The sequence below is a fragment of the Carex rostrata genome, chromosome 30, assembly GCF_964058835.1.
Source record: "Carex rostrata chromosome 30, lpCarRost1.2, whole genome shotgun sequence".
NCBI lineage: Eukaryota > Viridiplantae > Streptophyta > Magnoliopsida > Poales > Cyperaceae > Carex > Carex rostrata.
The window spans coordinates 3890361-3956398 of NC_135947.1; the positions used below are offsets into that span (position 1 = coordinate 3890361).

At 35.6% G+C, this 66038-nt stretch overlaps 3 protein-coding genes and 1 long non-coding RNA gene across 5 annotated transcripts; 2 read left to right on the forward strand and 2 right to left on the reverse strand.

Annotated features, from left to right (window-relative positions):
* Positions 1-21986: 21986 nt before the first annotated feature.
* Positions 21987-32190, forward strand: LOC144547089 (carbonic anhydrase, chloroplastic-like). Of its 2 annotated transcripts, none has more exons than XM_078295694.1 (8): positions 21987-22646; positions 27843-27904; positions 28047-28095; positions 30272-30388; positions 30497-30550; positions 30975-31060; positions 31602-31707; positions 31878-32190. In XM_078295694.1, the coding sequence occupies exons 1-8, from the start codon at positions 22479-22481 to the stop codon at positions 32013-32015; spliced, it is 780 nt and encodes a 259-aa protein (XP_078151820.1). In that variant the 5' UTR covers positions 21987-22478; the 3' UTR covers positions 32016-32190. The 2 variants fall into 2 exon arrangements, with proteins under 2 accessions (XP_078151820.1, XP_078151821.1); XM_078295695.1 differs by lacking the exon at positions 21987-22646 and adding an exon at positions 27433-27680.
* On the reverse strand, positions 22517-23139 carry LOC144547090 (uncharacterized). The gene is made up of 2 exons (XR_013508999.1): positions 22871-23139; positions 22517-22830 (listed from the first exon to the last, which is right to left on the reverse strand). It is a non-coding gene; the product is annotated as an uncharacterized LOC144547090 (long non-coding RNA).
* Positions 32191-49260: 17070 nt separating the features above from the next.
* Positions 49261-53896, forward strand: LOC144547091 (uncharacterized). The gene is made up of 6 exons (XM_078295696.1): positions 49261-49402; positions 49687-49784; positions 50398-50474; positions 50846-50920; positions 52559-52621; positions 53470-53896. The coding sequence occupies exons 1-6, from the start codon at positions 49375-49377 to the stop codon at positions 53615-53617; spliced, it is 489 nt and encodes a 162-aa protein (XP_078151822.1). The 5' UTR covers positions 49261-49374; the 3' UTR covers positions 53618-53896.
* Positions 53897-56664: 2768 nt separating this feature from the next.
* LOC144546936 (protein FAR1-RELATED SEQUENCE 5-like) lies at positions 56665-59475 on the reverse strand. Its single transcript, XM_078295530.1, has 4 exons — positions 59260-59475; positions 57312-59161; positions 56876-57224; positions 56665-56782 (listed from the first exon to the last, which is right to left on the reverse strand). The coding sequence occupies exons 1-4, from the start codon at positions 59365-59367 to the stop codon at positions 56714-56716; spliced, it is 2376 nt and encodes a 791-aa protein (XP_078151656.1). The 5' UTR covers positions 59368-59475; the 3' UTR covers positions 56665-56713.
* Positions 59476-66038: the final 6563 nt, after the last annotated feature.

Here is a 66038-nt window from a genome sequence, read left to right on the forward strand (position 1 = left end):
ATGGCGTCCCTATGGGACACCATATGTCCATACCACATCTCAAACCAAGAAAAAAAAAACAAAAGGGGACGCCATGGCCCATCCAAATCGAAAAAAAAAAAAAAAAAAATTGGGCCGCCATAACCCATCCCAATCAAAGAAATGATTTTTTTTACTTCATAGATTTCTTACTTGTGTCCTTGAAAATTTTATTTGGTTATGCACCTGGGATCAGCCCAAGGTTTTTTTTAGTTTGGATGGGCTATGGTGTCTCATGAATAATTCTTTTTTTTTCATTTTATTCTTGGTTTGGATTGGCCATGGCGTCCCACGGGAACGACATGAGTCGTAGCTGCCTTCTTATTTTTGAATTTTTCATACAATATTTTCTTTTCTTTTTTTTCTTTTTTTTTTCCTATGAATAAAATTTTCAGATTTTTCCAGTTGGGATGGCCAAAGGCGTTCCAATTTGACATTTTTTTTTGTTTTTTTTCACGGTGTTAGTGTCTTCTCATTTTTAAAATTTTCACATAGCAGTTTCTATTTTTTTTATTATTATTTTCATTTCGATTTGGCCATCGTTAGTGATTAAATGTCTGTTTAATCGGCCGTTAAGGCCCTTTTTTTACAACACAGTTCTAAGTTCTAACCGATGATAATTATAATTTTTTAAGTTACCCGCATGTAGGGGTGGCAACGAATCAAACCGAATCAAACTTACTCTAGTTTGAGTTTGAATAAGATTTGAATCGAAATAATTGCGAACTACACATTTTTCGAATCAAAGTCAATTGAATTACGAACTACAATTTTTTTTGGCAGCCCTAGTTATACCGGTAGTTTATGCATTAGTTTTCTTCTCGCGGAACAAAATTTACACAGTTTTCTTTTACCTTTCATGAATTCACACTAATGGATTATGGGCCAGTTCAAGATTTCCTTACCCTTTACGCTCTTGGATTGATTAAAATCACAGCATGGATCTAGTCAAATGAAACTTATTCCATTGTTAATTTGTTATGCTGTTGAAACATTTTCTTATTATAAGTTACCATTGTATTAACAATTTTGAGCTGTGATATAAGTTTAGTTCTTGCATTATTAAAGAATAATGGTTAAATCCATTAGTTGTATTACTTGAGATTTGAACCTAAATAGTTCGCTGTTCGCTTCTCAGAGTGTGCTTACAAAGTTCCAAATACAGCTAACTGTACTTGTTTTAAACCTTGAATCCACTCACGTCTAGGATTGCAAGTGTACAATCCTATCCGTGTAGTAAAATAAGGTATCGATCCTCAGGGACGGTTAAACTCAATTCTAGACTTTCACAAATCCAAGTTAGGTACTAGAAGTTTGAAGAATTGGGTTTGATTTGTTTATGTTTCCTAATTTCAAAAGACAATTCAATTAAAGGTAAATGAAAGCGATTAAAAGATTTTGGTTTTGAACAATGATAAAAGGCGCTCCCAGGGTTTCAGGTTTCATCCCAAACTTTGCCTTCTCTGGACCTATCATGCGACTCGCATCATCTCTGATGCGACCCGTATGATGCGACTCGCATCATCTCTGATGCGGGTCGCATGGCCCTCGAGCAGAGCTGACATGTGTTTGTATCTAAGTTGATTTCTTGTGCGAGGCTTCGACCTGTGGCTCTCACCTACTGGTATCTAACCTAAATCGATTGTCTGGTTTGCTAGAAGTATCCACAACCTTTCGATTATGGAAATTTCACCTCTCGGTTACTATTGATCTTAGATCTACTTCAAGTGCTCAATTACAATTGCAAGATACATCAAGGCCTAATTACTAGAAGAGATGCTATAGACATCTAACAGTAGACAATCAAGAATCAATCAAGAAATCACAATCAAGCAATCAATGAATACTCAAACAAAGAATCACACAAGTTCAAACTTAGATCAAAACAACATGCAACTCAAAGACAAAGTTTAGAGACTACATCCTAACCCTAGGAACTAGAGATCTACTCAGTCATGATGAAAGAAAGCATAAAAGAGAGATAGAATAGGCAGATCATAATGAAGCTCGAAGATCCAAGGTGGATTGGAGATGATCTTGAAATCTTCCCTTCTTCTCCTCTTCTTCAATCAAGCTCCAATCTCCTTCTTCTCTCTTGATCTCTGCTCTCTAAGTGTACTGGAATGTAAAGGGGGAAAAAGCTCCCGAAATTCTGGCATAGGACCTCCTTATATAGGCAACAGAGTTGACTTTGGGCTTGTCAGATTTAATTTGAACTGGGCGGCAACAGTTGATGCGACTCGCATCATGTGGATGCGACTCGCATCAGATGGTCTTCAAGAGAGAGCAGTGAGGGTCGCATCGCAGGTCGCTTTGGGCTTGGATGCGACTCGCACCAGGTGAATGCGACTCGCATCAGAGCTTCCTGAAGTCTGCCTTTTGCCTGATTTTGCCCAATTTCGCCTGATTCCTGCAAAGTAAGAACCAAAACTTAGCAGTACCACATTCTATAGATATTCAATGTAAAAGGCACTATTTGTTGGTTCAAAACATAGATTTTCGTATGGAAACATATCGAAATGATAGGTCTAATAATGTGATAACAAATTCCCCCAAGCTTAACCTTTGCTTGTCCTCAAGCAGAGATCTAAACATTGGTACCGGTTTGGACTCTAAATGCGAGTTTCCTAAATGTAAGAATTTATATGAGTTGTTTCAATTGGGAACTTTAAAAATCATGTTGGTATAACTTGGACTTTCCTATTTAACCTTGATTCTCCACACAAATCGACCAACCAAACTTCAAATTCTGAAATATTTGAATACTTGTAAAGCTAAGCACTTGAATCAATCAAGTTATCATTTATCTATTTAACTATTGTCCTCATTTGTGGAGATTTTCCCTTTTCAACCCCCCCCCCCAAGCTTGGAACAAGCTTAGGTCAGAAAGTTGCAGACTTCGCGTGTTGATATGTGCAAAATTTTCTTTCTTTTCTAAGTGGGAGACGAGCTCAAAGGCGCCCTAAAAGGACTTATTGCCAGTACTCTTATGTTCTCCGTCTTTTCGTTTCTTCTCTTTTTTTATTTTATTTAGGAGATGAGCTCAAAGGCGTCCTAAAAAGGACTTATTGCCAGTACTCTTGGTTTCTCCATCTTATTATTATATTTTTATTCTTTTGCACATATCATGAATACACACATCCTTTGATATTCATTCATACCAAATGATATCCCAAACTTTCTTTATCAATAACCCCCATTTCCTATTTGAGAAGGCACAAGTCAATTTCTAAATGAGTTTCTCAATACATTTCAAGTTTTCATTAGTACAAATGGTCAAAACATTCATCCTCGTCAGTTTGTTGGTCAATTATGGGATAGTTCGAATCTCCTAGGGTCATCCTGATCAACACCAACAATTATTCAAAAAGTTTCCAATTTACACAATCACACAAATTCCCACCTAAAAATGCAATAAACAAGTAAACATGGCCTAAGTAAGAACGAATAAATCCTAAAAATCCTAAAGTCACCCCCCAAGCTTAGTCTGAGCATTGTCCTCAATGCTTCAAGACTATAGGATAAAGCAAAGGGAAGGGGAGAAGAAAAACAGACCTGCTCAGTCATCGGAGGGGTCGAACCTCCAATCGCGCAGAACATCCTCAATGTCTCCCACCCGGCGATGTAAGTCGTAGAGAATGGCACCCTGCTCAGACCTCATGTCATAGACGAGGCTGTAGATATCCTGGATAGTGGGTGAGGGAACTGGTGGTGGATAGGAAGGACCAGCATATGAAGTGGAGGGGCCAGCATGATAGGGAGATGGGCCTGCCTGGAAGGTGGATGTGCCTGCCTGAAATGTGGAATCAGGAAAGGGCATAGGAGAAGTGTAAGGGTGGGCAGGAGAGAGATGGACATCTGGCATGGGCACATCAACATGGGCGGGAGAGTGGTGCTGCATAGGAGGAGAAGGTGGTGCTGGCATGTCTGGCAGGGGCTCGGTGAAAAACCAGGTGCTCTCATCCTCAAAGGATAAGGGTGCAAGACGGAGAGGCATCAGATGCGAGCCATGACCCTTCAAGGTCCAGAAATACCGAGAACGGTGGCCAGCAGGACCGCGCTCAATCTTGAGAAAAGTGGCCCGCTCGTAGGCCCTGGCATCCAGGGTGAGATGGCCAGTGGAGAGAGTGAGGCCTGCGGTGGAGATGCCCAGCCGATCAGCGATCAGGGTGACATAGGCGCCAATGCGGACAGCGCCACCCACTTTTGTGTTGCGCTGGAGATCCACCCAGTGACGGACCATGAACAACATCAGGTCCGGTCGCACCAACTCAGCCTCAGGGCGGAGCATGTGGTCCATAAGGCAAAGGTCCTCCTCATTGACTGGGGCTGCAGTCTCCCCGCGTGCGAAGATAGAGCAGCCGATGGTGCGCTGGATGCACCGCAGTACCGGGTGAGAGATGGCAATGCTGCGGTACTGGGCACTGGTGGCACTCATCATCCCAGAGATCAGACGCCAGAAATGAGCCTTGTCGAACCCCACACGATGGTCAAGGAAATCGGTATCGGGGTCGCTGTCAAATCCGAACCACTCACGGAGTCGGACCAGAGTGAGCCGGTGCGTCTGGTTGAGCATCTGGAACTTGATGTAGTAGTTGCCATGCACATCCTGACGCAGCTTGAGAGAGGAGAGGAACTCGAGGGTAAGCTCGGTGTAGCAGTTACGCTCGATTGCCCAGAAGGCGGGAGTGAACCCGATCCTTCCAGTGAGACGAAGGAATTCCTCGCGAACCCCAAAGGCATCCAAAGTGTCGAAATCGACTCGGCGCGTGTTCTCATAAGTGCGCTGCCTGAGGTAGAGAAAACGTTCCAGCATACCATGGCTGGAGAGAGTGAAGTGAGGGGCTGGGTAGTCTGCTGCTCGGGGGGTTTCCCTACCCGAGATGGGGTCAGAGTCATCAGAGTTGTACTCTATAGTGCCCAACCCAGCCCCTGCTTGTGCGGGAGAAGGGTGATAGGAAGACTGAGAAGAATGAGAAGAAGAAGAGTGAGAGGAGTTACCACTGGTGCGAGCTGAACTGGCGCCTAGCTGAGACCAGTCGTGGTCCTCAGACTCCGAAGGAGAGGGAGTAGGGTCCGGTATCCCCTGTTGGATACGGAGATCCCTCTGTCGGCGAAGCTCGCGTTGTCGGCGCTCTTGGTTGTACTTGGATCGGAGCTCGCGGTTCATGGGTGGTTCTGGTTCACTCATGATGGCTGTGATGCGAGTCGCCTGACTGTTGATGCGAGTCGCCTTGTAAGTGATGCGAGTCGCACTGGGTAGCGATGCGAGTCGCACTGTCTGGTATCTAGCGGCAGAGGCGATCTAGTAGAGGCGGAAGAAGAGAGAATGAGAGGGTTGTGATCGTGGCAATGAAGAAAAGGGAAGTGAGAAGGAGGTTTCGGCAGGGAGAGATGGAGATGGGTGTGATCGATGGAGAGGAGGTGAAGGCCGGCGGATGGAGAAGGGAGAGGCTAGGGTTTTGGGTTGAGGGGTCGGTTGAGGCTCGCACGGAGTTGATTCGAGTCGCAACGAAGAAGAACGAGGAACAGGAGAGGTGGGGTTCGCTGGGCAGAGGAAGAAGAAAGGAACAGGAGATGTGCGGGTGAGGGTTATATGGTGAGACTCGCGTCGTTTGGGCGCACCTTTTTGATGCTGCATCGGTTAGCATTGATGCGAGTCGCATCATGTGGGATGCGAGTCGCATCGAGTGATGCAAGTCGCATCGGAGATGATACGAGTCGCATCAAGTGGAAGTTGGTAATTCTTTTTGGTAAAAAGGAAAAATAGCTAACTAATCTAACTAAAAGTAAACTGTAAAGGCTTGGGTTGCCTCCCAAGAAGCGCTTGTTTCAGGTCTCAAGCTCGACCTTCTCTGTGCTAATCCTCTGGTGAGACGGGGTCAGAGAGGTCTTGAACAACCCGCTCCTCATAATCATGATCTGCCACATAGTGCTTGAGACGCTGACCGTTCACTTTGAAATCCCCACATGTGTCATTCCCAATTTCAATCGCGCCGAAATGGTGCACCTTTCGTACCACAAACGGACCTGACCATCTGGTTTTCAGTTTCCCAGGAAAGAGTCGCAACCTGGAATTGAATAAGAGGACCAGATCGCCTTCCTTGAAGTCGCGAGACATGATGCGTTTGTCATGAATTCGTTTGGTTTTGTCTTTGTAGATCCTCGCATTCTCGTATGAGTGCTGACGCATCTCTTCCAATTCGTGCAAATCGAGGATACGCTTCTCTCCAGCTGCTAACAAGTCCATGTTGATAGCACGAGTGGCCCAGAACGCTTTGTGCTCAATCTCAACTGGCAGATGACACGGCTTTCCATACACCAGCTTGAAAGGGCTCTTCCCAATCGGTGTTTTGAATGCTGTACGGTAGGCCCAGAGTGCGTCACTCAATTTCAAAGACCAATCCTTCCTTGTTCTTGCCACGGTCTTCTCCAAGATAGATTTGATTTCCCTGTTGTAGATTTCAGCTTGGCCGTTCGACTGAGGATGGTAAGAGGTGGAGACCTTGTGCGTCACTCCATGTCGCTGCAGGAGATTGTTGAATTGACGGTTGATGAAATGCTTCCCTCCATCGCTGATGACAGCTCTTGGCACTCCAAAGCGAGGAAAGATGACATCATTGAATAATCGCTTCACCGCGTCTGAGTCAGCTCTTCGACAGGCCACTGCCTCGACCCATTTTGAAACGTAGTCAACCGCAACTAGAATGTACTCATTTCCACACGAAGTTGGAAATGGTCCCATGAAATCTATGCCCCACACGTCGAAGACTTCGACCTCAAGAATGGAGTTGAGAGGCATCTCATTGCGATTAGTGATGTTCCCAGTGCGTTGACACTTGTCACATGACATCACCAAGGTTTTCGCATCTTTAAAGATAGATGGCCAGAAGAAACCACATTGTAAAACCTTGGCGGCCGTTTTGGAGAACGAGGCATGTCCGCCATAGGCGGATGAATGACAGTGCTCGAGAATGGAACGTGTCTCTTCATGTGGTACACAGCGTCGGAGGATGCTGTCGATCCCTAACTTGAAAAGAAAGGGATCGTCCCAGAAATAGAATTTTGCGTCAGATTTTAGCTTTTTCCTCTGCTGGTAAGTCATGGCGTTTGGTAGGATCCCAGAGGCAAGGTAATTGGCCATGTCTGCATACCAAGGGTCTGGATACCTGCTCAAGCGGGTCGCATTGACTCCCATGCGAGTCTCATCGTGAAGGATGCGAGTCGCATCAAGGTGAGCCAGAGTTGAAGTGGAGAAGAGCTGCTCGTCGGGGAAGGAATCATCGATTGGCAAGTCGGCAGAACTCTCGTCATCCAAACGAAGTCTGGAGAGATGGTCGGCTACGGTGTTTTCGACTCCTTTCTTGTCTCTGATCTCAAGATCGAATTCTTGCAGGAGAAGAATCCATCTTATGAGTCGAGGCTTTGCGTCCTGCTTTTTCAACAAGTACCTGAGCGCGGCATGATCGGTGTAGATGATGATCTTCGAACCAACCAGATACGACCTGAACTTGTCAAGAGCAAACACAACAGCAAGAAGTTCTTTCTCGGTAGTCGTGTAATTCATCTGGGCAGGGTCTAGCACCTTGCTAGCGTAGTAGATGGCACATGGCATCGTTCCCTTCCTCTGCCCAAGAACAGCTCCTACTGCGTAGTCGCTCGCATCGCACATGATCTCAAAGGGAAGAGACCAGTCAGGTGGTTGCAGGATAGGTGCTGAGATGAGAGCCTCCTTCAAGCTGTGAAAAGATTTGACGCAGTCTTCAGTGAAGACAAAGTCAGACTCCTTGATGAGCAGATTGGTCAATGGCTTAGCAATCTTGGAAAAATCCTTGATGAACCGACGGTAGAATCCAGCATGTCCAAGAAAGCTTCGAACTCCTTTTGCGCTTGTCGGAATCTCTAGTTTCTCGATCACTTCGATCTTGGCCTTGTCGACTTCTATGCCTTTTGAGGTCACGACATGTCCAAGGACGACTCCTGATTGGACCATGAAGTGGCATTTCTCCCAGTTCAGAATGAGATGGACTTCCTCACATCTCTGCAAGATCTTGCACAGGTTGGTCAGACAAGTGTCGAAGCATGTTCCATACACCGAGAAGTCATCCATGAAAATTTCAACCTCTTTCTCCATGAAGTCTGAAAAGATGGCCATCATGGCTCTTTGAAAGGTTGCTGGTGCATTGCACAGACCAAATGGCATCCTACGGTACGCGTACGTACCGTAGGGACAGGTAAAAGTGGTCATTTCTTGGTCTTGTGGGTGAATCGGTATCTGGAAGAAACCAGAGTAGCCATCCAGATAGCAGAAATAGGAGTGATCTGCAAGTCGTTCGAGGAGTTGGTCAACGAATGGCAGAGGGAAGTGGTCCTTGCGTGTGGCTGCGTTCAGCTTCCTGTAGTCGATGCACATGCGATGTCCCGTCACCACACGGGTCTGGACCAGCTCATTCTTCTCGTTTCTCACCACCGTTGCCCCTCCTTTCTTTGGCACCACGTGGACTGGGCTCACCCACCTACTGTCAGAGATAGGGTATATGATACCGGCGTCCAGAAGCTTGAAAATCTCTTTCTTGACTACCTCTTTCAGGTTCGGATTGAGCCGTCTTTGGTGCTCAACAGATGGCTTGTGATCATCCTCCAAGAAGATTCGGTGTGAGCAGATGGACGGGCTGATCCCCTTCAAGTCGTTGATCGAATACCCAATCGCCCCTCGATGAAGTGTCAATTTCTCCAAAAGCTTGGCGGTTTGTTCGGGATTCAATTCGGCGTTTACTATAACGGGGAGAGATTGATCTGGTCCGAGGTACTCATACCTGAGGTTGGCTGGTAGAGGCTTGAGCTCAAGAGTGGGTTTCTCTGCCTGGGCTTTGATGCAAGTCGCATCATGCTCCTTGCGAGTCGTATCAGACTCCTTGCGAGTCGCATCAGGTGTACTTGAGTCGCCTCCATTAGCTCCAAATTCTCCAGACCTTGGGATGCGACTCGCATGGGGTTGATGCGGGTCGCATCCAGTCTCACCAAAGTCAGCTGCTTTCACATCTGCTCCACATACTTCCGAATTCGTTATTTCAACTTGCATTTCAGACAGAAATTCGAAGTGCTCGTTCATACTCTCATTGGTCCGCTCAAGAAGGTAGTCTTCTACCAAATCCGTTAAACATTCTTCGATCACATCTACTCGGAAACAAGATTCGGTTGAAGGATACTTCATGGCGCGGTCGATTTGAAAACACACTTTCTCTCCTCCAAAGTTCATGGTCAGCGTTCCCTGAGAGACGTCGATGATTGCACCTGCCGTTCTGAGGAAAGGTCGTCCCAAGATGATGGGGACTTCCTTATCCTCTTCCATCTCCATGACAACAAAATCGACAGGTACGAAATACTTACCGACTTGAACTGGTACGTCTTCCACAATGCCGAGTGGTAGTCGTACCGAGGAGTCTGCTAGTTGTAATGACATTCGCGTTGGTCTGAGCTCACCTACCCCCATTCGCTCGTAGATCGTGCGTGGCATGAGACTCACGCTTGCTCCTAGATCGCAGAGAGCTTTCCTGATTGTCGCCTTTCCTATGATGCAAGGAATGGAGAACTTACCTGGATCGTCCAATTTGGGAGGTAGGTCGTTCTTCAGAATGGCACTGCATTGTTCTGTCAACTTCACCGTTTCATTTCCCCCCAAGCTTCGCTTATTGGATAGAATATCCTTCAGGAACTTGGCATAGGAGGGCATTTGAGTCAAGGCATCGGTGAACGGGATCGTGATTTGCAGGCCTTTGATCACCTCAGTGAATTTCGCGAATTGTGCGTTCAACTTGTTCTCAGCTAATCGTCGGGGAAAGGGTACAGGTGGTCTGTAAGGTTTTTCAACTCCTTTCCCTTTCTCTCTGTCAGACTTGTCAGATTCCTTTGATGCGGGTCGCACTGTACCATTGTGGGTCGCATCCAAGGGTTCCTCTGGTGTCAATGCGAGTCGCACTGCAGTGGTGCCAGTCGCATCAGTGGTGGTGCCAGTCGCATCAGTGGTGGTGCCAGTCGCATCAGTGGTGGTGCCAGTCGCATCAGTTAGAATCTGATCAGTTGGGAAAGCTGGTTCATCGTACTGGGTCCCACTCCTCAGTGTGATCGCCTTAGCTTCTCCTCTGGGGTTTGGTTCTGGCTGCGCTGGCAGTTTGCCAGGTTGAGGTTGGCTGGAAGTGACGATATGACTCAGTTGCTCCAACAATTTGCTTTGGGTGGCCATTTGAGTTGCCATTGATTGCATTTGCTCCCACATCATCTGGTTCATCTTCCCTTGCTCGTGTGTGAAGTTCGTCGCATAGGGAGGCACATATGGTCTGGAAGGGCCAGCTTGAGGTGCTCGGTTGTTCTGATTGGGGAAGGAGGCATTTTGGTAGAAGTTTCTGTTGTTGCCTCCTCCAGAAGAATTGTTCCAGTTGCTGCCGGATGATGGATTGATGAAGGAGTTATTGTTGTTGGTGGGGTTGGTGAAAGGGGGCCTGGGAGCATTGTTGAAAGGCGCAGGGTTGTTTTGATTCCTATTCCAATTCTGTTGTTCCATTGGATCCTTGGAGTAGGATCGGTTGAAGGGAGGTTTTGGAAAAAAGGAAGGTTCATTGTTGATGGAATTGACCTGCTCGCTCTCCTCGTCAGCTTGCACCAATGGACATTGCTCGTAAGCATGTCTCTCATCACCACACATGACCCATGCTTGAGGTTGCTGTTCAACTGCTTTGACGCTGAGCTTGTCCATCGCTCTCTGCATGGCGTCCATCTTAGCGGTGAGAGCCGTGATGTGATCCACCTCGTACTTGCCACCTCCTTGGCTACCTCCTTGGCCTCCTCGTCGTCGTGAGTTGTCACGGCCGGACCATTGCTGGTTCTGCGCCATGCTGTCTATCAAGTTCATAGCCTCTAAAGGCTCCCTCGACATCAGCGCGCCTCCAGCAACAGCGTCGACGTAAGCACGAGTGCTTTCGTTCAAGCCGTCATAAAACGTTTGGATCAAGAGCCAGTCCGGTATACCGTGGTGTGGACAAGAGTATTGCAATTCTCTAAACCTTTCCCATGCCTCATTCAGGGGTTCATCAAAAATTTGACTAAAGCTGATCAGGTCATGTCTTACCTTGGCAGTTCGTTTATGAGGGAAAAATCTGGTCAGAAACAATTTGGACAATTCCCTCCAAGTCAAAACTGAGTCCCTAGGTAAAGATCCTAACCATTTCTTTGCTTTGTCCCTAAGAGTGAAAGGAAATAGAGCAAGCTTCGTGTAATCAGCATTCTCACCGTTGGTTTTGATGGTCGTGATGCACTCGAGGAATGTTTGGAGATGAGAGTGCGGGTCCTCGTGGTCGAGTCCATGAAAGGTGTTCTGCTGCACCATGTTGACAACTCCCGGATTGAAGTTGGGTTGTTGTCCTGGAATGCGCGGCAGCCGGATTGCACCTCTCACATCTCCAGCCCTTGGTACATTGAACTCTCGCAAGGTCCTTGGCATGAAGACATCCATGTCGTCGTCAGACTGGTCAGTCAAGTCTTCTCGCTCTCTATTTCTTTCTGCATCCCTGTCCTCCCTGCTCGGATGTTCTGACATTGTCCCTGTGATGCGAGTCGCCTCAGTAGTGATGCGAGTCGCTTCAGTTGTGATGCGAGTCGCGTCAACCTCTGTGCGGGTCGCTTCAGTTGATGTCTGAGCAGGAACTGTGTCTTCTGGAGGTGTTTCGTCGAAGAGTGGTCCTCTGCTCCTCAGTTGGTAAGTCAGCTTGTATTTACCTGCAGGAGGGGGGATGAAAGCCAGTTTTTAGTAATAAAGAAGTAAAGCAAAAGAAAAGATACAAACTAAAATCTAGATTAACTAAGAAAAGTGTAAATCTAGAAAGGAATTGATAGCCGTCCCCGGCAACGGCGCCAAAACTTGTTCGCTTCTCAGAGTGTGCTTACAAAGTTCCAAATACAGCTAACTGTACTTGTTTTAAACCTTGAATCCACTCACGTCTAGGATTGCAAGTGTACAATCCTATCCGTGTAGTAAAATAAGGTATCGATCCTCAGGGACGGTTAAACTCAATTCTAGACTTTCACAAATCCAAGTTAGGTACTAGAAGTTTGAAGAATTGGGTTTGATTTGTTTATGTTTCCTAATTTCAAAAGACAATTCAATTAAAGGTAAATGAAAGCGATTAAAAGATTTTGGTTTTGAACAATGATAAAAGGCGCTCCCAGGGTTTCAGGTTTCATCCCAAACTTTGCCTTCTCTGGACCTATCATGCGACTCGCATCATCTCTGATGCGACCCGTATGATGCGACTCGCATCATCTCTGATGCGGGTCGCATGGCCCTCGAGCAGAGCTGACATGTGTTTGTATCTAAGTTGATTTCTTGTGCGAGGCTTCGACCTGTGGCTCTCACCTACTGGTATCTAACCTAAATCGATTGTCTGGTTTGCTAGAAGTATCCACAACCTTTCGATTATGGAAATTTCACCTCTCGGTTACTATTGATCTTAGATCTACTTCAAGTGCTCAATTACAATTGCAAGATACATCAAGGCCTAATTACTAGAAGAGATGCTATAGACATCTAACAGTAGACAATCAAGAATCAATCAAGAAATCACAATCAAGCAATCAATGAATACTCAAACAAAGAATCACACAAGTTCAAACTTAGATCAAAACAACATGCAACTCAAAGACAAAGTTTAGAGACTACATCCTAACCCTAGGAACTAGAGATCTACTCAGTCATGATGAAAGAAAGCATAAAAGAGAGATAGAATAGGCAGATCATAATGAAGCTCGAAGATCCAAGGTGGATTGGAGATGATCTTGAAATCTTCCCTTCTTCTCCTCTTCTTCAATCAAGCTCCAATCTCCTTCTTCTTTCTTGATCTCTGCTCTCTAAGTGTACTGGAATGTAAAGGGGGAAAAAGCTCCCGAAATTCTGGCATAGGACCTCCTTATATAGGCAACAGAGTTGACTTTGGGCTTGTCAGATTTAATTTGAACTGGGCGGCAACAGTTGATGCGACTCGCATCATGTGGATGCGACTCGCATCAGATGGTCTTCAAGAGAGAGCAGTGAGGGTCGCATCGCAGGTCGCTTTGGGCTTGGATGCGACTCGCACCAGGTGAATGCGACTCGCATCAGAGCTTCCTGAAGTCTGCCTTTTGCCTGATTTTGCCCAATTTCGCCTGATTCCTGCAAAGTAAGAACCAAAACTTAGCAGTACCACATTCTATAGATATTCAATGTAAAAGGCACTATTTGTTGGTTCAAAACATAGATTTTCGTATGGAAACATATCGAAATGATAGGTCTAATAATGTGATAACATTCGCGAATCAATTTCAAACAAATTATACCCAGTTTGAGTTGGATTTGAATAAGATTCCAATCGAACTGGTTTGATTTGTTTCAGAACGAATTAATTTCGAATTGAACTAAACTCGAATCAAACTCAAATCGAATCACGAACTACAATTTTTTTGCACACCTACCCGCATGATCATTTTTTTTTATTGCAAACATGGTAGTACACTATTTTTTTTGTTGAGATAGCATGCTATTACAATATGGAAACAGCAACATCCTTTTGGTTTCTGGTAAAAATTATGATCAACAATGACCATAATATTTAATGGATATTCGTATACTATAATTAGAGTAGAACTAGGGTGTTCTTAAGCTCACCAAACACTTTGGTGAGCTTGACTCCAAAATCCATCAAATCGGTTTCAAATGACGAATCTGAACCGTTGGAACCTGCCTATTTTACGTGTGATGCGTCTACATGTGAAATTTTTAAATTTTCGAATTAGTTTAGTATAAAGTCAAGCGGTCAAAACATGTTCAAAAAATGAATGCACTAAAATTAATTTATTAACCTTCTAATTTTGATCAATTGACTTTATACTAAACTAATTCGAAAGTTAAAAAATTTCACATGTAGACGCATCACACGTAAAATAGACGGGTTCCAACGGTTCGGATTCGTCATTCGAAACCGATTTGACGAGTTTTGTAGTCAAGCTCACCAAACACTTTGGTGAGCTTAAGAACACCCTAGTTCTACTCCTATAATTATGTAATTTTACGGGTATGAAGATAGGTCTGGTTGAAATTGTGCAGGTACATACAAATCATATCCTACTTCAGAGACAAACTTTCGATATATGAGAATGAAGATATTATTTTTTAAAAGTTATTGGGGGCGATTTACAATGTTTTTCTTTAAATTACATAGTAAAGTAGTTATGAAATTTAAAAATAAATAATGGTCAATTAACTCTCATTTATTATATGTGGCTTCTTCACTCATGCCCAGCCCTGGTGCTGGACATCCATTGTGATTACCCTGAGTTTCAAGATTCAAGTGGCCTAAAAAAAAATTGTACATATATAAAAAATATTAATTTTTATATATAAAAAGTAAATAAAATATTAGGGCCCAAAATTTGTATATATAAATGGCTCAAATTTTTCTATAAATATGTATGATTTATTGACATATTAATAAAAAATCAGACCGGCTAATCGCTTCCATAAATACTTGAACACCATATACTTATAAGTCGTTTTTGCGTTTAAAAATCCAAATAGTTGGTCAAAACCGTTCAACATGATATCCATATTAAAACATGCTTGGAGACCAACTTTTACATTTTTTTAAATTTTTTTTACTATTTTTAAGGTAGATAAAAAATTATTATTTTTTATAGTTCAGAATTTTCCGAATTAATAGATTTTCTATCTATATTAAAAAAATAGTAAAAAAATCCAAAAAATATAAAATTTAGTCTCCAAGCACGTTTTAGTATGGATATCATGAACAATTCGGATCGACTGTTTGAATTTTAAAAATACAAAAATGACTTAATAGGCATATAATGTTAAAGTACTTCTAGAAATATATTAGCCAGTCTTAAAAAAAAAAATGTATATGTAAAGGATCCAAATTTTCTCCCACCCACACACCAGAATCTTTAGAACCAACCTATCTCCGAATATACATTAAATTGATTTAATTTAGATTTAAAAGTTGTGAACCCATCGTCCAATACTCAGGATATGTGGATTATACGGGATAAGATTTGATGGGGATGGGAATTCATAGACACGGGTATGCATGGAATTAATTGTGAAAATATGTTGAAATGAGTGTTCGGTTGTACCGTGAGATTAGTTGTGGAAAATCTTTATTTATTTCAAAAATATGTATTTTTATTTAAATTTCTCATTGATTTAAAATTCCCATATATTTAATATGGTGACCATGTTGAAATTGGCCGGACTTTTTAAATTTTAGTATAATTTATGAAAAAAAAGTAGTAGTCCGGATCTCCCGATTTTTTTATTTATATCCAAAAATTAAATCAAATTACAAAAAATAACCGAAGTATCGTTGAATTTTGATTTCTACCCAATCCGGTTATCCAATAACCGGATTTGGGATAAATGTCCGGTTATCCAACAACCGAACTCAAGAAATATAACCGGTTATTGGATAACCGGAAAGTTATGTTTTTTTTTTTTTTTTTTTAAATCAGAAATTTCGAATTTTTTTTATTTTTTATATTAAAATATTAGAAATGTTGATTATATTTCTTTAAAAATAGATGAAATACAATATAATTTGATTTATTAGAAAGACTGCAACAAATAACCCGGATTAATATTTTTCAGGCCGGATTTTTCGCGGCTGTAAGAAAAATTAATATATTTCTTTATGTGCTATTGGAAAAAAAATAAAAATGCTTAGATTCTGAGTTATTGATTCCGGTTCAAAAGTCACTTCTAGGTAATCTAGAAAATATTGTGATCCATCTAATAAATTTAATTAATAAAAAGTTGTTTCTATTTTGATAATTCTTTTTGAAAAACAATTATTAAATAAATTAAAGTTTTTATTTTTTTCAAAAATAGAAACAACTTTTTATTAATTAAATTTACTAGATGGATCACAATATTTTCTAGATTACCTAGAAGTGACTTTTGAACCGGAATCAATAACTCAGAATCTAAGCATTTTTATTTTTTTCCAATAGCACATAAAGAAATATATTAATTTTTCTTACAGCCGCGAAAAATCCGGCCTGAAAAATATTAATCCGGGTTATTTGTTGCAGTCTTTCTAATAAATCAAATTATATTGTATTTCATCTATTTTTAAAGAAATATAATCAACATTTCTAATATTTTAATATAAAAAATAAAAAAAATTCGAAATTTCTGATTTTAAAAAAAAAAAAAAAAACTTACTTTCCGGTTAGTGATTAACCGGGTTTTCTTTAAAAAAAAAAAAAAACAAACAAAAACATAACTTTCCGGTTATCCAATAACCGGTTATATTTCTTGAGTTCGGTTGTTGGATAACCGGACATTTATCCCAAATCCGGTTATTGGATAACCGGATTGGGTAGAAATCGAAATTCAACGATACTTCGGTTATTTTTTGTAATTTGATTTAATTTTTGGATATAAATAAAAATATCGGCCGGATCTCTATATTTTGTTTAATCCCACCACTACTAATTTATATTACTATAGATGGTTATATAATACCTCTTTGGATGACAGAAAATAGATGTTTAACTAAATTAAATAGAAGGCCACGTGGTTGGCCTAGACAACTTGCAACTGCCAAAATATAAAAAGAAAACAAAGAAGGAGAGAGAATGGGAAAATGAAAATTAGCTTCGGGTTTTGATTCACAAAATTTGCACTGAGTTGGATTCATTGTAGGAATTATTTTGGAAAATATTACAAAATTTGACCATTCGAACATCTTCCGGGCTTGTTCGACTGTCATGCGGAAACGGAAATGGGTTTGAATTCGAGTTTAATTTGAATTGTCGAAACACTATACGCATGGAAAAAAATTCACTTTGAGGGCCTGCTCGGTAGAATGGGAATTTTGTGGGAATAAGAATTTTTAATATGGGAATGGAAATTTCAATTTGTTAAAACCAAAGTTATTTAACCCACGGAAAATTTTAGAATATAGGTGTTCAACAAATGTATGAGAAATTTGTTCGGATATTGTTTTGTTTTTCTTTTTGTAGAAAATGTAATACTACAGTTAAACTATATTAAGTGTATTAATACTAATCATTAATTATGATCAATATAATTGTATATATCAGATTTTAAAAATAAATAAATGAGTGAATTGACTATACATTGCAAAGTGATATCAAAAATTTTAATACTAATCTATTAAAATTAAGTGTTGCTAGTTTAATTATGCTTGTTTAATAATTTCTTGTATTATTAAATTGTACTTGTTTAATTAATTTTAACATTTGTATTATTAAATTGTGTTTGTTTAATTGAGTGCTTGATTGTACAAATTAATTTCAATTTAATTAATTATACAAGTATTAATTAGTATAATACCTCTATTGATTAATTAGTATTAAATTGTGCTTGTTTAAACAAAAATGGCTAGATGAAATTAGCTCTGCCAATTACGTTCAATTTGAATAGTAAATTTAATAAGATCAATGAATCAATGTTAAATTTAATAAGATAAAAAATGGTTAGATGAAATGATCAGCACCTCAGTTAGTTAGGGAAAAAAAGGGACCTTTGACTCAATGTTTTTTTCCCTATATAAATTGAAGCATGTGGTGTTAAAAAACCTTTCTAGGAAACCGAAATAGGAATTAAAACTAAGTTGCCGAACGGTAGCATGATAAAAGTACCAATAAAGTCATTTTACCTATAAAAAATTATGAAAGCGGTAGCTGCCGAATAGGTTTTGAGTGAATTTTTTTTTTTTCCGCAGACACAGTAACAGCTGAACAGACCTTCAAGAATTAAATTGAGAATCACTTCAAATTCCATCCATTTCCAGTGGGAATGCGCCTGTCGAACAGGACCTTGAAGAGTTTCATGTACTTAGAAATCCCCGTTCCCTGTTCCCTTGGGGAGAGGGGGGTGTCCGATGGGCATCGGATCAAATCCTATTCGATGGGCTGTTGGAACTGTCGGATCTACTTTAGGATTCCTGTATACGGATTTTAAAGTAGACGTGAAATTGCGGGCACGAATTCTAAAACAGATCCGACGGTTCCAACAGCCCATCGAACAGGATTTGGTCTGATGCCCATCGGAACCCCCCTCTCCCGTTCCCTTGATGCAGTAGCTATGCCTGACAGCGACTTGTAGCGAAATGAACGGGCTCTTTAATTGCTGTAAATATGTAAATATGAGAAAAATCAAATATGGGCTTAGAAGCGGGCTGAGTTAGGCTGTCATGTTGATATCATGAGCACATTTTTTTTTTGTCGACATCCGAACAAAACGGAGACATGTTGCTAGAGTGAGCACATCATATTGACATCTTCTAGTATTTAGAAAATATCATGTGCTCCTAGTTTGTAATTTAGACAAGGTGCTCTCTCTATAGCTCTCTCTCGATCTGGAATCTGGATACAAATGAAGTTATGGTTTAATGGTGAATATGGTGGTGGCAAATGCAGTACTGCTTGCATGAAAGATTTCAAGATATGGCATATGGATGGTACATTATTTTATCTTCTCTCTTTTTTATTAGATATATTTTCTTTTGTTTATTGGATTTAAGACATGCAACTTGGTTGTGTTTTACATGGATGTCAATTATTTAAACAAAATTTATTGTGATTATCGCTACATTATATTTCTCGAATACCGAAAACGATGACTGTTTGTCGCATGGAGTAATTAATAAATAAAAGCTTTTTTAATATTGCATTTGACGGCAATTTATTTTTCTGAATTGAAATAATTGAGAGCTATGTAAATTTCGAGTTCAGTGCGATTCAATGTTGTCGTCATTCAATCCAATAACTTTTCTTCAGTTTTGACATTTAGTTCTTATAATTTTAGTTTTAAGTATCCTTCAAGGTTCATTAGAAATTTATTCTATAAAAGAACTTCTAATTAATCTATATTGAAGGTTATTTGAGCATGTAAATAAATGCAAGTAAAATTTAATTAGTTATACCTCTTTGAACTTAGGGAAGTTATATAAAAAGGGGCAATTAACAAGGATTTTTATCCATAATACCATATTATAATTACTGCAAATTTGGTTTATTTATGTAGTATTTCCAAAAAAAATATTAATAACATATAAAATAATCAAATTAAACAGATTAACACCTGTTTCTGAAAAAATTCCAGAAACAACAGTGGCAATCCAGGCCAATTCTGCTGGATTATCCAACGGAATTGAATTGGCCCAATTCCGCTGAATAAGTCAGCAAAATTGCAACTCCAATGAAATAACAAAGTTACGAACGAATTGAATAAATTACAGAAATTGAATCCAATTCTGTTGGATTATCTAGGGGAATCAGAATTCTTGAATTCAATTTTGCTAGATTATCCAACTAAATCGGCCAATTTAATTCAGTTGGGTAGTCCAGCAGAATTGGTCTAAATTTTTGCTGGATTGTCCAGTGGATATATTGTTTTAGGAAATTGGTTAAAACCATATTAATCCGTTTAATTTGATTATTTCATATGTTATTAGTAAAAAAATTGGAGTATAAAGGCACTTAATAGAAAAAATAAAAAAAAAGGAATCTAGTATTAAGAAAAAAAAAAACTTGGACGATCTTAAAAAGTTATGCACATATACACACAGCCATGCACAAGAAAGAAAAAAAAAAAGGTAAAATTTTATAATTTAGTTAGCAGATTATCATATAATTTTAAACCATTGACACATTTTCAAAGATGACGCACTAGTTAATTTGACAATGATATGCCATTAATTATAGTTCCTTAATTAAAACTTTCTCACAAGATATGCCTGACAGATCATAACATGGGCATAAGTTGTTGAGCACAGAGTAGGTTTAATGGGTTTTGGACCTATTTTGAGTCCGATAGATTCCGAAACCATCCGATGTGTTTTAAAATCCGTGTCACGGATCTCAGGGCAGGAATGCACGGAATCTCAAAGCACATTGGACGGTTCCGGTACCCATCGGACTCAAAGACAGATTCAATCCCTTCAGACTTCTTTTCTCGATCACTTGTAATATGTTCAGTGATATATGATCTCTTCAAGTGGATCAAAATCTGCTTCTATTCTTGAGAATAGGACTCTTCTCTTCTCCTTTTCTCTCCACGTCTCTCTTCAAAAATAACAGAGAACATTAATGGAGTCCACTGGAATTATTGAAAAGCAATGGCCTAAGTCTTCCATATAAATACATATATAGTTGATCTATATAAGCAACTGATTCATCGATCTCTATAATTGTCTAAATAAAACGAGGGTACTCTTTTCTAAAAAAGAAGCAGATTTTAATCCCTCTTCAAGTCATCAACCAGCAGGTGATAATAGGTACAATAAAGTAGACCAAGAACAGCGCTATGGCGCTATGCCAATATATAACATATCATATATAGAGTGAGGTTTTTGTATTATGTATGGTGGCCAATTTTAATCGATTCAAAATCTTTATCTGATAAAATGATTTTATATCTATGTAAAAATATAGTAAAATCTTTATAAAATATATAAAATTTGGTGTTTGAGCATATTTTCATATCGAAATAATTAATGTTTTTAATATTGTTTGTATTGACTGTTTGAATTTTGAAAATAAAAATATAAAATCATAATGCGAACCGATGTGCAGCTATGCAGCTATGAATAGTAAAATACATAGCCTCAATCGATCATATATATATCCTAGTATAACTTCTTACATTATTTTATTTGTCTTGGTACGTAGTTATCAAATAATTGATAGGTTATAAGTGATCATCTGGGGAAGAAAAAAAGAGAAGCCGTTTTAAAACAATAATATATGAACCTCATAGTCCTTATCCACTTTAAGAGATAAGAATTCCCCACAAACTTATATTGTCTTTTTACTTTTTTATAGCTGTGTGGACCGAAGTATTAGAGAATTCAAAAGTATTCTAAACCTTATCATATTCCATTATTATTGGATATGCTAATCATGCATGGTCGTATATATTTTGTTTGCTACTTAAAAATCAAAATCAAATAAGTCTTTTACTTCAAACTAAGGTAGTTTAAGTTATTTTTCGTTTGGCTAGAACTTGTTACTATAGTTATAATTTAAATTATCGATTAATGAGAAGGAAAAAAATCCGTAAATAAATGTTAATTTGTTTGACTCTGACACTAATTAAGCTCTACAAGCAGAATATATAATTACTGAAACTAAAAATGTGGTATAACTTATTTTGCCGTAACTGCACCTTACTCTTCATGTTTTACTTATTATGTTACTCTGGACTCAAAAACTTTACTCCGCTTTTCTGCATATATATTGTAAACCCCATTTTTTTTCTCTCTAATATAATTAATATTTTTCTTGAAAAAATATTTCCTCTTGCAATCGTGCTAAATCAAAGTGGAATAACTAGCTCAATAATTAAGTTTGCAATAACTAAATGTTGTAATAAAATCTAAATACGTTTAATTGCCAATGTACCGGTCATGTGATCTGCTGGTACTAGCATGTTAAGGAGGGCAATACTGAAATCATCCGAGCTCTGGTTTCCAGCAAGATAAATTAATTCCTTTAATTAATTATTAGTTTCTTAGGCCTTCAATTTTTTTTTCTATAAACATGTTTAATTTGGACCTTGTAATTTCCTTACTGCGCGCCTGACTAGATACCGTTTGCAAGAAGCAATAGAGAAAGCTTAAAAGATAGAAAAACTTGGAGCTTTAAATATAATTCGGACCAGAGGTTGAATAAAAGTAGGTCGGATATGTACTTAATTAAAATTGCTTGTTATCATGTAACGAGCCTTAATAATTGGAGTGAAACATTTAATGAACTTCAAAGTTACTTAACACTTAGAAGCCAAATCCAAATTAAACTCCTAAGTAATGGGAATGAAAAGGAACACAATTTCAAGAAACTTCCCATGATACAAAACCATAATAAATGTTCAACTACATGGACACTACTCTTTAAAGCTTATCCATCTAACTAAACCTCATCAAATGATAAGTCAATCAATCAAGAAAGAAAGAAAGAGAGAAGAAAAAATCTCTTATTGGTTATTTCCCTTCCTCTCATCCATGAACAAGTTTTTTTTAACCCACACAAAATCTCCTACCACAAAATTAAAGGCACCTTAATTCCTCTCTCATCTCAGCACCTTTCCTCCACCGTGTGGCTAATAATAACACAATTCAAGCCTTTGGTCCTTGGCTTCCTTTCTATCTCCAAATCTCATCCCAATTCACTAGCTGGTCACAAACTAAACATCGAAAAATGTATGGCCAAACCTCACACCTCTAACCAAAACCAAACATTTCCCTATCACCCCTTCAAAATCTGATCACACTGTTTCCGATAATATAACACCGTTTCCATCCGGTCACATTCATTCATCCATACAAGGGGTCCCCTAGTGTTAGCCTTAATTGCACTATAACTAGCAACCCATTTCTCACATCCTCTGCACAATGTCGACCGTCGCGAGCCCTTCTTTTTACATTGCCAAATCTACCTCTTTCAGACGTGCCACTACTATCGTTGCTTCAGGTCTGAACCCTAGTTCTTCACCTGCTCCATACCGCCCCCGGCTTGTCAGGAACACCCCGGTTTACGCCGCACCAGCAACCGTCTCTGTTGTAAGTATACACCAACCCTTTTGTTTGAATCATTTTCTTGCTCTTATATAAGCTCATTTTAGGAATGTTACTATATTGTTTCTGTTATAGGAACGTTACTATATTGTTTCTGTTAGTATATATTTAGTACATGAATGTACACACTGCATTTGGATTGCTTATTGCTAGTTGCTACTACTAGTACCTCTTCTTGGCTAAGGGCTTCAACTCAAAAAAAAAAGTACCTCTTCTCTATGGCACAATGGAGTATCTTTTTGTACTATCTAGGTTGTTTGTATACAAGTCATGTGTATGACACTCTTCAAAAATCAATTTCTAGGATAATTAACTGCACTTACTCTTCTGATTCTACGATAAATATGTAAAAAAGTACGATTTCAAACTTACATTAATAGTGTGGTTAACATGAAACATTGAGCTATGGTAATATATTTTCCTACACAACAATGCGCCACAGAAAAACTTTTGTGAGCTAAGACTAGTAGTACAACTCTCCCAAAATCTAGGAGAAGAACATTATATTTTTTGCATAGACCGGGCCTTGTTAGGCCCTGGTCCATAGATCCATGTTACAATCATGGTCCACACACTTCGCTGTCTACGGAACGTGCATGTGACTGTAGGTTAAAAACACCTCGGCGTACACAGTACTGTACCCGGTGATATCTCTAATATGAATTGTGAATCTAAATTTGTACTTTCAAATAGTTAGATTATACATTGGGCCTGATTCATTTAAGATGGGCCCCACTTAAAAAGTTAAATTCCTTGGACCAGCCCAATTGAGTTCATCTTTTCTTGGAAGCATCCTGGTCACAAGTATAGTCAATTTTTTTAATGCATAGCATCAACAGGGAAAAACAATGGGAGTATAAAATGCTGCCATACTTGTATTAAATGTGAGTATAAAGTTGTTTATTGTATTATACACTTAACCCCACTTGTGATGCAACATGGGCACATGGATAGATAACTATCAAATATATTTGTCAGAAAATATATACATAAAAAATAGATAAGATGGTCACATCCTTTTGTAGAAAATTAAAGCTCTGACAAAATTGTTTGCTGTCCTGAATGCATGGAAGTTAATTTCTAAATTCTTCAAGGTTCTTATTTTTATGGATGAAGTTTAGTTTTAAAAAAAATAAGAAAATGACAGTGCAAGACAGATGGGCACTACAAAATATACATGTTACCAGGATGTTGTAAGTAAGGTACATTAAAAAGATAATCAAGATCATATACATAATTGAAATAATTAGAGTTGAGATCATGCATATCATTGGAAAATCAAAGCCTCCTAAGATGCACATAAGCATCCCGAAAAAAGGAAGACTAAAAAATGGTCAAATGGCACCTGACATAAGGCTATAATAAATAGTATACTGGGAATAAAAATCTTAAGATTTGATACAAAATTTGGAAATTTTCTGTTAAGTTATCAGTGATATGTGTAAAGTCAAAGATGTACATCCTAATTACAAAAAAAATTAATATCTAATAAAAATATATAGTATGTATATAGAAAAATAATTTACTAATGAGAATTTTTCAACGATGTTTAGAAGCCACAGAAGAATTCTTAAAAAGAGATAAAAATAAGATAAAACGATATATGAGTCAGCCTAAATGCGGCAAAAGAAAAGAGAAAAAAAAAAAAAAAAGGAATCTTGAATCTTGTCTGGCCTTATAATTTGTTAGGGGACAAAGGCAATTAAGCAATGGCTCTGGCATGGATTAAGGCCTAAAAATTTTAGATGGAATTTTGAGCTCATCATGGACCAACTAATCTATGGTCAACTGCTCCCTTTTTTTTGGAACCCTACCATGTGGATTCAAATGATGACCATAATTTAGATGGCAGCTGCTTTACACCGCCACAAAAACCATCTCCTCACAATGCGTATGGGTGAAAAATTAATATATGATTAATATTCTGTAATAACCTTAGGTATACTGTATACCAATAGGGATCGCCAACACAATAGTATTTTTCATCAAAAATAAAAACATAATAGTATTTTGCGTACCATAAATGCAATAGGAGTCTATGAGATGTGTTATTGTTTTGGGTTTGGTCTCTTTTAGCGTTGAATGCGACGGTTGCATTTTAACGCGTGTAAGCTGTTGTTCTTCCATTACTGGAAAAATGGGTCCCACTAGCTGATCTCATCCATTATACTAACTTAGGGTCTCTTTTGCAATGACCAAGCTACCTGTATTTGATGCTCTTAAAATAAATGCATAATGATCATACACATTTCAAAATTTGTATCTCAATATGACATTTAATACTAAACACGCAACATTGTTATATGTTATTTTACAGGAAATAAATCTGCTACAAACCTTAGTGACTAGTAACCCTACAATTCTTCATTTGTCGAATTCAACTGTTGAATTGTTTCGAGATGTGTGCACATAAAAGTTTTGAAAAAAAAAGTTACTTTGAGATTCGTTTTCCAAAAAATAGACGGTTGAATTCGGAAAAGGAGGGATTGTAGAGTTACTATTCACTCATGAGGATTGTAGCAGATTTATTTCCTATTTTATAAATTGCTAGTTCTATTTCTATGTTAGCTCCAATTTTTTTTTGGGAAATGAAGCGATTGCTTGTTTAGGGATAATTAATCTCCTTTAACAGTAAATCCACATGAAAATATCATACAAAATATATATAGGAGACATGTAACTTAATCCTCTTTTAGCTCAAGATCACATGATTTCATGATCAATTCTCTCTGTTTTACATCCCAAGATTAATTAGAAAGTTGTTCCCTAATTTATACAACCAAGATAGCTACATAACGAGATATAGTTGATAATTACACTCAAAGTGCCCAAATTAAACCGTAAATTACTTAGTTTTTGCCATATTGTATATGATTCATATTACTTTAATGCATTACACCTTTTTTATGTCATACTTTTACTTATGGACGCTTTATAATTGATTGGGACATTGAGATAATATACTATATATATATAGATTGCAAAAGTCAATGTTGCATTTTGATATTCAATGTGTCAATCATTTTTTATTTTTACTTTAAAAATAAAAATAAGTAGGGGCTCCGGCCCCCTTTGGCCCTTTCTTTCGCCATGTCAATCAGTTGAAAATAAACAATTTATTTCATTAATATATCTAAATATTAATGAAATAAGAAATTGCAACAAAAAAAAAATCTAGAATTTGTTAGAAGATTGATGAGGACTAGCTATTATAACTAGAACCGTCATCATGAGCCGATACAATTAGGAAGGTACTATATAGGACACGATTGGATAGAAATTAGTATGATAATTAAAAGTATACACTTGAAGGAAAAATAATACTGAGGGCTCTGTAATTAGTTCTGACTGGACTGTATATTAAATAAAATATGTACTATAAAAAATAAAAAATGAGGATATATCTAGCTTAGCCAAGTTTGCCACATGTCATTGAACCCACCAACCAGTCAACAATTGTGCACACAGATATCAGGTCCATGTTTGATAATCATCTCCGGAAAATCACTCCCTAAATACTCTCCAGAAACTGTTTGAATTGCACACTTTTTCATTTTGCTCATGAATATATAACATGGATGCACACTTACTTATTCCATTTAAACATAATTATTGACAGTTCTCGTGTATTTTTTTCAGCTATTAACAGTTGTCTTGATTTTTCCAAACTTATTTTCTGAATTATAAAAAAGTACACTTAATAATAATTGTTCAATGTAATCTTAGAGTACTATATAAATGCAAAAAATGTATAGCCATAATACATATCTTTTTAATCATTATTGCGATAATACATACTTTTTTAAAAAACTTGACAAAAAATAATTTATTTTTTAAAAATGTGAAATAAAAAAACCTACATATAAATATATATTGGACTCCTTATATTCCACATACCTAGAAAAGAATTAGGATTGGATTTTATTATCCGAACAAAAAAGGAAAAAATTATCAAGTATTGATTTGCTTTCCGTTTATTGCATCAAGTCCAACGGTTACATTGGATTTTCAGTATAATAACTATGCCATTGCCACTATCTAATATTACTAAAACAGAACAACAGAAAACAACAATAACAAGTCAAAGATATTGTTTGAATTGGCTTAGAATATACTGTAGTTGTTGCCCAAAAAGAATATACATGTATTAAGTAAGAAGTTATCATTCACAGCAAAATCACTGCAGATGACCAGAGCAAAAATACAAATGGAAATCTGTCTCCTTAAAAATTTGGAAAGTGGTCTTCAAAGAGTGAAAATGTTTACCCAACTGGGGACTGAAAAGCAAAATTTATGCTCCGTACAGATATAAGAAGTCTCCACTTATCTCTCTTTATTCAGGTTATCATTAGTTCTCTCCAAACACACCAATCTCTAGCGGGTTATAATCACTGCTGAACCTCCACAGTGGCCCGCTACAAGGTTACCGCAGTAAATTATTTCACACGTTCGACTTATGTAACCGTGAGTCCGTGTTCTGATGTTCTCCAGACTCCAATGAAAGAAATTCATTTGAACCCCGAGAAAATAATAAATTTACTTAGTTAGGAGCTGCCACTTGGAAATTCCATTTTTTTGTAATTTATAATTCGCCTGATAATTTCAGCTAGTTATATTGCAATTACAAATAAAGCTTCGAAAGAATAAACTTATCACATAATTTACAAATGACAATTTGCCAATTGGGAAGGGATCAACATGCGCACACCTTTTGATTCCCACCTAAAAGACTAAAAGACACTGATTTCATAATTTCACAGTCCACAAGGGGCAATCTGCAAATATTCCAATTAACAAATTTAACGGAGTAACAGACAGAAGAGATAGGCTCTGGAAAATTGATGAAAGTACTACTGGATCAGGAGGGATTCAGGGGAGAGAGTATATGCCACGTTTTCGCCTATAAATAATACCCCGTTCCCCTCCTTCCAACGAAGCATTCAAACTATTCTTCAATCTCATTCTCTTCTTCCTAAAAGAAAACACCCCCAATTCATCAACGACCCAAAGACTATCAAGGTTCAACTCGTCTCAATAAATTCTCTCCAATTCCTCGATTTTCCCTTTTCTTCTTCTATCTGTGCTATTGCAATCAGTTTCATTTGAGCTGTTGTTTTATTCGATGGTTGAATATTATCTGAGTTCGAATTTTAATTTTGATTTATCTGAAATTGATGACAGACAATGGACCCAGTGGAGAGATTGAAGACCGGATTCGAACAGTTCAAGACTGAGGTTTACGAGTGAGTGCATATACATATCTGAATTTTTTTTGAAATATTTTCTTTTCAAGGAAGCTGATTGATCGAATTCTCTTCTTTTCTTTCTATTATTGATTTGTCTGTATGTAAAGATTATGATATTTTAATTTCGTAAATTTTACAGCAAGAACCCTGAATTGTTTGCTCCGCTGAAGGAGGGACAATGGCCCAAGGTAGTGATTTTCTCATTTCTCTGATCTAAATCTTTATTTTTCTATTTTTTTTAATTAGATTGTTTTTTCATTTCTTGTTGACTCGTGATTCCAAACGAAATCAACTGGGGAAGAAAGGAAGGTATCTTCGGTTTGGCATTGCATTGACTATCCAGACATCACATCACATGCATTCTTAGACAAACATTTTTTTATTCTTTAGTAAAAAAATGTTTTCATGGAGCATTGAGCCATTGAATATATTTCGTTGTTTTCTGTAACCGCAAGTCCGCAAGATATAATTAAAGTTTACAGATTTTGTATTTATTGTTTAAAAAACAATGCTCTGTCATTTTGCAAGCAATTATTGCAACAGATTTACAAAATAAAAAAATAATTATACAAAGGATAAGTGCCGAAATAATTGCCCGCGTGTGGGGCCCACATTTGAATGGAAAGAAAACAACCGTCCAAATTGGGGACCATTAAAAACCCGCCAGTATTGTCATTAGAGTTTTAGACTACTACTCCAAAGTAGAAAGCGATACACATGAGATTTCATGTGGGATCCACTGCAATAACAATCGTTGAGATCAGAATCAATGGCTCTGAGTCTGTTACTGTACGGTTATTGTTGCAGAGGATCTTTTATCCATATGTGGGAGCTGAGAGGTAGGTCTTAACTAACTGACTCGTTCCAACTTTTTACATTTTCTTTAGCTTTTCTCCCTTTTGTGTTGTGATACTTATCACCACCTAAACAGGCCTCTACATATCACCTATTTTTTTTTTTTTTTTAAAAAAAAAATCAACATAAATGTAAGGTGAAGTCAAACTTTTGCCCATATATACATTTGACTTTGAATATGTGATTTCATTTCTATGAAGTAGGTCAAACATGTTTTTTCTTTGTCATCTGGATTTAAAAAAAAATAATACTAACTTCTTTATTTTTCTCAATATGAATTAATTAGCTAGCATTTAATTTCTGTTTTGACAGTTGGTGGCTTCCAAGTTGTACTCATGGTTCTTTTTCTTTATTAAAATCTCTAGTATTAATATATAAAATGGATCATGGTATATTTTCAAAGTGTAGTTAATGTTGCCTTAGGCAAGATGGCTAGTATATTGAAAATAAAATGCATACGATTATTATATATTGAAAATACTTTGCTATATATGTACTGTGTACAACTCATAGTAGCTTATGGAAAGAAACACACAAAAATCTGTAAAAATAATAATTGGATCTAATGATGTATTTGACGGGTCAAAAGTGGGGCACCCTAACAACCCAATTAGATCTCTAAACCAGATTCCATTGTTTCAATGTTTTCACACCTAAATCAAAGTTGTATTAATTACACCATAGATGCATCTACTTGTGCATTTTAATTAACTAAAAACATTTTTTCTTTTATATTGCTTAAATAGTTAAGCATGAAATGAACCTGTGCGCTGTCCCTTGTCTCATTCAAATAATTTATCCGTTTCTCCTATGAAACTGCGAGGGACAAATTAAGATTGCCCTATACAAAGAGCCTAGCTCCTATATAGGAAATATACACATATTAATTCTTGACAGTATCTATTTTTACGCGTTTCATTTAATATTATTCATGTCAGATAAGAGGTCGCTCTTTCTATATGTTTCCCAAAGACAAAAGGTTATAAAGATAATAATATATAGTTGACTTTGGTACATAGAATAGAGTTAGGCTACTATGACATTGGTGTTATTTGAAATTAAATAACACCAACTTTTAAACCCTTAGATCTGCCTTGAGATTCGTAATATCCGCTTTTACTGTTCAAGCACTTTATTTTGTACGAATCTCAAGGCAGATCTAAGGGTTTAAAAGTTGGTGTTATTTAATTTCAAATAACACCAATGTCATAGTAGCCTAGCCCCATAGAATATAGCTTTTGCAATATATATATGTACATGGAATTAGGCTTCAATTTTCTCTCCTTTTGACTCAAGGCATAACGGCTATTTTCTTCCCTGGTTTATCATTTGTTTAGTGACATTTCTTGCACAGCTAATTTTGAAACTTTTCTCAATAAATTACGTACGCGTGCAGGACTTAATGGCAACTTGCCTTGCTTTCCTTAGAAAATTAAAGCAACATGACAATTATCTATTGCTCAATTAAATAAGAATAACAGGGTAATTTATTTGGGTTTTCTGTGGCAGTTCATGGTGTTCTCCTGCGCTGACTCCCGTGTGTGCCCCTCAGTCACACTTGGTTTCCAGCCTGGAGAGGCCTTCACCATTCGCAACATCGCCAACATGGTCCCTCCCTATGACAAGGTAATTAATCCTTGCAAACTAAAAAAAAAATATATATTGAAAACTTCCTTTCAATTGAATACATTTTAATTATTTGATTTTATCATTATTGTTACTTTGATAATGCAGACCAAGTACTCCGGTATGGGATCAGCGATTGAGTATGCTGTTATTCACCTTAAGGTAATATTTTGTAATTAATCTTAATATAGTATTGTTGTTATACTTTTAAAATTGGGTCGTTAGGCAGTAGTATAATTAAATAGATGAAATACGGTTTTTTACATATGCTAGCTGTTAGCTTCTACGTTAGGTTCATAATCAATATTGCTGGTGCAATTAAAGCATATACCTCATCGGAAAGAGACAATTAAAAAGATAAGTTAATTAACCCATCAATTTGTAAATGGTCCCAAGGGGCCAAATTCAGAAAAAGGTTAGAAGGATAAATCAAATCAATGTTCTTGATTGTTACGTGTGTAAATGAAAGTATCGATAATACATTTCATGTTTATATATAGTAGGCACAATTCATACGATTCATTCAAAGGGTCAAGCTACTTTTTGAGTAGTCTAAAAGATTTTTGAATCTCATTGAATTGTGTAGGTGGAGTCTTTAGTGGTGATTGGACACAGCAAATGTGGTGGAATCAAGGGACTCATGACCTTCAAATATGATGGAAACAACAGCACGTAAGTCTGTAAAACTACATATATTATTATATAATATCTTCTTGCTTGCCTAGCGCATGATTAGATTGAAAAATATAGGCCTTTATGAGAACATGCATATAACTAGGAGAGCTTATCTTATCTTTATATAAGTAGATCATATATAATTAATTGGGAGGAGCTAGTGCAAACGGGAAAAAAGGAGCAGTTAATTGATAATTAATTAATTATTTTATGTCCTTTATGAACCTTCGTTCCCCAAAAGGTTGGAATTTAGTGTTCCAGGCTTCCAGCCCAATTAATGGAGTGATTCCTGATAAATGGGGCCTACTGTTAGTTTGCTTTTCATCGAGTCACGTGGGTCGAACCCACTTTTGTAAGGCCAGAATGTTCTTTGGGCCACATCCTCTTCTCGGATTTTCTGTGGCCTGTGTAACTGTGTATATATATGCCCGCGTGGCCCTTCAGGAATCATGACTAATGATCATTTTTTAGCACTATTATTTTTACCAAATTTTGCTTTGATTTTAATATGTGTTCTTTGATTTTGGGAAATAAACAGTGACTTTATTGAGGACTGGGTGAAGATAGGTTATCCTGCTAGAGAAAAGGTGCAAGCTGAGCATGGCTCCAAAGACTTGGATGAGCAATGCTCCATCTGTGAAAAGGTTAATTTTGTACCTTTTTGATACCTTGTTCTAGTTATCATCATCTTTATCATTATCATTATTTTTTTGCGTAAATTACTCTGCTTCCACCCCAAAAGTAAAATAGAAAAAACAATAAGAATATAATAATTTAAAATTAATTACTAATGTAAAGTATTGAAAAATTTCAGGAGGCTGTGAAGGTATCTGTAGAGAACCTGAAGACATATCCTTTTGTGACAGAAGGTTTGAAGAATGGAACTCTTAAGATAATTGGCGCTCACTACGATTTCGTCAATGGTAAATTCGAGATCGTAGACGTGGAGTAATTTCACTTGATATCGCTGTGAGATAGTAACGGAAATAAATAATTATATATGTGTAATTATGATGCTGTTTCCTAATTCCGGCATTGTGTGATGCATTTTGATCGTTTTATGATCATGGACATCTGTTATCTTGCTTTATTAATGCTGTGCAATCTAATTTCTCCTTTTTAATTAATTCCTTGCTTCTATGTCACTGTCCTCACGTTATTTGTCATTTTTGCTTGATTAATTTTATATAAGAAATGATATAACTAGTTAACAGCTGTATGGGCACATGTCATCATTGTCATGTACCCGTTGAAGGGGAGCTGATATTAACACTATAAATTTTGTTACTGACACAACGCAATGCAATTTTTTTTATCTGATGGATAAAATTGCCCTTCGTTAAGCAATTACTTCTTTTTGCTCCCTTAAATAGTAAAGTTTTTAATGTTTATATATCTTTTTAAATGCTTTATAAATATGTGAAGAAGATATATTCTTCACAGAGAGAGAAAAAAAAAAACATATTGAAGCTATCAATTATTCTATATATTATTATTTATCAAGCTCTTAGAAGGTCCTTAATTTTTTGCATCTTCTCCTTTTTTTTTCTGAAACAAACTGATTTTTTTGGATCACCTTCTATTATCTAAATTAAAGCATTGTTTATCAAATAAAGAACAGGCAACACAGATACCCTCTCCCCTCACCACACTTCAAAAACCAAATATAAAAAAAGAATGTATATATATTCCTCCTTGACAACAAAATAATTGTTTCACAAATTAAAAGTTTAATTATAACACAAATCTTCAAAATATTACAACATAGCATATGAAATCTTCATCTAAAGGATATACCAAATATTTTGCATTTTTCTTGATTTTCGGTCTAATTATACCAAATAAGTTTTATTATGTAAAAAATATAATAATGAATATATCCAATAGAAAATAATTAAAAAGATCCGGTCTGGAAAAATAATATTCACGAAATTTCTATATGATTAGTATCGATAGATTTATTTTCAACAAAATAATATTTTGCCAAAATAACTTTTTTCTTTTCTTTAAGTAGATACTTGTGGAGTTGGGTAATATAAATGTATGTATTGATAGAATTTCAATAATATAATAAAAACTTTCATTCTTATAATATATTTAAAAAGAGTTTGGCTAGTATAACATCAGTGTCATTTCAACTTATATAACACCAACTCTAAAACCTATCAAATCGACTTCAAATGGTGAATCCAAACCGTTCAAACTGATCTACTTCATTAGTTGTGTATTTACATGCAAAATTTATAACTTTTCAAATTTATTTAGTATTAAGTCAAGCGGTCAAATGTGTGAGTTTTTAAGTTAATTTTAATACATTAATTTTTCAATATTTTTACTGCTTGATTTGATATTAAAATAACTCGAAAATATATATAAAAAAAAATTGTATGTAAACGCATCACTCATAATGTAAATCGGTTTGAACGGTTTGGATTAGTCGTTTGAAGTCGATTTGATAAGTTTTAGAGTTGGTATTATATAGGCTAAAATGACACTGATGTTATATTAGCCAAACTCATTTAAAAATATTAAAATATGATGAAATATATATAAGAAATATTATCAAATATTTATTTAATTTATAGATTTAACTTTCAAAGAAAGAGAATCATACAATAATGTATGTGGGAGAAAGAATATATTAGTTTCTAAAAAAAATTAAGGAAACAAAATTTTATAATAATGAATGAGAGATACAGTTTTTAAGGACATAGTTAATGAAGGATAAATTTGACTATATATTAAAATATTTAGATAGTGTTGTGTTAATAAAGATATTAGTAGTGTCAATATCATCACCTCCGTTGAAGGAAATGCGTATCCTCTGCATTAACTCAAAAGAGAATATTTTGAGTTAATAAATCTCAACACCGTCTGATTTTAAACGGAACCAATCCAATTTTTATTTATACTTTAAAAGACCTTTAATATTAGTGTAAATCTATTATATACAAATCTTAAAACAGATTGAATAGTAGAGGTTCATTGACTCAAAAGATTTCCTTTGGAGTTAATACAGAGGATGTGCATTCCTTCGAAGGTACAAGAACTTAAAACGGGTCATGGTAAGAGGAAAAGGGTTGCGGAGGGAAACTGGGAACGCATCTTTTTACAAAAAAAATCATTTGGTCACCGAAATATGCACCCTAAAAATACTCCAGCTAATGTTTTCTGCTTGAATTCTAGGAAATTCTGTACAAACGGAGTATCGTGCTGGAAAAATATTTTCTTTCGATAATAATTATTCTTGGCTCTAGTATATGTCTAACGATCACATTCTTTTAGTTTATCTCATTAATTTTAAATTATTGGATTTTTTTATTATTATTGTTTGGAGAGAAAATGATGCTATTACAAGATTTAGAATTTTAAAAAGCAGTATTTTTTTCCCTATCTATAAATAATACAAAATAATTTTTTTATGAGTTGATTACTGGTAATATTTCAATATGTAAATCATATTAAATGACTTAATCCAGCTGATTGGAATTCTAAAATTGAGATTTGGAAAACATCAACCAACTAGTGTTGTGTACCATTGTAGTGTTAAACAAAAATGGTACACTTCTAAATTGCTAAGAAGTAATTTTTTTTCATGAATAGTACTGATTTTCGTGACATTAATTTTTGAAACTTTCAAATTTTAAGGGCCTGTTCGTTTGTCGCGGGATTGTGCGAGCTGGGATTTGACAGGAATGGGAATTCACTTTTGAAAAAGTGGGAACTTAACGGGAGGAGTACGCGCGGAATTGATTATAGGAATGTGCTGAAATGGACGTTCGGTTGTATAATGAAATTAGTTGTGGGAAATCTTATTTTTCTTTCTCAAATGCTTCATATTAAACATTTTTTTTATTACTAAAATTATTAATAATGCAATTAAATAAAATGGATTAAATAATGACATAACATTACTTATATATTATAATTATTATTTTTTATAAAATATAAACATTACTTATTACTTATCAATATTATTTTATGAAATATAAACATTACTTATTACTTATTATTTTATTATAATTTGTAATAATGTAATTTAAATTAGTCATGTATTTAAAATTTTCACTAGTTTATTTAATTTAAAAGTATTAATTAATATTGCAAAAATAATGAGTATTAATTACAAAACGTTGAAAAAAAATGGGCACGATTTGAATAATAAGTATTAAAAAAATGAGTATTCATACTTTGTACCAAAACTGCTATGCATGATTTGTAAAAAAGAATATTCATATATTATGTACAAAATGTTGAAAAAAAATAAATCCAATTCCGGATTGGAGTTTTGTTTAGTCCCACAGCAAGCATTTACTAAAGAAGGATCACTTTATATATAACTCATTCCAAAAAACTGTAGATATTGAATTGAGAGAGAGATATTGGCTAGACAGTAATGAGAGAGATGAGAGAGAGAGAATGGGAAATAAAGAATGATGTCTGAGTGCAGGAAGTTTAGATCAGAATTTTGCATTGAAATATGAATAGATGGGATGTATTGTCAGAAAATTTTCGAGCATTTTTATTAATATCCCTAAAACAAATCAAAATTTTAAAAATGCCCCTGTCTCCCATTTTTTTTTAAATATGCCCTGACCGCCAGAATTACGGGCGGCCCATTCCTCTAGTGAGGCGCCACCCCCTGGGGCGCCCCACTAGGCCTGTGAGGCGCCACTCCCTGGGGCGCCCCATGCTATTTTTTTTTTTTTTTTTTTTTTTTAAGATTTTAGTATTTTGATTTGAATAATTTTGTGAAAAAAAAGTTTTCTTATTTAGAGTGTATGCCAAAAAATAAAATATTTGATATATTTACGAAGTGATGTCGTAATTCTTTATAACTATGATTTTTTATTTTTTATTTTTTCAGTGAACTTTGATTTTATTTGTCAGTTGGATATCACAAGTCTAAATATAACATTAATTAAGGTTTTTATAATATATGTATAATATACACATATACACATATACATACACACACACACACAAACACACACACACAAACATATACACACACACATACACACACACACACACACACACACACACACACACACACACACACACACACACACACACACACACACATACACATACACATACACATACACATACACATACACATACACATACACATATATATACCCTAGTGGATAACTTGGAATTAGTGTCGGCTGTTTATGGGTATTAGTGTTGGACATTAGGTGACACTAATCGGGCTGATACTAATACTTTGTAAATAGCCGACACTAAAAGTAAGGCATTAGTGTCGGTTATTTATTAAATAACCGACACTAACACTAACTTTTAGTGTCGGCTATTTATTAAAAAACCGACACTAATTTACAAATAACACTCACTAAATAAAATATCATCCAAATTGCTCATTTATTGTTATTCTTATAAATGGTTTGTGCAAACCCTAAAACAGAAAATACATAAAAGACATGACGTCTGTTTAAATACAAACCCTAAAACAGAAAATACATAAAAGATACATAAAAGATACATAAAAGACCCTAAAAACTCACAAATTATAAAGAAAGGTCCAAAAGTCCATGAAGGAAGGCTCGGATCGCGAATCTGAGCCCGAAAATGGGTGAAACGAATCTATAGATTTGTTTCTGATCCGGTTTTGGGCTGTGGAGTTCCTGTCAAAATTTCAGCCCGATCCGACGGACGGATCAAAAGTTACGCCCCTTTTCGTGAAGCATGCGCAAGACCATATTGCATCACATCTTCTAGAATTTGCCTAGAAGAAGCGGCTAGGTTTGAGAAGATCAGATCGGAGAGAAGCGTGAAGTGAAGTGAAGGAGATGTTTTAAACCCCAAGCGTGCGTTTGAAAGAGGTGCGCGGGACTTAAAATGAAATTGGAATAGCTTTAGTGTCGGCTGTTTATAAATAGGCGACACTAATAACTGAGTATTAGTGTCAGCTATTTATAAAAAAGCGACACTAATGTATTAGTGTGGGCTGTTTATAAATGGCCGACACTAATTGTTAAGTATTAGTGTCGCCTTTTTATAAACAGCCGACACTAATACTTAACAATTAGTGTCGGCCAGTTATAAACAGCCGACACTAATATTATTAGTGTCGAGTTTTTGTAAACGACCGATACTAAAGTATTAGTGTCGGTTTTTTAAGGCGACACTAATTGTATGTTCTCCACTAGTGATATATACATATACAAAGCTACATATATACACATACTATTTTAATAGCTCTAAACTACTATTTTGAATAAAGGCCAAGTCCTTAATTAGTGTTATATTTAGACTTGTGATATCCAACTAACAAATAATATTAGTATACATATACATATACACATACATTTTTGCTTTGGTCCATACTACAATTATAATTTGATACACATACATTTTTGCTTTTGCCCAAAATTCAGTAAGTTGGGCTCAAATTGCCAAAATGCTTGGTTATGATCTAGTTTGGACCAAAATTTCATACAAACTAAGGCGTATTAGATCCAACATATCAAAAAAAGAGTATGTATGTGATCCATGACATGATGTCTCTTGGTTAAAGATCTCCAACATATTGCATCTCCAAATGACATTCATCAACATATACATGCATACATAATAAAAAATAAAAATTCTCAGTTAAAATTTTCGTTCAAAATTATAAGAAAATATTTATATATAAAATTAATTGAATTTGTATAACTTTTATACGAACCACTGAAAATCAATTTCGTAAAAAAAAATTATTGCATATTATATGAATTTACGACATCACTTCATAAATATATCCAAATGTTTTATTTTTTGGCATACACTCTAATCTTGTTTAGATCAAAATTATTTAAATCAAAATACTAGTATATGTATATGTGTGTGTGTGTGTGTGTGTGTGTGTGTGTGTGTGTGTGTGTATTATACATATATTATAAAAACCATAATAAATCCCAAGTCCTTAATTAGTGTTATATTTAGACTTGTAATATCCAACTGACAAATAAAATCAAAGTTCACCAAAAAAATTCAAAGTTATAAATATTTACGACATCACTTCATAAATATATCAAATATTTTATTTTTTGGCATACACTCTAAATAAGAAAACTTTTTTTTCACAAAATTATTCAAATCAAAATACTAAAATCTTAAAAAAAAAAAAAAAAAAAAAAAAAAAATAGCATGGGGCGCCCCAGGGAGTGGCGCCTCACAGGCCTAGTGGGGCGCCCCAGGGGGTGGCGCCTCACTAGAGGAATGGGCCGCCCGTAATTCTGGCGGTCAGGGCATATTTAAAAAAAAATGGGAGACAGGGGCATTTTTAAAATTTTGATTTGTTTTAGGGATATTAATAAAAATGCTCGGAAAATTTTGGAAACAAAATGGACCTACCGAACACCCAAATGGGTTTACATATGGGATTGGCCGAAACCCATCAAAATCCCACGTAAAACATAACTGTCGAACAGGGCCTGAGGAATTTTCACAAATTGGAAAAAGTGTAAGGAAAAATTGTTTGTCCTTTATTGTTGTTCAAACTTGCATTTTGAAATTTTAAGCTTCATGAAGCACAAGTACTGAAAATATTGTCTTTTTACACCGAAACTTTTATTGTTATCATATTAAAAATAAAAAATAAACCAAAACACTCTCATTTTGAGGGAACTCCATCAATACCTAGGCCGTTGGTGTGTATTTTAGGTATCGGATAATGGGTCAATTTAATACACTTTTTCACTTTTAAATTTATAAAATCTTAGTACACAATAATAGGTCAGTTGCAAGCATACAACCTATCCTTGTAGTAGTTTAGGTATCGATCCAAAGACAACGGGAAATATTACTTTTTACTAAATTAATTAATTCTAAAACAGTGCAATAAAAGTAAATGGGGGGTTTGTTTGAAAATTGGTTTTGTAAGTTCAATACCCAATTGAGAGTCTAAAAGTAAACAAAGCAATTTAAACAAACAAATAAAAGGAGTTTTGTGATTTAATGAGATGGAAGTCTAGGGGCTTTTGGCATACAATCACTTGGTCAAATCAATACTTAGTTGGTTTCTAAATTCATGTTTGCAATTATGGGGTTTCTAAGCCTTAAATATCAAAAAGGGTCACTTTCGTGAATTAATGACGTGCCTAAATAATTCAGATTTCACGATTAAGTCCTTCACCCTAGCTATCTAGACCATAAGCACAGGTTAGCCTAGTTTATCCCTAAATATCAATACTTCACGATTAAGTCCTTCATACCAATATTTGGTTCAATTCTAGGGGTCCCAATCAAATATGAGGCTTCACGGTTAAGTCCTTCACCTCAATTCAACCTTTGTTTCTTGTGGTTCCGAACTAAGAAATATATTTGGTCATTTCTAATCTTAATCCTAAGGTTATTCATGTATACAATTTAGTACCATCAATTCTTTGATCCGAGCACTTTAAGTTTGTTAGACCTAAACGGGACGCTAATTAACGAGCACACAAATCATACAAGCACATGAATTATAAAATCAACAAGAACAAACTGTTGTTCTAGCAATAATCATTTTAGTCTATTTGACTAATTTGCAAAAACATACAATTATTGAATTTTACGATTTCTTCTATTTTAGAATTATGCAGGTTCAAGTCAAATGGAATTGCAATATGGAATACTTGAACTGAAGAAATCATGAAGACTTATCAAGAATGTAAATTGTAAAATCTAAACTTGGTAAAGTGTTTTTGATGTTGTTTCAACAGGATAAAAACGTTGGTAACGTTTGTAAAACGTTATAACGATTATACCTTAAGAAAACGCTGTGAAACAACTCGATCAAAGTCAAAAAAAGTCAAAAAAAAGTCAAAAAACGGTGCTGTAACGTTTTAAAACGTTGGTAACGTTTTCTGAACGTTTTAAAATGTTGGTAACGTTTTCTGAACGTTTTAAAACGTTGGTAACGTTTTAATTAATTTCCAAACTTCAGAAATTCCTGATTTTGATCAAGTTTTTTACAGTGCAAAACGTTATGTAACGTTTTATAAACGTTGTAACGTTTTATAAACGTTGTAACGTTTTTGAAACGTTTGTGTAACGTTTTGGTGCAGCTCTCGGACTTTTGAAGGCTCATAAAACGTTACCAACGTTTCTGGAAAACGTTGTAACGTTTTAGCTCAATCAGCTCATTTTTGAGCTGCCACTATAAATAGACCGAAGGGATCACTTTCAAATCTAACCTAGCCGTCCCTAAACTTCAAAAGAGGCGATTTTCTGAGACCTTGGTTCCACCATTGTTGATTGAGCTTAAAACTTCAATATCTCTCAATCAATCTCAAACAACCTCAAATCCACTTCACTAATATCTAATTAGATTAGGTTAGAGTGATCTATTGAGTGTTTCTCTTGTTCTCGAGTTGCTCGTGTGACTTCCCTTGGTTGTAAGGGCTCGCCGGCGCTCATCTCTCGTTGGCCGTGACTTCCCGTTTTGTAAGGGCTCACGGTTCACAATTGTAATCATTTCATATTGGGTAATAGAAAGGCGCACCTAGAAAGAGGTTGCGACGCCCCGGAGACGTAGGCCATTGTTTTGCCGAACTCCGTTATCATCCCGCGTGTCAATTTCTCTAAACTCATCTCTTTTACTTTCAATTGCAATTTATTTTCAGTTTTCGAGCTAATTAGCGGTGCCCCTTAAGTATATCAAAGTGGTATCAGAGCAAGTTACTCAAATTAAGACACACTTAATTAGAGTTAGATCAACTTGTCAAATGACACCCTATAGACCCGTGAAGGAACCCCTAATTTTTGGCAATTCGACCAAAAATTTTATGCATTGGAAGAAAACCATGATCAATTATTTAAACATTCTTGAGTTATGGGATGTGGTTAACAAGGGGTATACACCAATATTCACTACCACTACCACCGACATTAAAATCGAGACTCCCGAATCCAAACAAACCAAGAAAGACAATGATCTTGCAATTAATGCCATAATTAACTTGGTTAGTGAATCGGTTGCCTTAATCTTTGGTAGCTCTTCAACCGCAAAAGAAATGTGGGATGCTCTTGTAAACCGGTATGAGGGAAATACCCAAATTAAACGAACCAAATTAACCGGTTTAGAAGCCAAATTTGAAACCTTTAAGGTTGAAGATGGCGAAAGCATTGAGGATATGTATAATAGACTTATGCATATCCAAAATGAATTTACCGAGTTGGGAGAACCGCTTTCTAACAATAAAATTGTAGGGAAGCTATTGAGGATCATGCTCATGAGAGACAAATGGTCCGGCTTGGTGAGTGCGCTAGAAGCAATTCAAGGCACACATGACTCACTCACACCGGATGACCTCTATGCACACTTACGAAGCTTCGAAGAGAAACTTCGGCAATCCGGAAACCCAAAGCAAAGTTCAAAATTCAAAACCATGGCATCTCCGGCTCAAAACCGAAAACCTTCTAGCTCCTCAAACACTTGTCTCTCAAATGATCAATTTATAAACAAAATTGATCATAAGACCTCCAAAAATACCATTCTTCTATCCAAAATGTTTCAAGACATGCTTGATCTCGAAATAAATTACAACAAGGAACGAGAAGAGAAGAATAAAAGAGTGACGTGCTTCGCATGTCATAGAAAAGGGCACACCACTCAAACTTGCTTCCAATTGGATGGGTACAAGGCCAAGAAAAAGGCTAAAGCCTTGCAAGCCTTATTCTCGTATGAGAGCGAGGCCGAGCAATCCAACACGGAGTCGGAAAATGAACAAGAGACAAACCTTGCATTGATGGCAAGTGTAGATGAAGGTCTCTCGGCAATTGATGTCGACTCGATTATCGCAAGCAAGAATATCACCGATGAGATCACCATCGAATTCCTTAAAGACCTTGTCAAATCAAGAAACATCAACAAGGAAGGTGATGAAATTGAAGCCTCAACTAGCTCCGCTAATGAGGTACATTTAAGTTTTGGTCTTAATGATCTTGATACCGAAGATGAATTGACCGATGAGGAAGAAGGTGGTGAAGAATATAATGATTCAATTGATGAGACCAAATATGACTTGTGTACCAATCGGTTAGAAACCAATGATACAAGCAATTTCACAAATGAGATTCTAACACGGTATGATGATGAACCTAGGTGGCAATCTCTCATTGATGAGTCCAATAGAATTTTGGTTGAAAAGGAAGGTATTATTCAAAAATTGATTGCTAAAAATGACATGTTAGAATGTGAAGTTAGGAATTTAAAAACATCGCACATAGGTGAAATAGGCATATTAAAGGTTAAAGTTCAAACCTTAGAGACCGAAAATAGGGCATTAAGGTCTCCTAGTGAATCTTCAAATGTCACTAGTCTAGATCCTTATTATGTGAGTAATTTGATACATGATCAATCTTATCATAAAATAGATAGAGTTGGTCTTGGATTTGAGAAGGATAAATCCTCATTTAAATCCAATCACATACAAGGCCCAAAAGAAAAATGGGAACATTCTCAAACTTCAAGTATTCCAAATGCCAAACTTAAGTTTAATTGTGAGCAATACTCAACTTATCAATTCTTTACCAAAAAGGGTTTAACTCCCTTGAACAAGGAGTCATCCAAATTGAAGTCTTCTCATGCCTCAAATGCTAAACAAGATAAAAAGTCACCAAATTATGCATTTAGGTATAAGTACAATAAAAGAAATTTCAAGAACAAAAATACTTTTCAAAATAGTGATAAGAACATGTTTAATCCAAAGGGGTCAAACAAAACTTATTTCAAAGGACCCGATGGATGGTTTTATGAACTTAAAAATAAAAATGCTTTACAAAACCAAACTCAAAAAAATGGTGTAGCTAGAGATGTTCCCCAACATCATAATCGATTTGATTTCAACAAAACTAAGAGTTTCACATCTAAAGTTGCAAATAGGTCTCATGATAGTCGTAGGTGTAGCATGCATGAAATTAAGCATCAATACCAATCCGCTTTCAAGCAAGGTTCTATTGCTCAAAAGCCATCAATTACATTTTGTAATTATTGTTGCAAAATTGGCCATACCTCCTTAGAGTGTAGGTTTAGGAATGGAGACAACAACTCAAATGTTGTTTGGGTTCCTAAAGTTAAACTAGCTTAGATTCATACATAATCTCCCCTAATTTATTCAATTTGCCAAAAATCAAGGGGAAGATTAAACAACGTATGTGTTAGTTACTAACTCAACAATAACTAATATATACTATTGTAGGAGTGATTGATTGCATCTCATAAACAAAATGCTTGGATCATTGATAGTTGTTGTTACACACAAATATTATGCGCAATCTAAACTCTGCATAATTATGAAATTCGCTTCCGCTACATACCAATTATGTGTGACAACACTAGTGCCATAAAACTAAGCAAAATAAAAATATTTGTGTTAGCTATGACTCATACATATCGACACCAAAAACCAAATTGTCAATATTTTCACGAAATCCTTGAATTGTTGAGTCTCATGAATTGTGAACTTGTTAAGGGTTTGAATGCAAAAATGTTAATTGCTTGAATTGCTATATCTTAGTTAATTTGGTATTTGTTGTTGGTATGTATGAGATGTATGAATTATTTGAATTGTGTGAATTGATAACTTGTCAAGGGTTAAATTGCAAAATTGTTGAATGAGTAGAATTGTGTATCTTAGAATCTTGACAAGTTGTGTGATATATAGAAATGCATGAATTGAATTATTTTATATGAATTGATATGCATTGAATTGATTTGTCGATTGATAATCATTGCTTTAAAATTGCGACATTTAAATGGATTTGTAAAATGTTTGACATGAAGTATTAGAGTAATCCCTCAATTTTATCTCATTTGTGAATTATCGGCATCATATTACTAAATTGAGGGGGAGTGCATATTTTGAGGGGGAGCACTCTTAATTTGTGCTAATTTTTCTCCCTTTCGTCGATTTCCAAAAGGGGGAGAAATTGCTAAACGTGCAAAATAACAATTGGGTAAACCAAATTGAAAAAAAAAATTCTCATTTATGCACTTACTCGCATTGTATGTTTTTGCAAATCGTCAAAAGGGGGAGATTGTTGTTCTAGCAATAATCCTTTTAGTCTATTTGACTAATTTGCAAAAACATACAATTATTGAATTTTACGATTTCTTCTATTTTAGAATTATGCAGGTTCAAGTCAAATGGAATTGCAATATGGAATACTTGAACTGAAGAAATCATGAAGACTTATCAAGAATGTAAACTTGGTAAAGTGTTTTTGATGTTGTTTCAACAGGATAAAAACGTTGGTAACGTTTGTAAAACGTTATAACGATTATACCTTAAGAAAACGCTATGAAACAACTCGATCAAAGTCAAAAAAAGTAAAAAAAAGTCAAAAAACGGTGCTGTAACGTTTTAAAACGTTGGTAACGTTTTCTGAACGTTTTAAAACGTTGGTAACGTTTTAAAACATTGGTAACGTTTTCTGAACGTTTTAAAACGTTGGTAACGTTTTAATTAATTTCCAAACTTCAGAAATTCCTGATTTTGATCAAGTTTTTTACAGTGCAAAACGTTATGTAACGTTTTATAAACGTTGTAACGTTTTTGAAACGTTTGTGTAACGTTTTGGTGCAGCTCTCGGACTTTTGAAGGCTCATAAAACGTTACCAACGTTTCTGGAAAACGTTGTAACGTTTTAGCTCAATCAGCTCATTTTTGAGCTGCCACTATAAATAGACCGAAGGGATCACTTTCAAATCTAACCTAGCCGTCCCTAAACTTCAAAAGAGGCGATTTTCTGAGAGCTTGGTTCCACCATTGTTGATTGAGCTTAAAACTTCAATATCTCTCAATCAATCTCAAACAACCTCAAATCCACTTCACTAATCTCTAGTTAGATTAGGTTAGAGTGATCTATTGAGTGTTTCTCTTGTTCTCGAGTTGCTCGTGTGACATCCCTTGGTTGTAAGGGCTCGCCGGCGCTCATCTCTCGTTGGCCGTGACTTCCCGTTTTGTAAGGGCTCACGGTTCACAATTGTAATCCTTTCATATTGGGTAATAGAAAGGCGCACCTAGAAAGAGGTTGCGACGCCCCGGAGACGTAGGCCATTGTTTTGCCGAACTCCGTTATCATCCCGCGTGTCAATTTCTCTAAACTCATCTCTTTTACTTTCAATTGCAATTTATTTTCAGTTTTTGTTCATTTAGAGGTGCATTAAGTATAACACAAACATGCAAGCAAACAATCATCATAGAGAAAAATATCCAACTAAGGTAGATTTTAACACAAGTTCATGTTTTAAGCCTAAGCCCCTAGAGAGGAAATCTAGCCTCTCATGGGTGTGTTAACATCCAAGAGAAATACAAGAGTAAACATGATTAAAACTTAGAAAAACAAGAAAGAGAATAGAAAACACCAATCTCTTCGCTCGCTGCCCCTTGTCTTCACCTTTGCTCGCTCGAGAAAACCTTCAATCCTTATCTTCAATAGCCTTCAATCACTTGGGGAAGATAGAAAAGATGTGGAAAGATGTGTAGAATAAAAGCTAAGTTGAAAGATGTCTTCCCCTGGTGTCTCCCTGTCAATATATAGCTATTTTTGTGCCTTGGGAAACAATCCCCCGAAATCTGGAAGGAAATATGAAGAGAAATGGTGAAATCAGGCCAGATTGGCATTCGTGCGGCCTCTTGTGCGGCCTTCACAAATTCTTTGCGGCCCACACGAATTTCCTGCGGCCAGCATAGAATGGAGAATTGGCTGGAGATCATGCAGGATTTTGTGTGGCCCATACAAAATTCCTTAAGGTCGCACAAAGGCCCACACAAATCTCTGTTTTGAAAGGAGAAAACTTGATAAATTCCGAATTTTATTTTCGGCTTGAATTTATTTTGTGTGGCCCGCACAGAATTCCTACAGGCCACATAAACACCCACAAAATTGCTCCTTTTGCTCGATTTCTGCAATTTAAACAAGGCAAAGGCAGTAACTTGGTTCTTTGGTATATTATATGTTAAACTAAACTAAAATACAAGGGATTTGATGTAGTTTTAGAGGTAAAATCCTAACCAAAAGTATATATAATTGAGGCTTATCAGCCGTAGAGCCAATCTGCGACCCCATACTAAAGTCTGCAGGTTCAATATACAGCCCTAGTTTTAATTTTCTCTTTTCTTTTCTACTTGAAAATTGTGCTCAAAGAGTCAAATTTGAGCCGAATTGAAGCCCTGTAATTCGCATTGACTGAGATATATCAAAGTTTGTGTCTTTCTTATTAATTAATAATTTTTTTCTTAAAAAAAAATTATGGAGCCGCAGATTCAATCTGCGAACCCCTGTCTTGGTCCACATATCAGCTGTGAGATCCCCATTAATGTTCCGCGTATTGGCTCTGTGGCCTGGGTAATTTTAGAATTTTGATGAAACGAGGATGTTTTAGTTTATTTTTTTTTTAATATGGTAACAATAAAAATTTTGGCTTTCTACAATAATCTCATGTGCTTAGGGCTGAAAATGGAGCCGTATAATTCACTTCGAATCTGATCCGTATCCGCTTAATATCCGGATTCAGATTAAACGGATTCGGATAATATTCTAATTCACTGAACAAGAACTGGATTCGGATATAGATACAGATCATAATTTGTAAACGGATCAGATATCCGAATATATCCGAACCTCTAAAGTCCAGTATCCGCTCCCATTATATATAACCACTATCTCTCTCTTTTTCTTTCCCAAGTGGGACTATTGAAAGATATTAAAGTTTCGGAGCGGAGCGCCTAGCCTATGAGTTTTGATTTGAGTAGGTGATATTATATTTAAGGCACATGCTTCCTTTCTGACTGGGTGAAGTTCTTTTTGACTAGGGTGTTAGGATTCTCACTCTTTTTCACTCTCTCCATTTCTTTTCTTTTTTTTTTTGGATTTTTTTTTTCTTTCCACTCAATCTTCTTCATTTACTGGACCACCAGCCACCTCCAGTTATTATTATTTTTGTATACATAGACGGATCTGAACATCAATATATTTATCTCAACTTTTTTATTAATTAATATTTGTATTTTAGAAGTTCATATATCTTAATTATCCGACCATTATTCGTTTTATATCCGTATTCGAATCCGTATCTGTGGATTATCCGTTCCATATCCGTATCCGTTTAAGGCGGATTTAGTTTTGAATTTTGATATCTGTTTATCATCCGTATCCGTATTCGTATCCGCTCATTATTCGACGGATGAGGATATGATATCAGCATTACCCGCTCCATATCCGCTCCGTTTTCACCCCTACATGTGCCTCATATTCATGTTACATTCTTTGTTCAAAACTAAATTTCAAAATGGATCTTATAATTAATGCATGTGAATAGTTTGAACGACTTGTGCATATGTCATTTAATTTCAGGAGAAAGATGGCCCAACAGGAGAGAAATTGAATGATATTCGGCCCAAGAAAATCACAAAATTCTAAAAGTGCTGAATTTTTCCATTTAATTTGAGGAGAAACATGGCTCAACTGACAAGATTTCAAAAAAAAAAACAGGAGAGAAATTCAATGACATTCGGCCCAAGAAAATCACAAAATATACAAGTGCTGAATTTTCAAAATCTGATACATATATAACCTGAGATTTTGCAAGATTAGAAACAAGTAACACAGTGATCGGAATAGAAGTATAGTAAAATTTCAATTCCTTTCAATAGAATAGAGTTGAAAAGAGATGATTTGAGATTGAATTTTGGTGATTGGAATGATTAATTTACAAAGAAGAATTGATTTGAAGATAAATTAAAACAGTCATAATTTTTAGGGAAAATTGTGAAAATGCCACTCCAAAACCTTCAAAATGTCAAAATGCCATTCCAAACTTTAAAATTGTAAAAATGCCACTCCAAACTTCATTAAACTGTAATTTTGCCACTCCAAATAATTAATGACTAATATGCCCTCCCTTCTTCTTCTCCTCTTCCTCTTCCTCTTCTTCTCCTGCCTCATGCAATCCATCTAGCGTCTTGCTTGTTTGTAATAATGGGGAATGCCCAAAGTATGTGATACTTGTGATTGAGTCTCAAATTGTGGGTGACAAAATCAAAATTTTTATGTTTTCTGTTGGTTTTTATTTTTTGGGGTCTTGTAACTATTAATCTCTGATGTTCTGCTATTTCAATTAAAATTTTAATTAGGGACTACTCCAAATAAATGAAATACTAATCTCACTAACTCAACTCTCAATTTTAAAACACCCTAAGGGTGTCATGCTCGTCAATTTGACTCGTCAATTTGAGCAGTCCCAAATTATGGATCTGGAGTTCCTCATGATTTTGAAACCTATTTTAACAATCTCATTGGTATAATCGGTGACAACACACTATTTGACTTTATGTAACGTATAAACAATAAAGAGTAGAACTAGGGTGTTCTTAAGCTCACCAAAGTGTTTGGTGAGCTTGACTCCAAAATCCATCAAATCGATTTCAAATGATGAATCCGAACCGTTGGAACCCGCCTATTTTACGTGTGATGCGTCTACATGTGAAATTTTTAAACTTTCGAATTAGTTTAGTATAAAGTCAATTGGTCAAAATTAGAAGGTTAATAAATTAATTTTAGTGCATTCATTTCTTGAACATGTTTTGACCACTTGACTTTATACTAAACTAATTCAAAAGTTTAAAAATTTCATATGTAGACGCATCAACGTAAAATAGGCGGGTTCTAACGGTTCGGATTTGTCATTTGAAACCGATTTGATGGGTTTTGGAGTCAAGCTCACCAAATACTTTGGTGAGCTTAAGAACACCCTAGTTCTACTCAACAATAAAATCAAAACAACTCTACTCTGTAAATATCTTTACTTCTTTACCCATCACCCGCCTGACGTGCAAAATCCCTTCTCTAAATTTCTACCATTTTTTTTAGTCAATCAGCTCCTTTGGTAATGGCACCACACCCCTCTACTCTCCCCACCCTGAGTACAGATCCAGTGTAATACCTGACCGCATCAAATGAGCTCTGAGTCGTCCGTTTTAATTTGGCACGAATCTCAAAGTGAACCTCCCTAAATTCCAAATAAGCACCAAAATGATTTGGGCATTTTAGTCATTAATTATTTGGAGTGGCAAAATTACAAATTAATGAAGTTTGGAGTGACATTTTTACAATTTTGAAGTTTGGAATGACATTTTGACATTTTGAAGGTTTTGGAGTGGCATTTTCACAATTTTTCCAATGAATGTACTTTGGCACTCTTGTTCAATAATTTATTTCTTTTTTACTATAGGTTTCAAGCAGCCCATGGTAACAATTGGAGAAAATTTGCAGATTTGTATTCCAAAAATTGTGGCTCTGTAAAAGATGCATGGCGAATGATTAAACTTTCAAATCAGAAAAAAGGTTTAGTTTCTAATATCTTTTGTTATTTCATCGTCGAGTGTACTTTTAGTACAGATCAATTTTAGGAATGTTGCATGAAGAGCTTCATAGAGTTATTTGTTGGTTGTTTGCTGTTAACTTTTAGGGCTTTGGACAGGCACTTTGATAAGTAAAAAACAGGAAAGTTATTTGCATGCATTAAATTCTAGATCTGGCATATTAATTCGATTGGGTTTTAATAAATGGTTTTTATCCGGTCTCTTCAAACCCAGTAACTAGTTTTGTATGCATAAGTGCGCCAAGAGGAACTTGGAGTCAAGAGGAGACTCAAAAATTATTTGACTTAGTCAACTTGGACTTGCGGCTAAAAGCCTTCGCCAAGGAACCCGAAACACATCACCTGGTTAGTGCTCTCTCTCTCTCTGCTCTCTTCTACTTCCTTTTATAGGCACACATGGTTGTACGTGTGAATATAAATCTAGAGTGAGGCTATGGTACTATGCATCAAGCGGATTTATCTGTACTATGGATCAATATTTTCGTTTTCGAAGTTCAAATAGACGATCTGAACTGTTCAATATGATCTCCTAGTGAAAATATACTTGCATATATTATATCATTTTTATATTTTTTTACTATTTATTTAGACAGATAGAAAATCACTATTTTGAATGGTATTGAATTTTAGATCAAATGATTTTCTACTTATAAAAAAAAAAATATTTTTTTTGTTAAAAATATAAAATTTGATGTACAAGTACATTTCTATATGAAAATTATGTTGAACGGTTCAGATCCACTATTTGAACTTTTAAAATGGAGATATTGATCCATAGTACGGACCATACCACGCTATACACGGGAATGGGCACATTCATGTGATATGTACATGTGTTTCTTACCTGTTTGTTTGTATGTACATGTACAGATTGTACATTCATAGACAACTGACAACTGATGACATAGTCTATGTTTCACCAAAATTCAATCTTTAACATATCCATCCTTTTGAATAGTTACGGGACAATATTGCTTGGGAGGCAATAAGTGCCAAGTTAGGAACAAGAAATTATGTTACATGCCGCCATAAGTGGTACGTTTTCAATCTGATTGTTTCTTAATTTTCATGTATATTGGTATTTTGTTTGATAAATTTAGTTGAATGTTTGGATATTTTGTGATTTATGCTTTTGATTAGATGTATTTTTCCTAATAATTGTTTGTTTTGGTTAATTTATGTAAGAGTAAAGATAATAGAACATATTCCGTAATCTAGCAAGCAATAAGTGTCAATATTTAATTAGTGTTCGCAGCTTGCCTTCCATTTCTTACTAAACAGCTATTCTTAGTAATACCTTTTACATTCCAGATATAATACATTTTGTACAGATGGCCTGTACTCTTTTTGGTATCGCTTGATTGATTACACTCCAATAATATAAATAATATGGTTGGGTTATTTAGGTACCGTGAATTGACCTCATCATTGGTTCATGATGATCTGTGGGCTGACACCGATGATTATCGATTGATAACAGCGTAATTCTCTCTCTCTCTCTCTCTCTCTCTGTCTTTTTTTTTTTTTTTTAAACTTGACAGGGGCTGTTAAGCGCGGCATTGAATAATAAGAAGTTTTACATCGCATTATAACAGTCTCTAGTGCCCTCTCAGCGCAGCAAATACGAGCAAAAATTACAACTCTCTCTCTCTCTCTCTCTTTTGAAAGACTGGCAGAAGCTACCAAAATATATTAAGTAAAAAAATTGAGTACAATTACCACAAACACTTCACTTCATGCTATACTACAAACTAGGGGTGTACAACGGGCGGGTCAATGATATTTTATTAAAATTTGAATTCAATCCGATTACATTGGGTTAAAAAAAATTCTTTACTTGACCCACTCATAACCCAACCCAACCCATCTATTTTTTTATATACGGATTATTACAGGTTATGCGGGTAAGACGGGTTAAACGGGTTAAAATTTTGATATATATATTTTTACTATTTTTATTAAAACTAGGTACAAATAAACCAACAGTGCCTTGTTAAACAATCCCGTCTAAAATAGATTTATAGCACCCTGTTATACTATTTTGTACTGGTACAGTGCAAGTAATTACCCATGTTATACTATCTGGCAAGCTATTTCGCATGGGATGCTTTTAATTATCGGGTATTCTACCATAGAAATAAAGGGGCTTTTAATTAAACGGCCGGGTCCGGATATAAACGGGTTATAAAAAGCAAATTCATGACCTAACCCAGAGTAACGGGTTTGACAAAATTCAAACCGTACCCGATCCAGTAACATCTCAACCCGGTAAAATACGGATCGGGTCAGACGGGTCGGGTGGGTCGACAGTATTTTTGTACACCCCTACTACAAACCACAGCTCATGCTGTCCTACAAGTACAATTACGACCTAGCAAAGAAATTCCCATTATAAAAACAACTACAAACAACGCACTGAAACCGTACCAGAGGCTCTCACTCTGGTACCAGTGATCGGTACCCACTATTTCACCACAAGAACAGCGTTTAGTGCTGTGTTAAAAGAGTACAAACCAAAACACCTCAGGGAATTTCAAAGTGAAAAGTGAAATCAAAGTGAAAAAAAAAAAAAAAAACACAGCACTTCATTGTGTTCCCTTAGCAGACCCCTTAACAGTACTTTGCCAAACCCTTTAAGATTTAATCTGGATCCGGTAGCAGGTTTGTGCCCATTAAGCGCCTTATGCCACAATTGCAGAATTTCAGCCACATTATTTCGTCCTGCACTATCCTGTCTGCCAGCAAGCGCCCCAGGATGGTCCTTGCTGCGAAGATTGTTTCATTTCTTCTCTTCCATATCAGCCAGCATGCACACCAGAAAATAGGGGCCCATTGTCGATAACAGTCCCTTCCTCTTGATTTCGCATAATTCCGGATTTCAACCAAACTTCTTCAACAGATGGTGCCGGCTGCATAAATCTGTATCCAACAGCGATTGAGACTTCATACCATTCCTCAACTGAGGTCGGACATAAAAATATGAGGTGTACTCGTTGGTGAGTTGTAGGCACGCCACACAGATTTGATCAATTGCAACCTTCCACCTCTCTCTCTCTCTCTCTCTGCAAACACGTGAATTCATTCTATCACTGACATATTATTAATTTTGTGAATGTTAGGCTGCAGGATTTAGATGCCAGCTGTATTGAAGAAGTTGACTGGGACAATCTCCTTCCACACAGGTATAATTATATTTTCCTAATTGACATATCTCTCTCTCTCAAATAATTGTTTTCCCTTGATTGAAGAATTATGGTGATCTGGGATGGAATTTGGGGCAAGGACTGTAGTTTCTGGCCAACAATTCTGTGCACCTCTTAGTACCGATTTGATGCTGTGACATCCCGAAATTTTTAAAATCATTTTTGTACCTATTTGTATTTTCAGAAAATTTTATATTAAATTGTCAATTTTTAATACTTAGTATTAATTACATAAAAATTAGAGGTTTAAATTGTTCAGAAATTGGTAATGGAATGGTTAGACCCAGGGCGCGTGTGCCCTGAGCTAAACTTATAAATATCTATCAATTTATTTAGTAATGCCATTTTATTATTAGTGATTGTGGGATTCTTAATGGTGTGTTACTGATATGATTTGAGCCCATATTCTTCTTTTTGCCAGTAGGGAAGAAATATATTTATGGGGGCCCTGTCTGACTGAAGTGAGAACCCCGGGATGTTATCCATTTATTCACACATTTGTAATATGACATAGATTAAAAAAAATGGAGGTTAAGAAACTGCTATCAGAGTAGAGTAAAATAAATACAATCAGGCTTTTCAAAGAAATTGGTGGTTTAGGGTGAGATGATATGATAATTAAAAAATTAAGATGAAATTGGTTTTATAATAAACAAAATTAGTCATCTTACTGGAGCAAGAAGTGTAGTGGAAAGATTGCTAAAACACAATTATATATCGAAATAGAAAGTGTATGCATTATACCAGAAAAGATGGCTGCAGATAGTTGTATCAAATTATATATATGTTCATATTTAAAGTATTTGGTTGTATCAAATTTTTCTTAGGGATGGAGAAATATGCCACAAAAGATGGCGGCAGATGGTTCGTTACATAGGAGAGCACAAAGAGAAGCCCTTCATCGAACAACTTGATATTCTTTCTAACCGCTACTGTCCAGAAATGCTAGAATATAGAGCTGAAAAAGATAAGTAAATTCTCTAGTAATTTTTTTATGGCCCTTGCAAGGAATGTGATGAAAGACATGCTGCTTGCACAAAATGTAAATCTAGCGGGACAGTTGTTTATTCAACAAAGACTAGATGGTCTTGCTTCTAATTTCAGACATGACATTGGCGTTTATTAGGAGGAAGCTGAGAATTTAACTGCATAACGGTTTTATGTTTCATTCCAGTTGTTTTATATGCTACTTATATGTATACTGAACATTGGACTTTGTGCAGTGTATTGGTGAGTATATCTGTTTCTTCTAAAGCTTCTTTGTGTTCTTTTTGAAAGTAGTAGCTTCACCGATTCTATTGATATGGGATTTTTTGCAAGTTGGATGGTTTGACTTCTAACCCTCTTCTCAAAACTACCAAAAACAGATCCCTCTCAAAGCTTATTTTGAGATCATGAATTTAAATTTTCTTCTTCATACGAGCATCATAGGCACCGTTCTTTTACAAGCGAGAAAAAATGAGTTGCAAAATAACAAGCACGCAAACTAAGCAAACACTAGCTGAGAAAAACACATGGATGTCTCAATTTGCTAGTAATCATCAGAGAAATCCGGTAGCTGCACCGTACCATTCAATTTGCATTCTTGCCACATGCCCAATATGTAAAATGCAAAAAGAGTAAGAGGTCAATAATTTGCAAGATTTTAGTATCAGATCTCTGGAGTTTGTATTTGTTGTCATAGTTGTAATGGCAGAGCAACTATGACATGCAATCTCGACTGTTGGATGCAACCCGCAATGTGGTTTTTTTATTTTATTTAATTTTTTTTTAATGGAGATTTTCTGGAGATTCATATGAAATTCTCGATAAACGGTCAAGATTGCGTGTGAATTCTATGCAAAACATTGGGTAGCTGATGTGAATTCCTTATTTCTCTACCTGAAGATCAGCTTAATTTTTTTGTCACCTCACAAAACTGGAATTCATATCGTGTGCAGTAACTCAAATTTTGAGTTCCTGCAGATTGAATGCCCATACGGTCTGTATTGTTATGACTATTAAAGGGGCTCTTGTATTATAGACATGGACCGGATTGGTAAGGATTCTGATTGCATTAGTTAACAAGGAAATAAAATTGTTGATCACTATTATCATACAAAACTGTTGCATTTTTTGTGAAGTAAAAGTTCAAATTCAAGTCATCAAACTATTTAATATATATGTTATTATAATAAATAATTTTTTTCATTTGAGTTTTGAATCCATGATCTTTTATATCAGAGATCATGTACCTTTGTCAGATGTCACTAGATTAAATACTAGTTCTTAAAATTGTTGTATTAGTCTTGCGAAATTTGTAAAAATTAGTGTTATTTTTATACACAATATTGGGAAGTTTATCATAATGAGATTTCTTATATATATATATATATAGAGTAAGGCTAGCGTATGCTAGGCTCACCAAACCCTTCTGGTGAGCTTAACCCCAGCACCGTCCGATCTAATTTAGATTCGCGCTATCTCTGATTTTGATTTAGCGCTGAAATCAGACGTAGACGGAAAATTTTGAAGTGGCTCCTCCGTTATCTTCATTTTTGTCCCTTTTAGAGTTTCCTTCCCGATCTTTTCATATTCCATTTCTACTCTCTCTCTTTCTCCCTCACTCCCTCTCCTGAGGCTTCACCTCTTCTCCTTGCGCCTCACCTCCCCTCCGCCTCGTAGATCCTCGCCTCCTCTTCACAGCCCTTATCCGTGCACACTTGTCGCTGCCTCCGTCTCTCGATCGGTTAGAAAAGCAAAACCGTAGAGGTCCCGTGGACCTGCTCACATGGCAATGACATTTCCCTCCGATTTCATGGTTATACACGTAATATCATTGGTACCTCTCTATAGATACTGTTATCTTTCCATAATAGTGTTGATTTTTCTCAACTAAATTTGATTTTGCCAAATTCAAATCCAAATCCAGTTTCATTGAATGGGTCAAATTTAGTTTCAATTGAGATCATTTCTAGATTTATGATTAAAAAAATTAGTTGTTTTAATTAAATATGGTGGAGCCCTGTTTTGATTCAGCATTTAAACTGGAGCATAATTGATTAAATTCACCTATTCAATGATATAACTAAGGTGAAGCATGTTGGTCTGAATTTGACCAAATGCCCTAGAGCTTAGTTATATTTGCTATTTTTTCTGATCCAGGTTGCAATAGATGCTAGATTAGTTCGCTACTTTGAAGACATTTAAGAGCATATCAGCTAACAATCGAAGGCCTCCTGGTCTCGTAGGCAGCCACATGCCAGTACTAGAGAAGATACATGGCACTAAAGAACCAGAAGGCCCATGAATAGTAGATAGATGGCAGCTAATGCTGGATACGCTTGGATAAATAATTCTTCAGCTTATATTTTATTGTATGAATGTTATTTGTATGTGCTCTTTTGGAGAACTTAATGATGTACGTTGTAGCTTGGATGTATGTAGCATGTAAGTACAGGGGCATTTGTGGAACACTTTCACTGTAATGAAATCTCAATTTTTTAATGTTATTATGGCATCACATGTATATACATATTCATGTATATTTCTTTCATTTCCTAAATTTTATTTACTGTATCAATTTAATTTCTTAAATTTTATTTATCGTGGCAGCTTATATTTCATATCTATGTTTGTGTTTTTTTAATATATGCTAGACTAACAAACGTTAGTTTAATTTTTATTAATGTATAAAGTATTGATTCTAGGCATGAAACAATTTATTCAGTTTGTTAAAGCATCTAGTTTGCACAAATTCAGTTCTTAATGGCATTAAGTCACACTTTGCCAGTAATTGTTGTGACTGTTTTTCATATTTGCCCCTTCTTTATCAGTAATTGTTATGACTGTTTTCAAGTAATTGTTTTCAATTTTTACCAGTTTGTACTTAGATGAAATGAAACAACAATATTCAAACCAACACATTAAGCAAGTAAAATCATAGTCAAGTTACAGTAGCACAAACTAACTTTTATAATGCAAAAATAAAAATAAAAACATATCAAAGCTTAAATGACCAATCTGATAAAACCTTCAAAACTAACATTAAAACATCCATATTAAAAGTAACAAAACCTAATGAACTGTGACCTAATTACTGGGTGTCTCACTTTGAATCTGATTTTCGCAATCCAGTTCCGGTGCTTCCTTGGAAGAATTCTACAAAGAAATATTAAGATGTATTAGCATACCTGGATAGTATTGGTATAAATTAAAATGGATCTCAAAAACAAATTGGATGTATATATCAACCTGTTGGCAAGTCCGAACATTGTGCCCCGCTTTCTTGCCACAATTACTGCAAGTCCTCATCTTTTTCTCAATTGGATGTTTGTGCCTTTGGGGTCTTCTCCTCCCCTTACATTGTGATTGAGGGGGGTCTCGATAGTTCATCTCCTCACCAACTTCCCCACTATTGATGAGTGGCTTGACAACAGTAACTTCAACATGTTCAGTTGACATATCGCTCCGCTTACTCTTTGCAATTTCACTTAATTCATTGTAACATGTTTCGAGTTTTGTGCTAGCAATTGTGTATAATTCGAAAGGCTTCCAGAAATCATCAACAATCTTTATGGCCTTTATGCGAAGATGTTCATACCTATAAAAAATAAATCAAAATTAACTTGTGCAAGCAAGAATATACAGAATTATGAAATATAAATATAAAATGTACCACAAATATTACCTTTCAGCATCAGACCGTATGGCTTCGACTGATCTGATATCACTTTGGGATTTCTTCAAACCCTCATTTGCCTCTTTAGTCCACCTTTGCAACACGTAACGAGGATGAAGGCGCATCCCAAGGTTCTGCATGATCTTTAGGGAATGTGAACATAAAAGGCCTTGAAATTCAAACCCCCGGCAATTGCAACTTATCTCGGTGTTGGCTTTGTTCACTCGAACCTGATATACACATATTTTCCAATTAGAAGTTGTAGGATCGTGTATCCTCTTAACCTCATAAAGTGCATCCTTCTCTACTTCATGTATGTTGAAACTTGTACTTTGCCTAAACAAATTCTTGAATAGTGAATAAATTTTTCTGGTGTAAACCCGACGTGCTTCAACCTCTATTGGATCAAATGACCATAGTTGCGGTTGTTCTGTGCAAGATCTGAAGTCCTCTTCATCTTCTTTGGCAAAAATGCCCTCAACCATCTTGCTAAATTGCATAACAAACTTGTAGATGGACGTGTGTGAGTCGGTCCACAACTTCAAAACAGCATTGGCACTCTCACTTCGTTGTGAAGTCGACATATCAGCAAAGAAGGTACCCCGAAAATAAGCAGGAACCCACTTTTCACGGGTTCTGAACATCAAGTCCAAATGTTTATTATCTTGCATGTTATACTTCTCAAGCATATCTTTCCATCCCTTTTCGAACTCTTCGATGGTCAAGCTCAAACTAATGCAAGATTGTAAGTCATCTTCCAATCCTTTAATCTTGCCATATACTAGCCCCAAATTGTCCCTCGCTTTCCTCATAACATGCCACTGGCAACACCTGTGCGTTGTATTTGGAAAAACATCTGCTATTGCAACTCTCATTGCCGGGTCTTGGTCTGTTATGATTCCTTTCGGGTGCTTCCCATTCATTGCTTTCAAAAATGTTCGAAATAACCATTTGAAAGTGTCTGCTCCTTCAGCCCTAATAAGTGCACAACCAAAAAATATAGATAACCAATGGTGGTTTACTCCAATGAAAGGGCTACAAGGCATGTAATATCTGTTGGTATTGTAAGTTGTATCAAATACTAAAACATCTCCAAAAGCTTGGTACGATCTTCTTGACCTCCCGTCAATCCAAAATATGTTTTTTACCGTTTGGTTATCATCGGGCTCTACTTCAAAAAAGAAGTCTGGATCTGTTTCTTGCATCATTTTGAAGTATTCTAGCGCTTTCTTAACATCCACACCAACAAGTTTTCTATTCTCTTTAGCAATCTCATTAGTCAACTGCTTCTTAGAGAAAAGAACATTATGTCGACCACCCTCCTTCTCTACGATTGCCTCAAAAATCTTTGCAGGAGCCACATTTTGGTTGCTCAGGAGGCTAATACACTCCTTTTGGTCATCTCTAATATGTGTGTGAGACTTAAAATATCTCTTCTTCGAAGGACTTTGAACCAACTCATGATTGTGCTCCTTTTTAAAAGTGGTTACCAACCATTTCCCATTTGATTGTAGACTTACACTCAGTGATGCCTTACAACTAGTCCTTCGAAATGAGATTGCTTTTTGAGGCGTCTTCTCGTTTGGTGATATGCCAACCCCAATCCTCTCTTGTTTTTGACGTTTTGATAATCCTTCTTTAGAACAAACAAACCTTTGACTAATCACTTTCTTCTCTCCCGTTTGAGAATGATACTTTTGTGCTCTCCGAATACTAAATCCAGTTTTGAACCCATAATGGTTATAGAAATTATATGCATCATCGATGCTATCAAACTCCATGCCAACAGAGGGTGCAAAACATTGCTCGAAAGGTTCCTCAACTACTTCATTTTCAGGATATGGGTCAACAAGTTGGTCCTATTCAAACAAAAAAAAGCACATCAAATTAAAAACTTCAAACAATTTCAAATTAAACAACATTTATAATTGTAGATTCAGTATCAATTAAGTATTACCGTTATTTCTATCTCTTCATCCACATTTCCAACAGGCAATAAGGACTTCTCTTGAGGAACCATGCTAGTTGAGGGCAAATCAAAAGACAAAGCTCGTGCAACATCCATTCACCTTATATAAGTGCGACAACAAGAAAAAAAAATACAGTCTATAAAGAATGAACAATAAAAAAATAAGTGCATAGATATATCTTCACTTAAAGAGACTTTTCTACATATACACTATTTTACTGCATACTACACGTTTATTTAATTGAACTTTTAAGGTTTTGGAGCACTTAAACTTGACAACATATTTATTTTAGACAAGCAATCTATAATACATGAACAGCCAGGACAGTGGATACCAAGTTGAATTATTATAATAGTTTATTCAAATTATTAAAACTTAATACTAGGTTTGATTGGCGATAATGGTTATAGACCCAAAAAATTGATGAAAAATGTTCCATTTCTGTGCCGAATAGTTTTCTTTTAAAAAATGATCCAAGGAAGAATATAAGATATACGAGTCATATATATACTCTAATGACAAACTTGTTGAACAATTTTATAACAATGTTCTATTCATTCGTAAATTATAGACAGGTGTCATTAATTTCAAAATAAATAACATCCTAGCTTACAATACTTTACATAGATGCTTATGAATTTGTTTTGAATGATTATAAATTTCTAGTTGGAAAAGAAGGTTAAGAACTTACAAAAAGAGAGAGGAACGACGTAGGAATAGGCAGACAAATAGAGAGGGAGAGGGAGAGAGATATCAGGAAGGGAATATGAACAGATTAGGGATGGAATATGAAAAGATCGGGAAGGGAACTCTAAAAGGGACAAAAATGAAGATAACGGAGGAGTCACTTCAAAATTTTCCGTCTACGTCTGATTTCAGCGCCAAATCAAAATCAGAGATAGCGCAAATCTAAATTAGATCGGACGGTGCTGGGGTTAAGCTCACCAGAAGGGTTTGGTGAGCCTAGCATACGCTAGCCTTACTCTATATATATATATATATATATATAATATGAACGTACCATTTTACAAGATAAATTATGATTAAGAACTTGTAATTCATTAGTTCTCACGACTTTCGTGTAGGGGTGTCAATGGCCTCCTTTTATTTGTTTACCCGATCCATACTGTTTCCGATAAGATGGATATGGATAAAGAATTTTTTTTGTTATCTAAATATGTAAGAGCACGGATAAGGGTAAGACATATTTTGTATCTGTTACATGATCAAGTAATTATAAGAATTATATATATTATTTATATTAATAAGTATAGAAAATAGTACTTAATTAGTTTACTTACAGTTAGTATGATCAGAGTTTTTTTTTCAATAAAATATTATACATGTGTGAAATGAATGTACATGTTTTAATGTTTTATTTAATAAATAATAGAAAAAATATATTATATTAGTATTATCCGTTATTTACCTGCTATCGTTTCATTACCCGACAACCATAACGAGTAAGAATACATATAAAATAATTTATAACATATAAGATAGAGTATAGATAAGAACAATTTATGACGGGTACAAATATAATTTTTTTTTACCTGATCCTTACCGTATCCATTGACACCCGTACTTTCCTGGTTGAGCTCACAACCACTTTATAGTGCAACGATATTATTATTTGTAGGTCTCGGAGGGTCGAGTTATCAAAGAGGTGTAATATGCATGGACATTAATATTATACTCTCCAAAAAATATTTAAAGAGAGTGGGGATTTTCTAAAATAACGTAAAATTCGAGGTTAGAATTTGAACCGTTCGATCAGAATTTGAGTTAATTCAAACTAATTTGAAAATCGAATTCAAACTTAAATTTTGAATTATTTACGGAAATCTGAATTGGCTTGGGAGGTTTATGGGTATTTTTGGAAGTATAACAAATTCAGAAGGCATCCAAAAATTGAAAGCCGAGAAGCAACAAATTAACGGTACTAAAATTATTCATAAAATGGTATTTTTTTTTGTGTTTTGTTTTGGTTTTGTTTTGATAAAAAAAGAGTAAGGCCAGAGACTTATCCTTACAGATTTTAGTAAGAAATTGAAGTTCCAGTTGCAAGCAAAAGAGCTCAAATTTTAAAAAGTGGTAGCATTAAAAAAGGAGCTAGCCGAGGCATTGTTCTTATTTTCATTTTTATACTTTCTTCAACCTAATTTGTCTTCTTCTTTTTTTCTCTCTCTTTCCATGCTCTAATTTATAATTATTTTTTCTTTAGGTAGCGTGTCCAGGGTCAGATGCTTTGATTGTGAATAATCAAATTTGAAAATGTCAATAACAATGTAGTCTCACCATACATGGGTTCCTTTTTTTGTCTTCATCACTAGTGTACTATAATATGTAATAAAGGATTATGGATATAAATATATAAATAAATGTTGCTTGAGTGAAACTATAGTAATATGGATGGACTTCGTTTATCGATATCTCAAAATTTTATTTTTTAACTTCAAACAGTCAATTTAAATCTTTAAATATATATTCAAAAGATATTTAGAGATCAAATTTTGTATAGTTTAAAATAATTTTACTAGTTTTTAGAAACATAGAAAATCACTATTTTATAATAGTTTAGAATTTTTAAATTAAGTGGTTTACTATCTATATAAAAAGATAGTTAAAAGATTCTAAAGATAAAAAGTTTCATTACTAAATGCATTTTTATATGAAAATCACATTTAATAATTTAGATCAGTTGTTTAATTTTTGAAAATATAAATATAAATTCATAATATGAGTCGATTCGTGGATATTACTGTAGTCTCAAGTAATCATTTAGAGATAGAAATTAGTCACATCGTTATCAATTACGTCACGTTACATCACGATATGACATACAACATGACTGTCTTCTACTATTTATGTCACGCTATTTTTTTTGATAAAAGTGGCTTAATCACCACCGATTTCATTACTCGAACGAAACCTACAAAGTCAGAAATTTGGTACCAAGCTGATACCAATCAAACCCAACATCATACCAAACAAATCAAATCAATTTCCTATGAATAGCTATCAAAAAAACTACATAGCAGTCAACAACTTTCAAAAGAAACAACCAACTAATCATCACTAACAACTAGGCTATTAGCGGCTGCTGAATTCCGTGGCTGTACCCCACTTATTTCTACTATGTTCTCCTCCTGAAAACTATCGTCATCAAGCTGACGCTCTAAACCACTCGTTCCAGCTATTCTCTCCTCCTGCAAAAGAAAATTATCGAAGACAACAGGCAATTGCAACACATCAGTAGGTAGAACTAAAGATAATGTAAAAAGAGTACCCCTTCCTTTGGATTTCACCCAAAATTGTGCTAAAGAAATAATTTGAGATCCTATAGATCTAAGAGAAGTATGAATCCCCTCAAAACAAAGTTTATTCCTTGTTAACCACATAACCCAAAGTATTGCCCCTCTCACAAGTTCAATCAAATACCTATCTTTAAAAGGAATTAAAGCATCAATAAACCACAATTCTTCTATAGTCATAATATCAAACGTAAAGTTGTTATAATCAGCTATCCAATTCCAAATTGTTCTAAAAAAGGTACATTGCAAAAATAAATGATCTATTGTTTCAGGAGCCCCACAAAATAGACAAGCTACATCTCCTGACCAACCACGTTCGCTCAAATTTACTCTAATCAGAATCTTTCTTTGCTTAACAAGCCACAAGAAAATTTTAATCTTAAAAGAAATCTTTGCTCTCCAAATAGAATCAAAAGTAACATTTTGAATCCCTCCATACTCAAACCAGGTATAGAAAGAGTGAACCGTAAATTTACCATTATTATTCCATCTCCAACTCAAAGTATCAGCCTGATCACTATCCAAATGCACTACCCTGAGTTGAGAAACTAAACTACACCATTCTTCTCTAAGTACCCTGTTAGTTGCCTTCTAAAAGTCAAGTTAATATTACCAGAATCTAAAACTGATGCTACAGATATACCAGTGTTAATTGCTACTGAATACAACTGAGGATATAGTTCACTTAAAGGACATTCTCCCATCCACCTATCTGTCCAAAACATAACCTCCTTTCCATTACCTACTGTTTTCTTAAAACCTAAGTCAACAATTCTTTTTAGTTTAAAAACATTCCTCCAAAAGGTTGACATCTAATAGCTACACCCATGCAACCCATATTTAGCTAAAAGAATATCCTTCCACATCCTACAACTATAGGATCATTATATCTATACCACCATTTAGCTAATAGAGCAACATTCATAGTACGCAAGTTTAAAAGACCCAAACCACCTTGTGATTTCATATCACAGACTACTGACCACAAAATTATGTCACGCTATGTCACGCAAATTAATACAACCACGTCACATGACCAATTTTTTCAATATTATTTCTGAATTAAAATTTATCTTGTAATAATCTCTTATCATTTTATATATTTTGTTATTATTTTTTGTAAACTAACTAAAATTTGAACACAATAATTACACAAGATGAGTCACGTTACATTGATTACATCATGTGCAGTCATATTTTCCATTATTTTAACTTCTTTACATTACATTATGTCACATAAAACATAAATTTTAACTATGTACCATATCATTGTACCATATCATGACATGACTAAATCACGATTTAACACCACATTACATTTTTTTTCTTCGTTTCTCTAGTCTCACTCAATATTGCTCTATGAACAGAGAATTAAAATTCACCTCATGGAACGCGATTAATATATAGAAATCATAACAAGGAGGCTTCAAGATGATTCTCGAGTCCTGACGAACCTCACGTGCGACCTCAATAATTGACTCTGTTTTAATTCGAAGTACGCGATTAAAGAGTAATGCCACAAATTTGCGTGGTACCAAATCTGAACAACCAGCAAACTACGCAGTACGCTAATACAATATTTTTAACTTTTAATTTGCTGTGAATTCGCACATTCTAGGCGCCGATTTTACTAACTATTGTTCCGCATATTTATTAATGTTGTCAAATTTAAAATTTAATATACAAAATACCACTATTTCAGAAAAGAGTTTATTATTTTTTTGTCGAATATACTAAGTACTATTTCAATTTATATAATTTTTTTATTACTCTTTCAGCTATTAGCATTTCTATTACTTATTTTTTATAATTTATCAAATAAGTTCTATAAATTCAAAATTTATAATTGTCTCTTGTATTTATTAAATTTTTTAAATTTATATACATTAATACTTTTCAGCCTTTTTAAAAAAAAAAAATTAACATTCCAATGCATTTGATTTTTTAACTCTCAATCTCAATTTTCTAGTTTTACCTCTCACTATTCTTATTCCAGTTTTTACGATTCAAACGAGTCCTTTAATAATTTGAATATTCATTTTGTTTCTTTTTAAATCGGCCATTTTTATTAATATCCCTAAAAAAAATCAAAATTTTAAAAATGCCTCTGTTCCCCATTTTTTTTTAAAAATGCCCTGACCGCCTGGGCCCAGGGCGGCCCAAAATTCCCCATGGGGCGCCAGCCCCTGGGGCGGCCCATAGCACATGTGAGGCGCCAGCCCCCAGGGCGCCTCATAACCCGTTTTTTTTTTTTTTTTTTTAGAGAAATCTTAGTATTTTGATTTGAATAATTTTGTGAAAAAAGTTTAGGGTTTATATGTGTATGTCAAAAAATAAAATATTATGTGTATGGCTACCGGAAGCATTTCGGCCGAGGTGCTTCCGGGGTTATATTTTAGTGTGTATCAAACAACAAATCTAAACCGTTAGATGTTCAATCTATTATAAAATATGCTTGGAGACCAAATTTTACATTTTTTGGAATTTTTTTACTATTTATTAAGATGGTTTGAAAATCGTTGTTTTTATTAAAATTCTGCACCATTAAAGCTTATATTCAACATAATGCGCGCCAATGTAATACAGCAGTCCCATAGTAATATATTACAATAAACAAAAAAGTTCACACTAGCAAAATAGCAAGTTTATCTGCCCCTACCACGACGTCTCAATAAACCTAACAAATGACTAGTTGTACTGGTATGAGCTGCAGGTGCGGCATTACTTGTAGAGGCTTGGCAACTAGATGATTGGCTCGGAGGAGGGGGGGTTGTGCTCTACCAGTTGCTTCAGCAACAACTCTAGCATTTTATCTTTCGTTGTGCGCGTTTATGGCATCTGAAAATAAGAATACAATTCAGTTAGTAATATAATAAAATCATAAATGAATTTCGTACAATGCTACATACCTGCCGTGCGCCTGTCAGAAACAGAACGGCGAGCCCGATTTCCCGACGGTCGCCTACCACCCATCTCGTCCATGGTCATTACAATACGCTTGTGTCTCCTCCTCCCCTTTCTTATCCATCCTTCTGAAGGGAGTATTCTATCACCGACATATGCAGGCCACTCGTGCTGATCGGGATAAGAATGGAAAGATCCACCCCAAGTGGAAGCAAGGTAATCGGTACGGTACATGTCAGCATCATAGTGATCCTCGCAGTAGTTCCTCACTCGGCATATCGCCATCACGTGACTGCAGGGTATGTGACTTAGTTGGGGTCCCTGGCATGTACAGTTTACCGCCCTGGCATCTCCGAATTTAACCACCTACTTGCAAGCCCTCTTGACAAACGCCATAGTCCCATCTGGTTTACGGCTAGTAGGAACGTACTCATTTGGATTTTTCACTTCGAATTCTGTTCCATCATTACCCATCGGGATAACGGTCATAGTTGCACCTTTGTCCCTGTGTCGTCTTAGTTTCTCCTCCACCCTTGTTGAAAATGACT

Bases quoted from the DNA above. Each gene is read 5' to 3' on its own strand.
- LOC144546936 (XM_078295530.1), bottom strand. From the start codon at position 59,367: ATGGATGTTGCACGAGCTTTGTCTTTTGATTTGCCCTCAACTAGCATG. The intron at 59,162-59,259 runs GTAATACTTAAT...TTGTTTGAATAG, and splicing joins ATGAAGAGATAGAAATAACG to GACCAACTTGTTGACCCATA. The intron at 56,783-56,875 runs GTTGATATATAC...ATTTCTTTGTAG, and splicing joins ATGTTCGGACTTGCCAACAG to AATTCTTCCAAGGAAGCACC.
- LOC144547089 (XM_078295694.1), top strand. From the start codon at position 22,479: ATGTCGACCGTCGCGAGCCCTTCTTTTTACATTGCCAAATCTACCTCT. The intron at 31,061-31,601 runs GTAAGTCTGTAA...GGAAATAAACAG, and splicing joins TATGATGGAAACAACAGCAC to TGACTTTATTGAGGACTGGG. The intron at 31,708-31,877 runs GTTAATTTTGTA...GAAAAATTTCAG, and splicing joins AATGCTCCATCTGTGAAAAG to GAGGCTGTGAAGGTATCTGT.
- LOC144547091 (XM_078295696.1), top strand. From the start codon at position 49,375: ATGATTAAACTTTCAAATCAGAAAAAAG. The intron at 50,475-50,845 runs GTACGTTTTCAA...TGGGTTATTTAG, and splicing joins GTTACATGCCGCCATAAGTG to GTACCGTGAATTGACCTCAT. The intron at 52,622-53,469 runs GTATAATTATAT...AATTTTTCTTAG, and splicing joins GACAATCTCCTTCCACACAG to GGATGGAGAAATATGCCACA.